Raw genomic sequence first — 72,089 nt, 5'->3', positions numbered from 1 at the left:
CATCTCTCTATTGAACAGCACACTTGTCTTGCTGTGCCCCAGCTCCTCAACCCCACTGAACTAGGGGTGGGGCATTAGTAAGTCTCGCTGTATCCCACTGCCCCCTACTGACAATGCATTAGACATGAGGACTGTGGTGACTCTAAAGACGCCGTAGTCGTCATGTCTAGTTGCCATTTAAGCCATACCAAATAAGTGTGCAAAATGCCCATGAGCCATGACTTCTCTGATCAAACCGTCTTATTGTCTGGTTATCTGCGGCTTCTTGTTGCAGTACTACAGTGTTTGGTGTACAGAGTCCTTTCAGGACTGTAACCTTAAAGACCCATTCCTACTGACGGATCAATTAAACTTGACATGGACTATTTAAACGTACTGAAGTCTTTGGCTTCATTTCTGTGCAGTTATGATAACTAATCCTAATTGTTGGTGATTATATAAAAATAAATAGCCTACTGCAGCCCACAAGGCTATTTCCCAGTGGGCGGCTGTTGTATTGCAAATCATTTTGGCCTGCTTTCTGCAAGATTCCTTAATCTGTGTTGGCAGAGGTCATATGTGTTCTTTCAAATGAATGTTCAAAGATTTTCTAAGTTGTGTTTATGTGTATCTATTGTATGACAGATTAGTCAGAGAACTCACAGTACATAATCAGTTAAGCTGTGTGCATCATAATGCATCAGAACAACATTTTGAACTGTGGAAAGAACAAAATGTGATGTAAGGTCATGAGCCATGACTAACATGTGCTGCTGATATTACCACGAAATTGTGTGGAGAATTCCTCTGATCTCAAAGTCTTGGATGTTCTAGAACAGACTGGTCTGTTGAGGCTGTTAGGGTTATAACTTCTTCGCAATTTTTCACGCCTTTCCCTGGGAATTCAAGAAGGTTCGTGTTTTCAGGCGAGATGTTCAGTCAATTCCCTCAATTCCAATTTTACTTTTGTCACTCATGGCTGCTACACCCTCTCACATTTTTCTTAGATGAAAGCATGATTTACTTGATTTAACAAATCATTTGCCCCACGCAGCCTGTTCAATGTGGGAATATTGCGCTCTTATTCTACCCGCTGTTCTGTATAAAAGGTATGGGCATGGAATGAGGGGGCACTATTGTGCAAAGGATTGACACTCCGTTTTCATCGGGTAACGATCACATGAACTTCATAGATGTATTTAAGATGGTGTCTCTCTGTCGATCTTGTTTAGTCTGATGATTATAGTATGCACTCTAAACGTCACTCTTTGTGTTGGACGCCTTAATAAACATCAAGGTAGCTACAGTGTGCAGACCCCCATTTGTGCCTTTTTCGCCTTGTTCCGCCTTTGAGCTGGCAGTGGAGGTAGCCACAGTGTCAAATTGATGTTTACCCATCAGGTGTGACGTCTAAGGTCGAACCAATCCCTGCTTCTATTGAATTTCACCTCCAATGTATTTGTGATTGCACAAACCCATTACTCGCACAAATCCACCATTGTAACAATACCCATCAACATGCGTTTGCGTGTGAAAGAAAGGGGGATGGAGAGAGAGATCAAGCGAATGAGAGAAAGGGAGAGAGAGCAGTTGTGTGGGTTATTCACAGGCATGCAATGCTCATTTGGTATGTTCTTGCACTCTATTTCAATGACGTGACGCGCACGTCGCTTAACACCTATACTGCAAGTCACACAATGGACAATTGATATGCATCTAGGCTTATTCCTATGTTAATTCGCTAGGTGTGAGTCGGGAGGCCGTCCAGTGAGCATTGCACCCCTGGTTATTCAACTTCGACATGTTCTTACTTGGAACAAAACTGGATCTAATAACATTGTGGATCTCAGACCTAGTGTCTAGTCTATGACGTCAGTCATCTATGATGTAACTATAACAACTTTGGACAAGGTTTCAGCCCAATCCATTGATCCAATGGCCTAGTGGTTTACGAGACCAGCCCCAGACAAACGCATACAGACCCTCTCTCACTTACTGTATATTTGTCCTTATGCCACTAGTAATAGCTATTGACTTCAAATCGTGGTGTGTGTGTGTGTGTGTGTGTGTGTATTTTCTCTCTCAGGAAACTGTGTCATCCTCAGAGCACCCCTCCACCAGAGAACCCGGTGAGCCCACCCAAAGAGCTGGCCAGCAGTTCTCCATCTCAGGTGAGCATTGTGGCACCACTTCTGCTGTACATCATCTGTTCTGTCCCCCGTAAGATCAACCTTGGTAACATGGTCAATGGCCCCGCTCCTCATTCCTATAACTCTCCTCTTCGTCCAACCGTCTTCATTCTTCTCACTCTTGTAATTGTAGTTTTCACCTCGCCCGGAGTGAAATGTGGAATATCCCTTTTCCCTAGACCCCCAGTAATGCCACATAGTGCTGTGTGTGAGTTGGACAACATCGTATTTCAGTTGAAAATGTCAGTTTCATTGAGTAACACTTGTCGGCTAGGTTTGTGCAGCAAATTATAATTTAAGATTTTACTATTCCCTCTGCCCTCTTAACACATTCCCTGCCAATTCCCTGCCAAAAACGTAGATCTACGTGTTGCAAATCCAACTTCTGTGACTACTTAAAAAGGTTAGAAAAATCTAATAACTGGCAGCAGCAACAGAAATCGGGTAAATATACCTTGGCAGTACCTGGCAGGGAATGTGTTAATCAACGCTTTCATTCTATATTATTGCTTCTGTGTCTCCTGTTCTCAGGCCAGTCCTAAAAAGAGTTCCCCAGTTTTCAGTCCCATTAGGAAGGAGTGAGTGAGTTGCTCATGTTTATTATTAGCTCCTTCCTCTAAGGGGGTTCTCACCTCAAGACACCTAATGTCCCTTCCATTCCTTCCTTCCTTCCTTCCCTCAGTCTGTATTTGCAGACACAAACACTGCCCCCAGGCTCTTTCCTATAGCTTCATTGGTGTAAAACAAGTGCCACAGATGGCTAGTCGTGCATGTGGACAGTTCATCAGCATAGGTGAAGGTTGTCTCCTGGGAGCTCCGGTGCCAAAGCACACTGGTTAAGGAGCTGTACGGGTCACCGGAGCTCCCAAACCCTGGTCCCCTGGAGGAGTTTGAGAGTCTTAAATCATCCTGTTAAGACAGATGGCCAACCACAGTGATTGGTTAGCCGCACCCAAAGTCATTACAATAGGCCGGGTCAAACAGAGCCTGTCTGTAATAGAATCCCTGGTATTGTGCTGAAAGGGCATGTTCATCATAGACTCTGTGCTGAGACTACACATCCTTCTCTCTCTCCTCTCCTCTCTCTGACCTCCTCTCCATCTGACAGCTTATACAGTAGTCCCCTGGACCCCTCTTTCCACACTTTAAGGGAGAATGTATACATTTACGTGTACCACACCGTGTCCTCCACATTCCTGCCCCCCAAAGTTTGTTTGCTCTGTCTTTGATTTTCTTTCCCTGTCCCAAGACACCTTCAAGGTATAGTATTGAGACTTTTCAAGTTTGTTCCATGGTCGTATAAAAAGAAAATCTCCCTCACTCACTCTAAGATGAAGCCAGTTCACACTGAACCTGTTTGAGGGTCAGCTTGTAAAACCGCTGTCATTATTTTCCCTCTGCCAGAAACGGCCTGCTGCGGAGTTCATCGACCCTCTTGCCAACAAAAAGCCCAGAATATCGCACCTCGCCAGCAAGGCGGCCGCAGCACCAGTCAATGGCAAGCTCAGCTCTTCCAACGGCAGAGAGGCAGGTGGCGTGCAGGCCGGGTCGACGGCGGCCGCAACGGGCACGTCCATAGCGGACAGCAGCGCGATGTCCGGCGCCCCGCAGCTCCCCTTGCAGCTCCCCTTGCAGCTCCCCTTGCAGCTCCCCTTGCAGCTCCCCTTGCTGGACATCCCTCGCCCCTTCGACCCGCTGTCGGACGTCAGCAACGACTCCAACCATAACGGTCGAGACTGCGAGAGCCAGGAGTCGGCCGTGTCCGAGAGACTCGGCCAGCCGCCCTCCGTCCTCTCGGGGCCTGCGCCGCTTGCCGTGCCCGGCCTCGCATCCTCATCCCCCGGACACGCGGGCCTGGATGGATCCCGGGACAAGAGTCTGCCGTCCCTGCACGGCAAGTCCAAGAAGAAATCGAAAAAACACAAAGACAAAGATAAGACCAAGGCGAGGGAGCGGGAGAGAGAGAAGGACAAAGAGAAGGAGAAAGAAAAGGAGAGGAAGGGTAGCGAGGAACATGTGCCTGAGCCAAAGCGAACCTGTGAGATTAACTCTAGCCCCGAGGGTCTGAAGAGCAGCAGTATTCCACACAGAAGCACAGGTGAGACACACACACTCTACTTCACTTAATGTTATTATAAATCTAACCATGCATTGGACACCGGCTGTCATGACACCCACTTTATATTGATGTCTGAAATCTTTCAGAGGAATGAATTACTAAAATAATGACTGGTGTGACTGGACACCAGGTAGTCACCAGTTTGAGCAGTAATGCGTCATGATGATCAACAGTATGTGACTCATTTGTACACTGGAGACCCCTGCTGTTCAACAAAATGCCACCATTTACTCCACTGTTTGGTGTGTAACTCAAAAAGACTGACTCATGCACATCAAATTATTATCAGTGTTGTTATCAGTGTGGTTCAGAAAGTGCGTAGAATTCCACTGTGCTACTGATTTTCCTGGTTCATCACTGTTTGCCTCTCTCCATCAAAAAAAAGTATAAGTCCTTAAAAGAACATACTGGTGTGGTGTTAAGCCTATCGGCTATGATTCGTGGTATACTTGAAATATCGGCAGAATGGCAACCATTTTCCAAAGAATACCATGGTTTGTTTTATTCGAACAGGCCATTAGATTCCATTCATTTCAGTACAGTGTGAAAATCCTGTTGCAGAGACTTAAAATTTTAGACAAATGTTCCAACACACTAAATATCTATGCTTATTTGATATCAAAACTATTCCATTGTTGCATTTTAAAACACGCATTTGATTTGAAACGCCAAGCTGAAAATAGTCCCTGCATAAAATAATTATGGCTGAAATCCAAACATGCCATAGTATTAACCATGCAATGATGTTTTAGCCTACACTGATTCAAATATTCATGGGGTTCTTTAACGTTTTAATGACTTTGGGGAAAATTCAAAAAAACATTCAAAAGAGCCATTAATGGGAAAATGGTCTACGAAGGTGTGAAGAGACAATTGTATGTATTGACGCTGGTCTATATTGGATAAAAATAAATAAATGCCCATTTCTTATTTCATGACCTTGCTCTTGGTTTCAGAGCTGAATGGATTGTTCAACAACACCAGTGTTCCTTCGTCATCGGCCGAGATGGCAGACTATTTCAAGTAAGCGCTACAACCAAATGTATGAAAAATCCAATGAAGGATGAGTTTTCCCTCCAAAACAAAAATCATTGCAATGACTCGGTCTTCTATCCTTGTCTCCTGCACAGGAAGTACACAGTGATTGGCTCCCCGGAGCAGCGTCAAAGCTACAAAAATGACTTCAACTCTGAGTACAGTGAGTACCGTGGCCTGCATGCACGGATAGAGGGCATCACCCGGCAGTTCACCGTACTGGACACCGAGCTCAAACAGCTCCCACAAGGCACAGACAAGTATAAGGTACGGTATATCCCATTAAATAGGTGCAGTGGGTATTGTATGTCATCCCTATTACAAGTATTGTTTTATAGCTGTTTTCTTGTCAAAGCTTATTGAGTATTACTCAACTACTCAGGCCTTATTGTGGCAGTTATTGTACTTGTATGTTGATATCCTTCACACTTTTATCTTATCTTTTTCAACAGACAATCCACAATCAGATACTCCAAGAGTATCATAAAATAAAAAAGGTAAGGTTCGGACACTTCTTGCCCATATGATCGTTAATAACATCTCTTGAGTCGTACGCAAGTCTGTCTGTTTCTAATGCTGTGTGTTCTTCCTCTCTACTTTGCAGACTAATCCAAACTATAGCCAAGAGAAGAATCGCTGTGAATATCTACACAACAAACTGGCACATATAAAGAAACTTATAGCTGAGTATGATCAACAGCAACTTCAAAACTGGCACTAGTTTAGACTGTTTCCCTGTTCTCTCTGGAAACCAGGCAGAGAAAGGAAAACTCTGGATTCCGCTTGCTCTAAAAAGTACTTATGAAAGATGCCATGAAGGGAGTATTTCCCCTCATTGGGGCCAAAAGCACTAGTGAGGACAAAGCAGACCATATGATCTTTTTTTCTCTCAATCTTTTTTTTTCTTTTTGTCTTGTCCTTTTTTGGAAGACGAGACTGGCTGGTTTGGCCATGTCTCTCTGTGTAGCTACACTGCATCATGTCCCTCTGTGTAGCTACACTGCATCATGAAAAAGGTCCTGTGTGGCCAGTCCCTTTACCCACCCCTCATTCTTATAAACCCTCATATAGTGCACAGACATCTCACACTGAGTCAACACAGAAACATCCACATTCTTTTGGAGAGCTCCTAATAATCTCTGGCTTTAGTCTGAAAGGAAAGGGACATTGAGATGAGAGTCTGCAGACGGTATGCCAAATGCAAATAGCTTGTTTTGAGTACACAAGAAAAAGGAATTACATGGATGATATAAAAATGTTTTCCCCCATATATTGAAATGGAACGTTCTGATGCTGAACTTATTTTACGATGGGTTTTTCCTTTCCTTTTTTAATTTATTTTGACATTTGTTAGAGTAATGAGTCTGTTTAGAATTTTACACTCCTCAATATCAGTATGACACAAGCAGTGTCTTGTTTTTTGTCTCTGCGTCTTGTCTTGAACATCAGCCAGTATTTCATTCAAAAGCTGCCTTGGCCATCAAGTTCTACATCTGCTGCAGTTAGTTTGTTCATCGTTTATTTTCTCCCCCTTTTAATGAGATAACAATATACCTATCGATTGAATGAAGACAACACAACAAAATGTACACTGTCAGGCACAGGTGTGTGTTTGGCTGTCCTTAAATTATGTGCAGATGTCTTAACAAGGGGGAATGTGTAAGAGCTGCTCTTAGCTCATATGTTTTCATTCAAAATATAGCTTGACAGCAGCTGTGAAACACAGTCCCCTCATTAAGTCTTGACAAGTTGTGATGCTTGTCTATTAAATGGTTACAGCAAGGGTCCTTGGTTTTATCAATTGGGATGTAATGTAGGATTATACCTAGCTTTTGTTGGCCAGCATTACAATCCAGTTTATTTTTTATGTTTTAGTAGCGATAACAAGTATTTTTTTCTGAATATTTAATTGCTGACTCGACTCTTCAGCATCACAGTTAAGGAAATCCTTTAATTGTAAGATGATGCAGACATCATCCAAAAACCTCTTCTCCACTTAAGAATGTGCAAAAAAATTGTTTGGGTTAAACCATACATCTGGCGCCTGACAAGTTATCATTGTAACCTTACTTATGTTTTTTATTTTGTTTACAGTGTATATAACGAAACAAAAAAAAACAAAAAACAGATTAAATAATTTGTGTTTTATCTGCTCATCGCCCACATGATAGTCATTAAGACGACTGTTAAGATGAAGCCACCCTCAATCATTCTCCAGTCTGGAGCGGATGACTCTACCAACAGTCTGTGCCTGCCTGGTGGTCCTACTGCAGGGCTCCCTTTTTTAAGGCCTCTCAGCGAAGGAAAGCTTATCCGTGATGATTTTTGCCTTTTTATCTGTAGAACATGATACCAGACGTTTCATAAGGATGAACAAATCCATTGACCTTGGATCAGCACCTCTCTCTGAGAAGCTTTCCGAAAATGCATTCAGTTTTTAAAAAACAAAGTGTGGGGGGGCGGGGGGTAAAATAACATAGCTGTCACGGAATTTGCTTGAAAAATTACAGAGTTGAGTTTGGTTTAGTCGGCAAATGCATTTCTTACATTGACCTTTTTATGTGAATATGAAAAATCAGCACTTTTCCTGCTAATCTTGCTGTTAACCTGGGTTTTTTGTCCAAATGAAACTTTTCTCTTTGTCCATCAGAGTGCATGCTTTATGAATGTGTTATAATGACCAGTATTTGTATCTTTACTTGAAACAACTGCCCAAGGACATACAAATCCAAGCAAAGGCCTAGTCCAACTGAAGTAACATCCATTAAAACATGGCTCTGGCCAGCATGTATACCAAAGTGCATACCAAGTTGGATGAAAGGAAATGCATCGACAAAATGCTCTGTTTAGGCGCTGGCAAAGAAACATAACCTGTTCTCACTGTATTCTCTACTTCTAATTGTTTATTTTTGAATGATCAATCCCACGTGAAGCTTCACTCAGACTTTGTTCTGAGAGGTTGAGAGATCATTCAGACTTTGTTCTGAGAGGTGACCGATTACCTTGATTAGACTGAGGTGAGAGATCTCTCACTTAAAATGGGATCTGCTTGACTGGGCCTAGACGTTTAAAATGTCGTCTTAAACCCAATTTATGCTTCCTTGTATGACTGTGTCCTGTGCTGGAAATGGCCGATCAACAAGCTCGCAGTGTGTCGCGGATGTGATACTTGAGTTTGTAGATTGGCCATTTTCGCCCGCGACACCATATGAAGCAGCATAAATTTGGCATTCGTTTTCACCTTTGTCATCAACTTTCAAAATGCAAACACTACACATGGCCAATGCTCAGAGTTCCAACACCACAATGCTGAATACTACTGGGTCTCTAGACTGATGTTTGATCTGGAAACATGATGTCAAGGCTGGAGGGGAGGGGAGGGGAGGGGATGGGTGGGAGAGAATGTGAATGTTTTGCAACCTGAATCAACTTTCAGCATTGCCTGGTAGCCTGCTGCAACCCTTTAAAAATGAGCTAGTTTTCACTGTTCTTATTGTAAAGTTGTTTTCTATAGACATTCTGATACAATTACTGTATTACAGCTCTGTTGTGGTCAAATATCCATTTTGAATCAAATCTTCATCAGTAAAGGTGGTCAACATTTTGCCCGCATATGGAGCAAATTGTAGTATTGAAAAGTATTGATATGCCAGCACAGGAACACCATTGTATGAGTTGATTGTGCCAAATGACCTGTTGTATAGGTTTTCTCTCTGATTATAAACATGCTGCTGTATAAGCAAAGAGGGCTTTGGAGAAGAGTCATCCGTGATGTTGGCGCTAAAACCCAAAGCACGCTTTTTGAAACCATAAGGGACTGGGACTGAAATTGATCTTTATTTCAATAAACTTCTTTAAAATCCTCCTTTGTGAAATTCTGAACCAGTTGTTGCTCTTAATTATTGCATTGAAGTTGAAACGTGATGTTTGACTGTGGTCTCTTAATGCTTGGAAATGTTTTTCTGTATAGTACATTATTCATTTGTGGAAGAATTTAACATATATGTGTTGTGTATGGATGCTGGTGCCAAGAACACAATATCTACCAAAACAAGAGTACAAGTCATTACTCAAACTGTTTAAAGTAGACCGTCTTGAATTCCTGTCCAGCAGTGTAGATATCCTGCACTGCTTCTAAATATAAGTCTTTCCCAAGGCAATTTAAAGGACTCTATTTTTACCCCTGAGAGCAGAGGCATATTTTTGGGACAATGTGGACATAATTCATGGACACTTCAATCTCTGAATGGTATAAATGCTAATTGTTTCTTGTAGATTTGATTGTCGTTCCCATTTCCATGTTACACATTATTCTGAATTGATCTTTTATGTCATGGGGGCATGCAGTAAGGTTGGTCTCCTGTAGATGGCAGCATTGCCTTACTGTGCGTAGTATACTTTATTTTGATTTAAGGAGTGCAATAGCTTGAACTGAAATATCTTTCAATGCACCCTTGGGTCTTCTGCCTTGCATTGTTGTTTTGGGTAATCCATAATGTCCTCAGGAATCTGTTAAATAATGAGCAAAGGAGGAGGATGTGGGTTCATACTAGCTCTGGTCCATAGCTAGTTCAGTATGTAGGCTATACCATTCCTTATTTTGCTCATTTGTCTGGCCTTCCATTATCCAACAGGAATGTGCATTGTTTGTTTGCTGACAGCCCTCTGGCATGGACTGAATTGTGCATCCAAAAAGGGCCTTAGTTGGCATAGGAGATCAGAAGTCCAGCAAGGCTACAGAGAGGACAAGCCTGCAGCAGTCTGACACGCCGTGAAAGATCCCGGAATCCACATAGCAACCGTGTTCCAGTTGGCCTGGCCTAGTTGTACAGCCTTGCTATTCTCCTGTTGGCTGCAGTCCCGATGTTGGCCTCAGCTCCACTCAGGGAGCTGGGGGGTGTCAGTGAGTTCACTGTGGCAGCATGCCATCTCCTCCCTCTCCTCAGTCTCCTGGCCCTCCCCTAAACATACAGCAGCATACACACTCTGCTCTGGACATGTTTACTGTCACAGCAGAGATAGAAGGCTCCCCTCCCCTCTGTATTTCCATGGCACGTCTTTCATTTGTCTGGGTTTCTGCATATGGTGGAGAAGGGAATGAACGTAAATCTAGAATCTCAATAGGGCTGCAGCAGCCATCGATTATTTACCTAGTGATTATTCGATTGATTACTTTATCGATTAATTGAATAATCGAGAAGGGAGTTTAAGTATATATCAATGAATCAACAAACCTAATAGATTTTTTCATAATCGACTGAATCGATTAGTCAGATTAACCACAATATGCCTTATTTTATACTTTGTCATACAATGGTGTCGCTGGAAAATAGCCGGTCTACAAATTCACAATGTGTTATGTATCACGAGGCATTGTGAGCTTGTAGATTGACTACTTATGCTATTGTTGAATATCGATTATCAATTATTTACAATTGTTTTGTTTGATTAACTGTTGCACCCCTAAATCTCAATGAATTGCAAGGGTCAGCAATGATCAGTTAATCTGTTTGTGTGGGTTTGTGTGTGCACATTCATTATGTGTATTTAATTGGTAGGCTACAGTAAAATGATTAATATTGGAATTGCAACCATATTGCTAATCTCCATCTAGATACATTCTCTATATAGTTTATAACACATTGAAAGACTTGCAGCTGGTCTCATGGGTTGATGGTGAGAGGGAAACCTCTCACAAGCAAGTTCATAACAGTAATAGTACAAAATTCAAATTCAAAGACATTTATTGTTTTCATATTTAACAAAGATTAGAAAGAACAATATTTTGAAATGACAAACAAGACAGTACAGAGCATATGCCTTTGCATATGAAATATAACTGAACATCCATAGAGAGGGAAGAGACTGAGGCTTTTATACCCGTGTGTGTTCATCTTTTGATTTGAAACACAGGGCATCTTTACCTCATTGTTCCCAAACATATGCATTTGACTGTATGAAGGAAGTTATGTTTGTCTCAATCCTTATATTACCTTGTATATTCTGGGCCATTTGGAGCACAACATGGGTGTGCCTTGCACATCTGGGACAACCCATGTTTGTTTTTGCCAAATATGATACAATAACAGAATTATGCTAAATGGACTTAATAGCCAACCCATCCCACATGCACTATGTATACCAGTTACAGCAAAACTATTTATTTCCTATTAAACTAATTTAAATCACTGACCAAAGTTGACACAAAATGTATAAACCTTGTAAGTAATCAGTTAATATTATGTGTCTCAGACATCTATTGGTCTAGACAAGCAAATGAGCTGCAGGTTTCTCCCTTCAAGCTAGATTCCTGGCCTACTTTGTCTTTATAGGCTAAAGAAGTGAACTTCAGCTTTCTATACCTGAAAACAATGCTCTTGGGATCTTTGTTATGCGTGCAATAAGGGAATACTCTAGCGTTTCCTTTGTTTGGGTATCTTGTCTGCTATCTCCTTGTTTGGTATCTTGTCTGGTATCTTGTCTGCTATCTTTCCATAAATTAAATTTGTGCTGCTAAACTTTCTTTGTTGTTTTAGCCGACACCCTCGAGTGTCATCTTCAGTCTCCATTATTTCTGTGGGATGTCTTTGAAGTCAGTGATTCTTCAATGACAATGAATATCCTGATTGTGTCAGATGATCCAACTGCAGATGCATACACCTCAGCATTCACATTGAAGTTTATTGTTGCAATGTATATAACAATTGCAACTATTTTGAATTTCTTTATTGTTATATCTAACCTGCTGCTTGCTTGACAGAATGTTGCAGGTCAGTTTAAAATTGTTTGCTACTGGTTTACACTTATAGGTTAGGTTACATGTGAAGGTTTGCATAGATTACATGTGAATGCTTTGGATGCATTCAATTTGAGCATAATAAGGAAACCACTTGACCCACAAGGGTGACAATATTGTCACCATATCCTTCTCCTTTTAGTTGTTGATTTGTATATGTATTTGTGTATATCTATATACATACATATGTATATGCTATGTGTGAGAGAGAGATATATGTATGTGTCATATTATGTATGTAGATATACTATATGTGTATGTATGTCTTTCCATAATTAAATGTTGAAATTGTTTCCATTAAGGTTTTTTATTTCTCATTGCACTTAATAGTTTTTTTTTACACATCATTGGGTCATTTTTTAAATGTCTTCAGTTAAAAATTCAAAGTAGGCTACATTATTTATATATATATATATATATATATATATATATATATATATATATATATATATGACCATAATTCTGTCTAAATCTTAACCACAAAATGATTATGGGTCAAGTAATTGGCTGACCAGTTAACCTAATTCTAGTAGGCTGTCTGTCTGCACCGGTCTGCACACAGTGATCACACACCCCATAGCCGGGAGGGATGGACGGTCGCGCGTGTGCTGTTGGTATTCAGTTCAGGGCAGTCTGGTTTAAGCTAAGTTTACGAATATTATCTAGAACTAGCAGATATGGTGTGTGGAAACGCATATAGAATTTAATTCAATCAAACTAGATTTAACCATGGAGTTATTGTAGATAATTGATTTGCTAATTAATTGCTACCTCTACATGGCTCTCACATAAAACGAATAGAATATCTTCTCTAAAAACAAAAATATAACTCTCTGTAATTGGGTGGTGCAATAGAATATTATATAATATTCGTTCAATGTTTCTCCTAAATCTGTTTTAGTATTCATCCACGTAATTATCAGTGGTGGAAAAAGTATGCACATGTTTAGGCCTACTTAGGGACAGCTGGGTCGAATTTACATTGAATCCTTGTCAGATTGAAGAAAGTTGAGTATTTGGTAACCAGTAGTTTGCAATCCTGTGTCGCCCTCTCAGCTTTCCTGCTGTCTGCTAAATTAAGAAAACTAGCCTTAAGAGGGAATCCCCCTCCCACCTAGGCCAGGGGAGATGGGCCTATTTAGGCTTTTTGGATCCACTCTGCTACACTCATCTTTGTGCGCAGCCATCACTCAATGTACTTTCTCATCTTGAGACTTGAGGAGACACAGCCTTGTTTCTCTGCAGAGGTTCCAGGAGTCAGCTTTTCCCTGCTCGCTCTGCCATGTTGATGAATTGAGTATAGGACCACAATGGAAAAAAGTCCCAAGGACTTATTTTTTTGTTATGCTTTGAGCCTTAATGTCTTACTGTACCAGGTGTTGTTTACATTTCCAGTGGTGGAAAAAGTACTCAATTTCTTTACTTAAGTAAAAGTATTGATACTGCAATGTAGAAATACTCTGTTACAAGTAAAAGTCCAGAATAAAAGAAATTACTTGAGTAAAAGTACAAAAGTATTGGTATCAAAATGTACTTAAAGTACCAAAAGTAAAAGTACTCATTATGCAGAATGTCCCATTTAAAATCTACAAAAATCTTTAGAAAATAGCAAATCTACAAGCTCAGAATGTGTCGCGATTGTCTATTTTCAAATGGCCAAAATGGATATAGGGCTGAAGTGGTTAGTGTATGTTTTGTAATATAATCTAAATCTACAAAGTAACTAGTAACTAAGTTTTCAAATACATGTAGTGGAGTAAAAGTACAATATTTGGATCCGAGATGTAGTGGAGTAGAAGTAAAGGTATTGGAAATTGGAAATACACTTTACTAGTAAAGTACAAATACCTCAAAATTGTACTTGAGTAAATGTACTAGTTACTTTCCACCACTGTACATTTCTGAATAATAAAGAACTACTACTCCATGGCTCAACTCAGCACACCTGCCCTCCCTCACCAATCTCCGCACCTGTCTTCCATTCCACAATCAACTGCTGCCCAGACTGCACTTCACTCTTCGCCAGAGCTTCACCCCTCAACACAACACGTACGGTAAAGTACAGGCCAGCCTACAGTTTAGCTTTTTCAAGTTGTAGTGCTAGTTCACTGTTTAGACTAGACACTGTTGTTTGCCAAGCTGTTTTTTTGACGCAGTTACAGCCCCAGCCTTCTGTTGTTCTCCCGTGGTGGTTATTTGTCATTAAACCCGCCTCTCCTCCTCTCTAAAGTCTTCCGGATCCCCATCTGAGCTGTGCCACCACAGAGCCACGACCAACCGGTGACCGACACCACCTCCACTCACTCTACCCTTCCCTTCCCCTACAAACCTTGCACAAATACACCCACAGGCTTCACCTATACAGTGGACCCAGTGCTTTCCCCTTGGGCTCGACCTGCTTCCAGGAGAAGGTCTCTGGGTTGAATTTCCACAGATCATTGCTTTCACCTCCATATGTACAGCTCTCCATTGTAGGTAAAGGCTGAATGACGCCAGCGTTTTTGTGGAAAAGTCTGTGTAGAAGGTGTGTTCAGCCAGCAGTTGGTCTCTGTGTCAAACACTCTGATGCCATTCAGGAAATCACAGCCCCCAAATACAAACATCTTTGTTCCGATGATTGTGGCAGAGTGACCTGATGAAGCAGGAGTGCCTCCGGTATTAATTAAAGACCAGACCATTGTGGTGGTGTCCAACTTGTAGATGTCATTAGTGTCTCCATAAACCTCCATCCATCCTCCATGGATAAATATGATCTTCCCCAAGACACAGGCTGAGTGGAACATCCTCCCCACTGGAACAGTCCCTGACACCTTGGGTTTGAACCATCTGTGGGTGTCCACATCGAATGCATAAAGCACGTTGCAAGGATGCGGCCCACCCCAGATGTACATAATATCTTTTATCAGCACAGCTGGGTGTCCCCGGCGCCTGGAGATAACTCTTTCTCCTCGTTGACGTTCTTCTCTTCCAGTTGTCACTGGGGGCAACTTCCTCCAGCGTAAAGACACTGTGTTGAAAACATGCACATCCATCCATCTGATCGCTCATCTACTACACAGGAATACACATTGTGTTCTACTGTTACAGCAGTAATGTGGTCGTAATCCGTTGGTCGTTTCAGACGCAGCGTCCAGCAAAACATGTCTGACACCAGCAGGACAGTGGATCAGACTGTATTGGATAAAACTGAATACTCCCCTTCTTTATGGAGTTCCTCCATCGGTTGCATTAAAACCCTCTGAAGAAGGAATATTGTGCGCAATCATTTATAGTGGTTCAGCAACACAAATGTTGCTTGAAGTTTGTCCAATCAGTGAAGCCGATGAGTTGTGTTGGCCAATCAATGAAGCCGATGCCTGTTGACCTCCCTAATAAGGCAAATTTATCACTGTCGCAATTCCCATGCAGTTCAGCAGAGTTGATAATGTATTCTCAAGGTCACAGACCAGTTCTTATTGGCCGCCGTTTCGTTTTTTTCAAAAACCTTTCAAAAGATTTTTCGGGACATAAATCAGAAAACAACTTTCCAGAAACATTCAAATGCTTTCTTTCACAAATAGTGAAAAAAGCCAATCTACAAGCTCACAACGCATCACATTGGAGATTATGATTTCACTCCTGTGAGTCTGTGAGTCTGTGAGTGATTCCAGAACAGAGGGAGTTCCAGCGCACATCAAAGGGTTAACAACAGGTCATGTACATTAATTAAGTGGTCAGATGGGTGGGCCGCGGATGCTGTCAAGATGTTCAAGTGGGCCTGATCGGGAAACGTCTGGGAACCACTGGATTAGGAGACATAATCTGTTTGTTTGTGATGTTGTGAAAAGTTCTAAAGGCCAGAGGTTGCATTTGCGGAAATGTTGAATGTAAGCTCACAATGCCGTCGCATTGCGAGCTTGTAGATCTGCTATTTTCAAATGTCCGAAATGTATACAATTGAGATATTTGTACTTTACTTGAGTATTTCTTATTTCCAATACTTTTACTTCTACTTTACATCTCAGATCCAAATATTGTACTATTACTCCAATACATTTATTTGAAAACGTATAGATTTTTATTATTATTACAAAACATACTTATTATCAACCACTTCAACCCTATACATTTCGGCCATTTGAAAATAGCTGATCTACAAGTTCTGCTATTTTCAAAAGATTTTTATACATTTGAAAACTTGAAATGGGACATTCTGCATAATGAGTACTTTTACTTTTGTTACTTTTTTTTTAGCACTTGAATTTTATTTCCATTTTCATACATTCTGTAATCACATTATGGACATACACAAAATAAAACAGACAAAAAACAAAACAAAACAAAAAACAATTGCATCACGTATTCAACATCATCAGACAAATCAAAGAAATATTTACAAAGGCATCACAGGCACAGGTAATCAAAGGTCATTGTTCCAATTTCCAACTTTTGGTACTTTTAAGTACATTTTTATGTCAATACTTTTGTACTTTTACTCCAATTACATTTTTAATTCTGGACTTTTACTTGTAACAGAGTATTTCTACATAGCAGTATTGAACTTATTTATACTTTTACTTAAGTAAAAGTGTTGAGTACTTTTTCCACCACACTGGTACTTAGTTACTTGTTTACACCACTGCCTCTGTCATGGGTGGTGCCGTAGGGCCGGTGCGACTGCGATATATAATATATATCCCATATTATACCTCTATGAATATATCATATAAAAATATATTCGTCCAGTGTTTCTCCTGCCGTTCGGCCAATGCTGTCGGCCAGTTTCTGCGGTTGCTAGGCAACCAGCGATCCAATTGCAGTGCGAAAACGAAAACGTCCTTCGGGCCTATGGGATCCAGACTCTACTTTCTGCTAGTGGCCACCCGTGTCATATTTATTCACGCCGGGCAAGATGGCGGTGATATGGCCGAGTTGTTATTACCAGTCGACATGAGCAGGCATTTTTATCCATATATAACATTGAGTCGGACGTATATACTTGACTATATAGTGTACATATTTACTGCATGAACGAGTATCGACGTCGACGTCGTTTGTTTTGGACGTTTCAACGGGTTTTTTGTCCTTTCTTACTAAAATGTCAAGGTAGCTTCGGTCGCTAACCTCCTTAGTTGGCTAACGGAGACTTAGCTAGCGTAGCTAGGCTATCACCACAGCGAGCCTCCGGCAAAGTGGAGAATGGGAGAAAAGCATGAGCTCAAGCTCAAGTCTCCGGTTGGAGCCGAACCCGCAGCCTACCCGTGGCCGCTGCCAGTATACGTAAGTGTTTTAACATAGCAAGTTAAGCAGTGGAGTTTGTCTGTGTTTTCACCTTTTGTTACTGTTAGCTCATTGCTGCTAATAGTGGCTAGCCTAAGACCCATGGCATGTCTGTCTGCCTGCATGGTCGGGCAGGTCATACGGGTCGGGGGATGGTGACAGACATTGGGGTCTGTGCGAACTGCGAAGGCGTCTAGATAATTGGTTCTCAAAGTGGATTCCAGCGACTCACTGGGTTCCTTTTTTAGAGGGGGTCCATATGAACCCTGGCAAGTCTGTAACTCTGACAGTATGCAAATGGACCCTAACGGGTGTATTTGTTTCCATTTGTACACTGTCAGAGTTAAGGGGAGACCTTGAAATGTAAAAGTTTGAGAACCATTGGTCTAGATGTCTTGTCACACGATGACTGACTGACCGGGACAATTCAACACGACTAACCCCGTAGCTCAGCTGGTGTTGCCTGACTGTGGTGGGCTGGACTTTGTAGCTATTGTTTACAGTCTGCAGTCTGTCTGCACGCTGATCGTCCACAAATGCTCACTGTCATGCAGTCTGAAGGCTCTGTATGATGATGAAATATCACCGATTTGTATTAACGATGACATTTTACCGAATGTCAACTGAGCATGTTTGTGTTAACTGGAAGAGGAGATCGGGGATGTCCTGTTAGTGTGACACATGGGGATATACCCAGCCAGTTTCCCAACCAGGTGGTTGGGTGTTTTTTTTTTTTTTAACTCATTTTCACAACAGGGTTTTGTTAAGTGTTGCTGCTGCTGGCCAATGTCTAAATATGGTTTAGACATTTTGTTCTTAAAACAGGTTTAGATTATAGCCATGTCATTTAAGTCTGAACCATCACAGACTACCCAACAATATGCTTTGGAAAGGACCAGCTAGCTACTACGGGAGGATGTAAACAATGAGTGTCTGTTATAAAAATGAGTTTTATCACTGCACTGGTTGAGAACTTTTAAAAAGGGAAGTTCATTGAAGACTGTTCTTGTGGCCTTTGTATTTCATCATGAAGTTGGTTCACAGCATGCAAGTCGGATTCACTGAATGAAAACCGTGTTGAGTCCTTGCAATAGAGCATTCCTTGGATGCTTCCTTTTTCACCCCCATTCCCCAGTATCTTTATGATCACAGCAGGCCAGTTGTGTGTGTGGGTAGACTGAACTGTATGCATCCAGTGAAACCCTGCTTTGATGTGGGATTGAAATGCCTAATGCAATTGCAATCATGTACTGTATATTCTGAGGCGCTTCCTCCTCATTATGTATTGCATACCATACCAAAGGGGGTAGACAATTTCTGTTACATGCTGTCAACACATGCCAGTGGGTGATTCTTTGTAGTAATATCATCTGAGAGTAACAAAAGGGAAAACAGTTGAAAGGTCTGCGGTTCCTTTGGTGGTATGTAGTGAGTTTCAGCTTAGACAAGCATTTTTTTGTGATTGTGCCGAGACACAGCTGGTGCTGAGAAAATGCGTGCAATGTATTTCTCAGAATGTTCAAGTGGGTCTCACTCTCAACATACTCTGTGCCTTCTCTAGCATTAGACTGCTGTTTTGCTCCCAATGGAAAACGAAACCTTTTTCTCAGCTAACAGTCAACATTACCGCAGTTGATGCAATCAGCCTCTCTGCTTGTCCTTGGCTGACTGACTGACCCTCCCTTTACACTAGTAGGCTGGAGACAGATAAGAAGAATTGCATTGTGAATCTCCTCCCTCCAGGAAAAGAGGCCCATTACCCATGCAATCTAGAGACCAGACCACTTCCTAATGTTTGGACTGTAGGGAGAGCCATGTTTGGAATTTAATATACCACTGGCCTACATCCTACAGCAGCTATACAGGGACTATACTTGTGCTCAATTAGAACCAGCTGACAGAACTTATTTTGGGAAAGGCATGCATTGGGAGCTCTGCAATATGGAACCTGTTCATGTGGAGTGCTTGCTCCTCCGGGTTTCAAAGGGAAATACTGCCCAAGCGAAGTCTCCTCACGCTTCTCTCTCATCTCCTGTCCATATGGCTGGCTCTGCAGGGATTGAAGCCACAGAGGATGTGAGACGCAGTTAACCACATGAACCCTAGTGTCCCTATTCTGGGGGCGAACATTCAGCAAGATCTACAAGCTCCCTGCGCATTGTGACCTGCATTGTCATTGCATGTTGTGAGCTTGTAGATCAGCTATTTTCGGCAAATAGATTTGGTGTAGAGGGAAAACTTTAAAAAATAAATAAGTATAGTGTCCCGGGGGATCCCGGTCAACTAAGTATATAGGGTTTAAGTGGTTGAAATCTCTGTTGCTGCATGTTTAACAAATGATAATATGGATCAGTGCCCACATTTAGTATGTCTGGTGGTTTTCTACTATGTTGCATTATTGCTGTCATATCTCTGTATTTTGTTGTTGTCTCCCACTGGCCACTGTTGAACTGCAATGCCCTGCTACAGATCCCACCATGCGCATTCTAGTATTTTCCAGTCCTACGGAGCAGGCAGAGTGCTTATCTCACCCACTGAGTAATAAAACACTGTTGTCTGTATGTGGAGAACACAACACCATGATTGTGTGCAGACTGTACTGTATGCCTGCTCCGAGTCCTACTTCAAGTCAATATCCAGGACCAAGAACATGTTAAAACAAAGAATGCACACACACACACACACACACACACACACACACACACACACACACACACACACACACACACACACACACACACACACACACACACAAACTTCTGCGCAGCTGCGAATCTAAATCATCTGTAAATGCTTCCATATGAAGAGTAGCTCTTCTGCTGTGCTGTTCTTTGTTCATCTGGTTCTGGGTGTGGGGCACTATCTACGCCTCTATGCTATGCCTTTAAAGACTGTGCTTGATTTAAGTATGGTGTGAGTGACACTGGTCTGTCTGTTTTATGTTACCTATTGATTCATATTTACACACCATCGCTGTAGTAAAACATTTCATATCAATCATGTCTTTTGAAGTGTCAGTGCTTTGCAATGGTGTGAAAAACAATTGTTAGCGTTGTATGCACAGGACCGGTTTAGTACAGTCGTCTGGACTGTTTTTAATGTATGTACAGTATGTATGTCTATTAGCAGCAACAGCCAGTCAAAGCTGGCCAGCTGAGCTTCAGATACCCTGGCCTTAAATATCCAACCTCTGTCATTTATTTATTAGGGATGAAAGAGGGTACACCGTTTAAAGTTTACATTAAATTATTAAATGAAAACATGTAGCCTACATAGTATAAATTACAATAATGTAAGTAGTTGTATAAATTACAATAATGTAAGTAATTGTAACTTATACAATATTGAGCTACTCTATAAAAATGTGACTAATTGTAACATACAATATTTATTGAGCTACTCTAGCAGTGTAACATGCTCGATTTGTTTTCCAAAGAATCTACATTTTCAGACTAGATTTAACACACAATCTTAAAGTGCTTGGTTCTAATATGGGATGCACGCTGCTTTTTCTACCACAGCATGATGCAGACATCTACCACTACTAGCAGTGGGCGGTTGAATCACCCAACTCTGTCCACACAGAGATAATGTTAACTGTGGATTTATTATCCAACCTATGTATCAATTATCCATTGTTGTTGGCCGCCTTGTGATCTGTAAGATTTGAAGGCAAAACACTCACGCACACAGTCTTCAAATGCAAGAAAAATATAACCTGATGAACTTGAAGGCTTTTTTCTTGCGTTTGAAGACTGTGTGCAGGAGATTTTTCTTTCAGTACGTTGGGGCCCTCGTATGGTTTTCTCCTACGCACCTGTCGCCTTTGTAGGTGTGCAAAATCTGCTTTTTAAATCTGTAAGATTTAGCATCAAAACAAGTGGCACACTTTGTAACCCCAGTGAAGTTTCACTTTCGTATTTCATGGCTTGGCTTTAAAAAAAAAGCCATTATTCTGAAACTATAGAGGTGATATTGAGACAACTAGGAAACACCAAGGGAGAGACATTCCCATAAAGACTATTTAACGTTTGTAGTTTGTAGTGAGGCGGTTGGCTTCGTTTGTGTACAAGTTGATGTCGGCTGCGCTACTTTACATATTTGATACAGCTTGTGTCCAAGGCTCATGATGTGTACTGCAATGTTAATTAATTTATACAAATATGACAGCGCACCATGGTTAATCACGGATAACCGTGGTGCAAACACTCCCACGTTTACAAAACAATTGGCAAACGCCCATCCCTAATGTCTTATCTGTCATGGTGAAACAGATGGGCATGAAGTCAAGGTAGTTCTACATAACCTGTGTGCACTGTGCATGCACAGCACATCTCAACACCACACGTTTGACCGGGGACCTGCCCCAAATCTCAACTAGTAAACAGCTGGGACAGTACATACATTTATTGAACAGTTGTTGTCGCAGCATCTTAGACACACTGATGTAGGGATATAAGCGTATACCATTTTAAGATATGTCACGTTATCAAGAAAAAACTGTTCCGAACCGTGAGCTTTTATTTTTATTATTGAATTGGGGTTGGGGGATATGGACTAAATCAAATTTATTTTTCTATTTACCAAATTCCTCAAGATCGGTCATTTTACTTTTTTCATTTTTCAAAATATTTTGAAAATGACTAAAATTGCACATCTACAAGATTGTAGAACAACTCTTTTTTTTTTAAGTCACAATTTTTTATAGTATATATAGAATAAGGCTTAAGTGATTAAAATAAGGAAGAACAAGACTTTTGCCATATAACGATAATACGATTGTCGTACCCATCCCAGACGATATCTGGTCTCATTTTATGACATCAATATAATTGTATTTTGCCCAGCCCTAAGTTAAATACACACAGACACACACACACAGTTAGGCATACACATGCCAGTTTCCACCTTTTCACATTTAATTAACACATTGAGTGCTTGGTCCGGACCGTTTTTGAGAAGCTATGCGTTATGTGCCATAAACGGTCCGGACCGTTTTTGGCCCATTTTTTAAATATATATTTTTCCCATGTGGGGCGCTCTAACGAAACTTTGGGATCATCCAAGGAGTCTCTAAGAAGGAGAGGCCGGATGTGGATCCATGTAAAAAATGCTTCCGGTCGTCCGCTCCAATGTTAACTCCTTGACTAAAACTTTTAAGCTTAATATCTCCTATTTCTTTTTAACGTGGTGGAAGTGAGCTGTTTCCGATCGGCGATCACTCTGCAATGGAGGATCGCGTTAGAAATATTGTTGTTCCAGGCGCGTTAGTCGGGACCCTCCGCCGTCTCGCACGCAGGCTTTGTTTACAACATGCACGTCCTCGTCGGAGCTTCTACAGCACGCAACATATCAGCGTAAGTGGATGGAAGATATGCTGGCACTAGATATACCCTATTTTAATAAACCTCTGGCACACGATGTGTTAAAGGGGGGGGGGCTGTCACGATTACACATTTAAGTTGACAATTAATTGTCATACAAATAATTGTGATTAATGATTTAATTGTTTGTTTTTGGTATTGAATATTGGAACATATGAAACAAAATACAATTTCTGTTTGCCTTTTAGGCTTCGTAATCAAAAAAATAAATGACTGACATATTTAATCATTTTATACTTTCCAAAATATAAAAAAATAGCTATATCTGCGTTGTAAGCTTGTAGATCTGCTATTTCTGACGATTGGTCGATTATGCAAAATAATTGCGATTAGACAATTATGTAATAATTGCGACCGACCTAAGCATATGCCGTGGTATTTCAGATACCATACTGTGAACTGTCATACCATTACATCCCTTTTCTGACAGCAAAAGTACAGAAGAAACATGACTTTCGAGGAAGATGTTTTTCTATGCTGTCCGATGATGCAACTCAATGATGCAAGTTAAGCTGTCCCGTCTCCATGTGCGGGGGTGGGGGATTTAGTCATTTGTTCTTGTGGGCTGGTGTGTGGAGTGCGTAGTGGAGAGGTGTATTAAGTCATTCTCCTATCGCTGTGTGTCACAGCAGGGAGATGATGACATACACACATCAGTCCTGCCCACAGTTCAGGGAGTGGAGAGAGTCTCCTACGCTTTCTGTTTCCGTCTCTCTCTCACTCACACACTCAGACTGTGTTTATTTTTAGCAGCAGCACGTCTTTGGTGTTGCTGTGTGGCGTCTCTGTGTGAGAGGCACGAACGAACTCTCCCACCCCCCTCTCAACATCCCGTAGTCTCACCATGAACTGTAACATTCTCACTCTCACACTCTTTAGCATACTCATGCACACACACTCCCACACACGCACCCTCTACTCACAAACACAGCATTTGTTTGCCAACAACTAGCTACTGTACACTACACACAGTCACACCTACCTGTACAGCATTAACCCTTCACACTGTAGTATCTCACTCACTGCCAAGAGTCAAACTACAGTTGGACCCGAGTCCTTGAGGTTATTGTAGTTTTTTAATGTATATTAGTATGAGGTTACTGTTGTTTTTAATGAATATTAGTGTTATTCTGAAGCATGGTAAAAACCGGAAGAAAATGTGTGTGATATGAAGAGGAGGCTTTGAGCTATGCGCATGTGCGTGCCATGGTGGAGCGTACTGTAGTGGCGGGCGATATTGAGCGGGAAGATGTGACTCTTAGCTGTGGTTCCTGTGCCAGGCTTTCAAACAGCTGACAAATACCAGGCTGCTTGCTCTCGCTGTCTCTCTCTCTCGCTCTCTCTCTTCACTTCTCCGTTTCAATTTCTCGCTTTGCTTCTAACCAGTGGTGTAAAGTAACTAAGTACATTTACTCAAGTACTGCACTTAAGTACAATTGTGAGGTACTTTTACTTTACTGGAGTATTCCCAATTGTCTTGTCTATACCTTTACTTACTCCACTACATCTCAGATGCAAATATTGTACTTTTACTCCACTACAATTATTTGAAAACTTTATTCATTAGTTACTTTGCAGATATAAATTATTACATTATAAAACATACATTAACCACTTAAGCCCTATTTTATACCTAGGCTATTTGAAAAAAGCCGACAATCTAGACAGCATCGCGATGCGTTGTGAGCGAGTTGTAGATCGGCTATTTTCAAACATTTTAGTACTTTTACTTTTGGTACTTAAAGTACATTTAGATACCAATACTTTAGCACTTTTACTCATGTACATTTCTAATTCCGGACTTTTAGTTGTAACAAAGTACTTCTACATTGTAGTATCGATACTTTTACTTGAGTAAAACATTTGAGTACTTTTCCCACCACTGCTTCTAACCCTAGTACTCTCTACACATTATTTATCTCTTCCTCATTATTGCTCAAATTTTTCTCGCTTTTCTCCTCGCCTTCTCTCTTGCTTTTCCTTCCCTCAGTGAGAGGCTGTCCTTGGCAGTGTGCTGAAGCAGGCGACGGAAAGTGGGTCAGTGGGTCAGCTCAGGCAACAGGCTTAGGCTGGCTCTGCTCTGGGTGTGACCGGAGCCCTGCTGTTTCTCCCAGGGAGTCGCCACAGTTTAGCATCTCCAGCTATAGATTGCTGTCTCGCATGTAAATGCGAGGCATCTAAAGATTGGCCTCAATAGCCTGACCGAAAAAGAGAAATCTGAGACATCTATGAAACTATCTAGCTGTTCTAGGATAGTGCTGGTCCTTTTGTAGCACAGATGGCTTTGCTAAGCAAAGTTCCAGTGACAGAATGTCACATCGTTCTCTCTGCCAGGCCGACAGACCTAACTTTACATCTTTGCCCCTGGTCCGTCTTCTGTGTAGAGCTAATCTTGGACACCGCTGGACCGATTTGCATGAAACTCGATATGCACACTCCCAGTAGGCCAAGGAAGAACCTCCACCTCACATGTTGTTTAATTGGCGTCATAGTGGCGCTATAAAAGACCACTTCAAGATCATGGCTCACCCTGTATAGCCTCCACCCATTTCCACTCAACTAACATTTAGCTTTTTCTTCAAAACACACGTTTTGCTACTAGTACTTCTCCTACAATTCTGTCCAAAATCACACAAATTGGTACATATTAACATTTTTCATTTTCCATTCCGACCGGCCTATTTTACCAAAAAATGCCTCATGATCTATTCCACCTCAGCTTTGTGATGCAAAGTATCTAACCATCCATTTAATAGTCCACTGCGGAGTCGCGTTGCATGATCTTGCATCATTGTGTTGATATCGGATTCAACAACTTTATTAGACAATCAATGTCTGTGCACCGGTGATTTGATTTAAATGACCTAACTCTTGACACAATGTCATGTTAAAGGGCACAGTTCATGAATGCATGCATTCAGGAAATCATTAACTGAATTAACTGACATGAGCAAGATTACATCAGTTTCAATACATTTATTTTGTTGTCTCAGCATCTTAGACTCTGATGTAGGGATATAAAGGTATAGCCTGGTAAACCCTCCCTCCGGAAATCTCATTTCTATTTGATTCCAGGAGTGAGTCTGGCCTGATCGCCCATTCTGCAATATTGGCTGCAGGCTGGAGTTGGGCGGGAGTAATACCGTTGACTGACAACCCCTTCAGCCAATGATAATTTTTCCCCTTCAGCCAATCAGCAGTTCACCAGTCTAATGTGACGCAACGGGACTTTTGAGACAGCCATGCCCAAAATGGGTTGCCTTATTCGGATACATGGGTGACCGTGTCACTGCCCACCCCTACCGGTTCTCTAAATTTGTATTTTTAAATAGGCTTTGTCATGATTAATTGACCACATATATGAAGTTAAACAACTAAATTCTATCCAAACGATATATTATAAGTAAATTCCGTGCCTCATAATAGAAGTTAGAGAGCTTTTTGAAGTAAAAAAATAGCGGAGAATATAGCGGACAAGAAAAAGATGGCTGCCGTTCGTGTTTTGGGCTCACTCGAACTCGCCACCTGATTGGCCAACTGTCGCTGTCAATCACAGAACGATGTGCGACGACGCTGATAGGCTCGGTTAGCTGGTAATTCCACTAGAAACCCCCACAATGGGCTATCAGGCCAGACTCACTCCTGGAATTAAATAGAAATGAGATTTCCGGAGGGAGGGTTTACCAGGCTAATAAAGGTATACCGTTTTAAGATATGTCACGTTATCTTAAATTGCTCAGCCCTATCAATGAACGGGACTCTGTATCTCATACTGTACCTCCAAAAGCACTTTTAACATAGGGAGTGCCACAAACGTGAAACGTTGCATCGACTGTCAGCATCCTGCCTGCTGCATCCTGTGATTGACACAGCGCTGGGTATTCCACCCAGCCTGGCGGAGTTCTGTGTTCCAAGGAGCCCCCTTTTCTAGTTCATTATACAGTCACTATATAAATCTGGTCAGGTTACTCAGGTAGATGCTATGTCTATACTAATTGTTGTTATGCCAGAGAATGACAGCTCTTTGGAAATAGCCCCGGGCAGCTTACATAATGTAGGCCTAATAGCCCATTGAGAATGCTTAATCCAGGCTCTCTTAGGGTTCCTGGATGGCCTAAACAGCATTAATGTCATTGATAGTGACAGTGTTGTTGAGAAGGGTTGTTGTGTTTCACAGTGAGAAGTTGAATTGAACACAATGCTCAGTGCTGTTTTTGTTATTGCCTGTTACACAAGCCTTGTCAGCTTGCTGTTCTGGACAAATTAATTTAACCCATTAAGACCTGAGAAGATTCTAGAAATGTCTTCTAAATCCTAACAATTTTTTGAAAGAAAAACCCACATTTTTTTTCCTCGATTTTTCAAAAATAGCAGATATACAAGCTCGTAGCGCGGCACTCGGTGCCGCGCTATGAGCTTGTATATCTGCTATTTTTGAATAGCCTAAAGAAATCTAAAAGTGACACAGATGCGTTCCAGGTATTAATGGGTTAATGGTGACTGGGCATTACTGGCCTCATCTGATCTTATTTTAGATTGTCTGTCTAGATTGTTGGCCTGGCCTGTTGTCACAGGCAGGAGATTTGTATTTTTCTATAAAGATTGTCAGGCTGTTGCCTCTTATGTTAGTGTGCCACCCGGAGAATGTGAAAAAGAAAAATGCAACACTTAGAATGTCAGTTTTCTAATTGTGTTTGCTGCATATGTCAGATGTTTAAGACTGTGCTCTACGGGCATGAATTCAAGTTGCATATTGGAGAAAAGCTTTCATACATTCAAATGAAGCAAGTCCAAAGCATTGGGGATCTTTTCACCCTGAAAACGTTATATTCCCATGTGCAAAAAACATGGGCAAAACCCAGATTTGGGGTTTATCTGCTTTGTACACATAAAGAACATGGCAAAGCTGAGGTGCCCATTTTGGTTTGTTAAAATAAATTGTTTGTCTCTCTCTGTTTCTAGGATAAACACCATGATGCTGCTCATGAAATCATCGAGACCATCCGGTATGTGGCTTTCCTTCACTAATCCATGAATTAACTGACTCTGGTAGCTTTTGCTGATGCCATCTAGCAGAAATGGCACAGGATCATCATATTATAGACACACCTACAATAACATAGCAGGATGGTTAAACAGTATTTTGTGTGTGTGTGTGTGTGTGTGTGTGTGTGTGTGTGTGTGTGTGTGTGAGTGAGATCAAGCGTTGCATCTGGATGCTTTTCTAACAGCAGCTTTTATGTTTTATGTTGTAGGTGGGTGTGTGAGGAGATCCCGGACCTCAAGCTGGCGATGGAAAATTACGTACTCATCGACTATGACACCAAGTGGTGAGTCAAGGGTCATAAGTGCAAGTACTGTCCCTTCAGTGGTGGGAATTTCTACTGCAACTGCGGATGTTTGAGCTCGAACTAAAAGCATGCAAAACAGAAGGAATACAATTTTACACATGGGATACTATTGTGCTTTAAAATTTGCTGTCTAGAATAAAGTACTACACAGCCTACAATGCTAAACAAAATCCACTTATCTGCGAAGATATTGAAGCCCAGAATACATTTTGTGTCAAATACCATTGTGCTATGTGTTGAACTGTTGTTCCTCTTTTCAGTTCTGGCCCTTCTATAAACGTTTGCTTATTATTTCACTGTCACTTTGAAATAAGTATTGATAGATGTACTGTACAATGCAATACATTGCCACAGGGATACATTTTGTTCCTACTTTGGTGTGTTCTCACAGTTTTGAGAGTATGCAGAGACTCTGCGACAAATACAACAGAGCCATTGACAGCATCCACCAACTGGTGAGTCCATTTAATGTATCAGTCTCCTTTAAGGGAGTGCATTGCGTTGTGTGTGTGTTGAGCTAAGTGTGAACAGATTTACTGTACTGTTGGAGGAGGTCAAATCTGCATGTGTCCAAATGTCTGTCCATGTTCCAGTGGAAGGGGACCACCCAACCAATGAAGCTGAACAAACGTCCATCCAATGGACTGCTGAGGCACATCCTGCAGCAGGTGTACAACCACTCAGTGACTGACCCTGAAAAGCTCAACAACTATGAACCCTTCTCCCCGGAAGTGTACGGAGAGACCTCCTTCGACTTGGTGGCTCAGATCATTGACGAGATGGAGATGAAGGACGACGACACCTTTGTGGACCTCGGCAGTGGTTAGTTTTTCGATCACCAGTTTCGCTATAAGTGTGCAGCGCAGTGCTTTTTGAAATTTGGAGCCATTACTTTGTAAATGACTACTGGTCTTCAATGCCCAGACTCTCAGGAAGTGAATAACTTGGATGAATTCAGTGCCTTGATGTCTGTCTGTCTGTCTCTGTTAGTCCGTCTGTCTCGCTGTCTCTCTCTCTTGTCCTACAAATCATTTTTTTCCCTTTCTTACAGGAGTGGGGCAGGTAGTGCTGCAGGTTGCTGCGGCAACCAACTGTAAACACTACTATGGTGTGGAGAAAGCAGACATTCCAGCTACCTATGCAGAGGTAAATAAACATCCCTGATAAAGTGAACACAAACGCACTCTAAAATGATCCTTCTTCATAAGGGACTGATGTTGAGTATTGTCTCTCTTTCAGTCCATGGATAAAGAGTTTAAGAAGTGGATGAAATGGTATGGGAAAAAGCACGGAGAGTACACGGTAAGTTTGATCTCAGTGTTCGCCTGCTTTAGTAGCGCTTCTGATCTGATAGTCATGTGATGTCACAGCATTCATCAGTTGTCCCCCATTACTCTTACTTGCACTCAGGCAAAGGACATTAAATTAACCACTCAAACTCTTAGTTGACCGAGGTCCCCCATTGCTCTATTCTAGGTATGCTCCTTTTTTCCCTCAACACCACAATTCTTCACCAATCTGAAAGCTCGTTGTGAGCTTGTAGATCTGCTATTTTCGCCCCTGAATAGGGATACTGGGGTTCATGTGGATAAATATTATACTTGGATTTAAATTTAAATTGCTTCTTTTGTAAGACTTTCGAAAGGAAAGTAAGAACGTATTGCTGACTACAGGCCCCCAGAGCAACCATTTTGGTGCTTGACTAATGACCATTCATGAGCCCCTCCAGAGATTTGGGCTAAAATAAAGACATTGTTACACAAAGTGAAATATGGTTTGCTTTGTTTTATTTCCTTCCTTTTGCTTTTTTCCCCAAGAATTTAGTCATTGTCAATTCCCTCCATGTATATAGTCCCTGTCACAGACAACAACCACATATGTGACTCCATGTGTATCTGATATGCATGGAGTCGCCAGCTACTTAATTTATGTGCAGGAGTTGCTAGTGCAGCGACAGAGATTGCCCGGCCAAGCCGGGGGCACCATGGAGGGTCCCCTAGAGCTCTATACTAGGTTCGCTAGCATTTCTCTCTAACACAAAATGTCTTTGTGAGCTTGTAGATCGGCAAACGTTCGCCCTCAGTATAGGGATGCTAGGGTTCATGTGGTTAATATAGTAGCTGTAGTCTCTCAGCACACAGGTGTTTGTGTACCAGTGTAGCTCACTTGCTCCTAATTTTTTTTTCAGCTGGAGCGGGGTGACTTTTTGTCTGAAGAATGGAAAGAACGGATAGCCAACACAAGGTGGAGTAACACAGCGAGTCCCAATTACACACTGAAAGACACAGTTGCTTCATGTACTGGAAAACCTGGCTATGCAGTGGTGGAAAGCACCTGAGAAACAAAAAAAAGGGGAATGCAGCTTTGTTGAAAACTTGCATCTCGGCGGTCTCTGTGACTTTCTAGTCACCAGAAACTATTTAGGAACATTGAAATGTAGCATATATCCTCCCCTCTGGACACCACAATGCTAATGATGTCTCTTAATGAAATCCATAGGCTTAAAATGTATGAGCATTTTATCTACATGTATAGCTTTTTTTTCCTTCTTGATTTTCACTACTCCATACAAAGTTTGATCACAGTGATCGTATGGAAAGTTGGAAAGGATGGGATCTCGGAAAGATAAAACCTTTCTGTAATGAAGCCATCCCTATTTTTCACAGAGCTTATAGTCCTTCTTAGAGCTTAAAACTAAGATGTTTTCCCCACAGATTTTTGTTTGAATGTCACACCACTTCCAACCAAATTTTTCCCCCTCTTCTCCCCTCTCTGTCCTCCAGTGTTATTTTTGTGAATAACTTTGCCTTCGGTCCAGAGGTGGATCACCAGCTGAAGGAGCGTTTTGCTAACATGAAGGAAGGTTGGTAACTTAACACCAACCAAAAGATTGCTCTTTGTGGGGGACCAGTAATGGATTCCAGTCATTGCCAGAGTGTTATCCTGTTGGTTAGGTTAGCTTGTTGTGGCTTGCACTAGAACCTGATGTTGTTTGCAGAGACCTACTACACCTCCATCTCCTGATTTACACCTAAGCTGTACACTGTGTTTAATGCCAGTCTTACTGAAGAAACTCCAATTTGTGGGCCATTTATCTCTACTTTAGTGACACACTGATCAAAGTGTGGAAAACAAGATTATTAACTGGTAGTAGCTAATGGCCTTTTTAACACCAGCAAGACCATTTGCTCTGTGTGCGGGAGACACCCACATGTTGTATTGCTGGTGTTGGGAGTGACGCCTTATATGACTTATATGAAAGGCTTATTTTTTCAGCTGTTCGTTAGAGATAAAAACAGAGAGAGTGGCTGATGATAGCTAATACCAGCTGTGTCAACATGGGGCACTTGATCTTTGACCGCAGCAGCCTTGTGACCAACTCAAGTGACCTCTCTGCTGCCCACCCCCCAGTTGCAAAGCCAAACATGACAGGATGATGAATGGGTCTATTGAATATTGTATCTATAGGAGCATGTTATTGATCATTGTTTGCCTCAGGTAGAGTGCCAATCTTCATATCCAGTATACAATGTACAAAATGGACTAAATTATGTTTCTGTCTCTTTTTCAGGAGGGAAAATTGTGTCCTCAAAACCATTTGCACCGCTAAATTTTAGAATAAACATTCGAAACTTGAGCGGTATGTATCCTGGGAGAAGTGTTTTCTAAACATCATACCTCAAATCGGTTTACATTTCAGCGTTTTAAAACAATGCCTTTCTTTCTCTCTGTCTTTTAGACATTGGCACAATAATGCGTGTGGTGGAGCTGTCTCCACTGAGGGGCTCTGTGTCCTGGACAGGAAAGCCAGTCTCCTACTACCTGCATACCATAGACCGCACCATAGTGAGTATCTTCCTCTTCCACAGTTACATTCTGTCTGTTCTTAGTTCTCTTCTCTTCCATTGATGACTCGGATGCTCCACTTGAAGTGGTGTTTCTTTTGATATTTTTGGGGTCAGACAAATGGGAAATCAAAGAGAATGTGCTACAAAGCAGACAAGTATTTACTGTATTTACAATGTAGATTTAAAACCCTTCACATTGGCTTATGCCATGGATAGACCAGGCAGCTCAGAGGGGCTGTCTTGACTAGAACTACTTACACAACAAGATGGCTTATCCCTGGATTCCACCGGGCACGGTTCTAGGACAGTTTCTGACACAAACAAAGCAAAAGGTTTATCAGAATATAATACTCCTGCAGTTATGTTATTAATATTAAATGCACGAGAGAAGGCAAGTCCAGGATGAACTGAAAACACTAAACACATCACGGCCGATCTACACCACACTTTTCACAGCAACACGCGCATATACGCGCACACACACTTTTAGATCCAGTCCTATTTTAAATCCTGCATATGCAGGGCTCGCGTATCCGTGTGCCTGGTGTAGCCGGTATTGATATCAATTGGTTCTTTCCAAGCACGCTGTACATGCGCAGCAAATTCCACGCATACGCACGCTTTGAAAAGTCTGGTGTAGATCGGCCGTCACTGAAACTGTACCGAGACAGAGGCAGAGCTTGCTGTTCCATCATATGGGTGCGGCTATTGAATAGCCCTACCCAACCATGATAGTATAGGTAAAATAGTAAGTATAAGCGTAGTGATATTACAGTAAAGAATCTTGACTATGTGCAATATTGCTGATAGACCTTCATTTAAAAACGGCAGTAGTATTCTATGAATCCAAAATGCACAGAGCCAAAAAAAAATTATTTTCTACACTTATGGGCCTTACTTGGTCCAGATGAATATTTTCAGTTACTTCAAGCAGCTCCTCACTCATATTCGAGACTGAAATACACTACCATTATTAAAACAATAAATAAGGTAAAATAGTAAGAATAATAGGGATTATAATCATCCAATAATTGCTTATTCAGTGTTGGGTAACTACTTCTCTGTTGTAATGTCTTCATTTCAGGTGAGTGATAAAAGAGCAACATGCACATGTTTTGAGCCTGTGTAACACTAGCTAGAATATTTCGTTTGAAAAGTTACTGAGAGCCACTGAACATTGAAAATGTAAAAGGAGGCTCTGCATAGCTCTTATGACACGTTGCTATCAGAGCTTCTAATAAGCAAATGTTTCTTGTTCTGTGTCCTTTTTTCAGCTTGAAAACTATTTTTCTAGTCTCAGAAATCCTAAACTCAGGGTAAGCCATGCTTTTCTTTGCTCACTGTGTTTACCTCATTATAACAGTTTTCACAAACCTAATGCGCAACACCTCAAACAGCTAACATTTCACTGAAAAATAAAAGTTAATACAACTGATTATTAATTGAATTAACTGCAGCTGTCCTTATTCTGTTATGACATGTCTGTGATCCATCATACAGTATATGAATTATATATATATATATATATGAGCCTGTGCTGTTTCAGGAGGAGCAAGAGGCAGCTAGACGGCGTATGCAGAAGGACAATAAAAGCAACGGCACCACCCCCACCAAGCCGAAGGAGCAAACCAAGGTGCTATACACTGCATTACGCTTGTGCCGATTGGTGATCGTATCGTATACTGTATCACCGATTGAAGGGATGATCACTGATTGGATTTTCCTATGCTACTTACTATCTGAACTAGGAAGTAGAAAATCGTTCAACATTTGGAGAGGAGCGCCGCTTATCAGTGTCACTTTTTTTTTTAACCAACCAATAAAAATCATGGAAGTCGAGGAAGGAAAAGATAATCAAACATGGCAGAGGAGAGGCTGATGTGCATCCACACTCTCCTACCCACACTCTCCTACCCTTTCCCATGACAGTGGGATATTCATCCAGTTCGGTTTCTGGCATGCATTTTTACAGCTATTTTATCTGTTGTTTCGGTTACGCTATTTGTACTTATAACGCAGATAATGCGACGATTGAACCAAGCTTGGGCATAGAATGCGCAGAATTCTTCCAAGGCATTCTGCGCATTCATTTTTATATCCCAAAACGTTTCACAGTGTTCCTGGTACTTGTTTTGACTATAGACTACTTGCTGTTAAAGCTGCACTATGTAACTTTCCTCTTCTACCTTGGATTTGAACCCGGTTTCCTGCGCAAGTGCTGACATTTTTACCATTGAGCTAATAGAGCCTACCTGCTTGCTCTGGGGATAAATTGAATCTTGACCATCAGGTCAAAATTCGTGTCAGATCCTGTGTCTAGCCCATTAAGACCTGGAACGCAAGATCTGTGTCACTTTAGATTTATTTGGCTATTAAAAAATAGCGGATCTACAAGCTCATAGCGCGGCACTCGGTGCCGCGCTATGAGCTTATAGATCTGCTATTTTTGAAAAATCTTAAAAAGAAAAAATTAAGATTTGTTTCCAAAAACGTTTAGGATTTAGATTTTTTTTAAAGAATCGCCTCGGGTCTTAAAGGGCTAGGTGAGACATGACCTTTGATCTAAATGTCTCAATAGAAGAGCAGGTGGACAAAATACAACTACCCCAACTGTATAAGTCATATTGTATTAACATACTCTACCGTACAGACAATTAATTAATTTAAAAAAACGTTACATGGTGAGGCTTTAAGCCAGTCGTGTTTGCTCGGGTTGCTGTGTACTTCCTTTGACACTTGGTTTCCGTGTGTCTGTGTGTGAATATGTCTTCACAGCACGAGTCCTGTGTTGAGGAGGTGCGTCCTAGCTTGTTGACAGTGGTGAAGGCCTCTCCTAAACCCCGGAGGGCCAGGCTCCTGTCCAAGGGCCGCAAGCTGAACAACAAGAAGCGCGGTCGGCCGAAGAAGGCCGTCGTGGCCGCCACCGAGAGAAAGAACAAGAAGAACCAGAGCGCTTTGGAGCTGCTGCATGCCAAGACACTGTCTGCAGCGCCCCCTCAGGGTCAGAGGCCGCAAACATAAAAATATACACACATACATACATACACAAAGTCGTTTCTCCCCATGTCTCAGGCTACAGAAACAAACATGTTGCTTTTTTGCTGTTGTTTCATTCATGCTGTTTGTGCATTTGACTCAAATAGGAATATGTTTGTGTCCTAAAATAGATGCATACCGGTCACCTCAGAGTCCCTTCTACCAGCTACCTCCCAAGGTTCCGCACTATTCTTCTGGTCAGCTACTGCTGAGCCCTACTCCCCCTGGCCTGCAACAACTGCTGGGTAAGTTGGACCATCCATCCATGATCCATACTTTATTCTATACTAGCCTACTCGGGCGACGCACAAGTCGGGAGCGATGAAAGTTGGGAATAGACACCCACTCGTTTGTGCAATACAAATACATAACAAACTCATTGGCACAGCGGCACAAACGTGATGCGAAGCTCCCCGAAGCCGGCAGGTTGGGTTAGCCAATCAGGGAAGCCGGTGCCCACACCCCTAAACACACCCAGGGTCACATGGGACACTGCAACTAAGTTTGAGGCTGTTCGTTCGGGCAGTGCCCGAGTTATACCCAGGACAGACAGACAAACATTATGGACAGACAGGCACAGGTTTTGTGAATTAACCCATTAAGACCTGGAACGCATCTGTGTAATTTTTTGATTTGAGCTAAAAAGACATATTTTACACTTGTGCCGCGCTACAAGCATGTAGATCTGCTATTTTTGAAAAATCGTGAAAATGTGTGCAAATCTTTGAATATATATTATTTTAAAGCGACCATTTGTAACTCAAAGCTTTGCTTCTGGGGGTCCCTGGAACAAAATATTTTGAGATGGGGGTCCGCAGCCAAATACATATAATTTTGGGGGTCCTTGACATGAAAAGGTTTGAGCACTACATGTTTTTCCAAAAACTGTTAGGATTTAGAAGACATTTTTAGAATCGGTCTCAGGTCTTAATGGTGTTAATAGATGGATCGATACATGCTCTCCCCATAAGATAAGGAGAGACTTGGTGGTCTGTGGGTCCATTGTCCTGTCCTTATCACTGGCATTATCATGGTAGCTAGCCTACCACTTTCACTGAGCATATCAGCAAGTATGCCAGTCTGTCTGTCTGTCTGTCTGTCTAGAGTCTTTCTTCCATCATTCTACCTGGTTGTAATGAGCTGTCATGAAGTGGCAGAATGGAAGAACTGCCGTGGTGGTGAAAAACTATTCTATTCACTCCTGACTCTCCCTCCTCTTACCTCTGTGTGTTTCCCTTCTCCGTCTCCTTGTATTTCTCTGGTCTCTGGCCACAGATAACATCAAGGTTCAGTATCTCCAATTCATGACCTACATGAAGACTCCTCAGTACCGCTCCAGCCTGCAACAGCTCCTTGAGCAGGAGAAGGTAAATCAGACTGTATTGTACTGTATTATATTCAAGATTCAAAGACTTCCTTTGTCACATGCTTTTACATGTATGTGCATTGAAATGATGTTGCAGACTCAGTTGGACTGCGCTAACATGTAATGACCAGCATATATAATATAAGGAAGTACAAGTAGTAATAATAGGTAATTAAGTGTTGGTGGCAATTAATGATCACGGCTTGCTCCTGTGAGTGAGCTCCAGTCATTGAGTGTGTCTTCCAAATGGTGTCTGTGTGTGTCTTTATTCCTCTGTATACTTTAATGTTAGTTATCCGGTCCTTCTACAATGGCAGCGCCAACACTCCCCACGTTAATAACTCTTCAACGATCTCACAGCGGTCTTCACCAGTGAAATGAACCACTCTCCTTTCATTGATAATGAAAGAGGATTTCAATGAGTTTGTGTTACGTTAGTAACTTAATGTCTCTGAAACCTGAATTTTTGGGAGTGAGAATGCACTGGTGGATGCATAGCATGGCACATGGCGCAGCGGTGCTGATGAATGCATGTAGAGGAAACACTGCCCTGTATATGGGTCATTGTCATCCTGCAAGAGAGACCACTCCCATGTTCAGCGCATTCTCACCCCCAGGTATCACATTTCACCACTTGGTTAGGTGCCTTTGGCGTGCGATGCAAACGTACCGTGCATGCAGGGATTTTTCCAGACCAATTCAGTTTCTGTTGAACCGTCGAGACTGAATTGGTCACAATGGAGTCTAAACGTCACAGAAATGTACCACAATACGTAGCATATGTAGTTGTGTTGGCAAGCTGATTTTCTTCTTAGATTAAATAGGTTAGCAACCAAAGTATATACACAGTGCCAATAGACATCATTATTATGTGGTGAACTATAATGATCCTGAGCTAGGCACACATTGTGCAAAGAGATGGTCCAAAAATACCTTATGTGCTCTGTTGGTGAGCGGGTATTTACAGCTTAAAGACAGTTGACCTGGCAGTTAGGTCACTGTTCAGAGCTCAGACAGCTTCTGTGGTGGCTTTTGGGCAGTGCAGGGAAATTGCATGACTGCAGCAGCACCCAAACAGTCCATTCCTGGGGTGATGGGTGTCCTTCCTTAATCCTTCAACCGTAGCTCTTAGGGAGGGGAGAGGATTGTCTGTGTGTATTGTTCATGACAAGTCCTCAGTGATGTGCAGGCCTCACCCTCTCCAATGGTGTCCCATTGATCAGAAGGGGGTGTCGGTACTCTGCCGTTGCATACAAAAATACTCAACCATCTACTTGTTTTTTTACCGATGTTCAAGGAGATACTGTTGTCCTGGCACCACAGCGATGGGTTGCCACCTCCTGCAGAGAGGCTTTCTTTTCACTGCCCACCATCAGTGTGTAAATGTGATGCAGATGTTGGGGCTATGCCTGGCCACACAGCACTTGTGTGCAAAGTGTGGGTGTGCCTTCCACACCAGGGGAAGGCACACCCACACTTTCCACATAATATATTACCTATATTATTTCTCATTATGAGACTTATTCAAAAAACAAAACCAAGTGCAGTTGAAGTAAACATACAATCATAAAGGTGCAGGCAAAACATGATGTGACAGCTTTGCCTTGAGTGTATTGTCGTGTATCTAACCTCCTCAAATTGTCCACCCACCCCAACTCTCCTTCCTGTTTCCTCCATTCCTGTTTTCCTGGACCTCTCCAGCTGAAACACAGGGAGCTGTCAGGGCAGGCTGAGCAGCTCCACTCAGTGTGTCAGACTCACAAGGACAAGATCAAAGGGCTCTTCCAGACCAAACTGGATGAGGTGAGCACTATGACTTTTACTATCCCCTGCATATCACAACTGTAAAGATGTACAACAGTCAGAGTCATAGAGCATAGTGTTAGTTCTGTCAGGACACAATAGTCAAGCTTACGTATGAGCATCAGCTGATTCCTGTTTGCTGTTCTTCCTGTCATGCCACTAAACATAATAGATACTTGAGTATTACAATTTATGATTTAACATACAATTAACCCATTTCATTTAACAAAAGTGGCCCTGACACAACTCGATTAATATCCAGCGGATTGTAAATTGTTTTGTGTTTCTTTCTGTGTGGCGGTCAGCTGGGAGTGAAGGCCCTGACCATGGAGGACCTGCTACAGGCTCAGACGGAGATCTCGGCCCACAACCGTCAGCTCAAAGAGCAGACCAAACAACTGGAGAGAGACATGGCTGAGCTGCGAGACCACAGCCTGCTGTTGGTGAGACCTCGCAACCCTTTTACTCTGTGATTATGGTTCCACACCCTGCTATTACAGCTCCATCGCTGTGGTTCTCAGCTCCTTATCGCCATTTTGTACACCTCTGCAGTGTGGGTTGCAAGTACTAGTGAACCCTTCCAAAATGTGGCTTTTCTAACGGAGCACACACTGCGCCGATGGGTCAGGTCCTCATTCCCATTCATTAGCACTCTATACATTCACATGGCGTAGTGTCATCAGCCCCTCATAGCTGGGGCGGAGTCGGGGAGTGGGGGAAAAAACTGATTTGCCACAGTTGCTCCCAACAGGGTGTACAGTTTTCAAACTCGGATGCTATAAAAGAATACTAATTTCAAAAATAGGCGTCATGGCTTGCCAGATCACAGACACAGATCCTTGTTGCCACTCGACATGGAACGCTACATTAGCAAATTAAACAGAGTCCGATTGGAATGTTGTCCTTGACTGGACAGATGATCCAACACAACACAATGGCCCGAGGTTTTCTGGTTTAATCGCCTGGTAAGAGACACTAATACATTTTCTATAGATATGATCAATTAAACTTATCATAATAAAAAACAAAAGCCATTAATTCGTCAATGATGTTTATAGAACATGTTTTAGTGAATTCCAAGCACATTTTTGAGACGGGAGTTTATTGACGCCATTACAGTTTGGAAGTGCGCTATTATTATCATGCAGGGATTTATATACAACACAAGCCAAACCCTAGCCTATCCTCGTTTCAAACCTACAGAAAAGACATGGCAATGAATACAGAGCTAAAGCAGTGAGTAAATCCTGCATGATATTAACCCATTAAGACTAGGGATGGAGCTCGTTAATATTTATTGATAATGAGCACCTTATCGATCCTGCTTATCGAACCGAGCTTTTATCGAGCCCACTATCGATCTTTTTCTATTAAGAAAAAAGACGTGAGACGAAAAATTCTGAACAGAACCGGTATCTTTTTTTATTGGACAGTTGTGACAGAGTTTGTGGCTGACCACTATCTAAAATTAAATGAAGATGACAAAAGTTAAAAATATTTTTGCCTATCATTAAAACTACCATTCATATAATTTGCAATAAGTGTTAAATGGCTTTATATTATGAATAGTACTGTAATAATTACTATAAAATCTCCATGTCTCTTCAACTCTTTATAAACAAAAAATGCATATTTATTTTTTCTTTGTTTTAACCAAAATATATCACTCTCACTACATTTTACTAGGGCCTTCAAATACAGTACTTTTCTAACAGACAGAAGGCAAGTGACCTTTTTACTTTTGGAAAATAATATTGAAGAAACGGTTAATGTGTGTACTGTCACTTTAAAAGCGCAATTTATACTTCATCGTACGACGGTGTCACGCACCAAACATAGCCGATCTCCAAGCTCACACTGCGTCTCTTCGCACCACGTTGTGAGCTTGTAGATCTTCCATTTTCGGCAACGATAGACTGAGAAGACGGACACGCTCAAGCAACACTGGTTATTCATTCACAGGGAGATCCCAAACGGATTATTATCAATTGGATTATTAAAATTGTCAACGGAGACTTGCTACCTTGGGTAGAAGAGGACGAGTGAAACTTTTGAGCGTTTCACTCGTTAACGCCATTGTTTCACCGCTGCACCGCACATGTAAACACAACAACGACGCAACCACCCGAGTGTACAAATGGAACCAAATGGACGCTTACAGCCCCCTTAAAATAGTGATGTAGTGAGCCAATAAAATTCATATTCCTTGTTTCCCCGGGCAGCGCTGTTTGGCACAACTTGCAGCTATCAATACACTTTTAGACCGACATGTTTGTGCCAGCGTGGGTGATTAGATTTATTTCTTGATCGCCTCTTGTTTTGAAAGTTTAGACATGACGTCATGGGCCGCTGCACTCGATAACAGGCTCGACAAGCCCAAAGCTTATCGATACCCGGGTCTCGATAAATTCATGCCCGGGTATATAATGGACCCGGTTTTCGAGCTCCATCCCTAATTAAGACCTGGAACGCATCTGTGTCACTTAAGATTTCTTTGGCTATTCAAAAATAGCAAAAAATAATACAAAAATGTTTTTCAAAAATAGCAGATATACGAGCTTGTAGATCTGCTATTTTTGAAAAATCTTGAACATTTTTTCTTTTTTTAAACTGTTCTGCTCGCCTCAGGTCTTAACACATTAACCGCCAAGAACGTAGTCCTACGGTCCGTTAAATCCAACTGTTAAGCGCCGAGACCGTAGCCCTACGGGCTGCGGTCTTTTCGCGCATGCGCGGTCCGGGTGCACTTTCGGAATTTTTTTGATCCACTTCCGTTTCCGGTTTGATGACCGGAAATAGAATTATTTGGGATCCGGTTTTGACGATCACGCCCGCTCCCATTCTACAGACGAAACTGAAACTCAATTCTCTTCCTGTAGTTTTTTCTCCTCGCATTTCACTGTTTAACGTAATCCGCTCTAACTACAACATGGATACCCCGTTTGACACGCGATCTTCACTGGGAGATACAGGGAGATTTCGCGGATGTAAACAGACCGTGTAGAGCTCAATCTTAAGGATTTTAACAAGATCTATGGCGACATGAAAAAAACAAAAACAACAAAAACACCTTGGCACTGGTGAGTACATTATGAGATTAACCTCTGGCGGTCGATGTGTTAAAGGGCAAGACCACTTTGGTAGAGGTTTGGGTTGTGTATTTACCTTGCCATGATGTAACTCCAAAGGTTGACAAGAAATTAAAAATAATTGCTCCATTGATTAGAAATTGATAATTCAAAATATGCTCCTCATTGACTTACATTGTACGGTAAAACAGCTCTCAAAGTCACTCTTTTAGCACCTAAACAAACGCAAACAAAGTTGATTCAGACGATATAGAACATCACCAAAGCCAGTACTGTTTTTTTTTTAACAAAAATGTTAACTTCCTGTTGATTTTGCTATTTTTATTAAGAAGAAAACCCGGACTGGATTCGCGGATCCGGATCCGGATCTTCAAATAGTAAAATCAGCAGGAAGTTAACATTTTTATTTAAAAAAAAAACAGTACTGGGTTTGGTGATGTTCTATATTGTCTGAATCAGCTTTGTTCGTGTTCGTTTACGTGCTAAAAGAGTGACTTTGAGAGCTGTTTTACCGTACAATGTAAGTCAATGAGGAGCAAATTTAGAATTATCAATTTCTAATCAATGGAGCAATTATTTTTGATTTCTTGTCCACCTTGGAGTTACATCATGGCAAGGTAAATACACAACCCAAACCTCTACCAAAGTGGTCTTGCCCTTTAATGGGTTAAATAGCTCACTTCGACAAACGATAATGGCTTCGATACCTGCCGGTCTCAAAACTCCGGTCTCTAAACTGTACTTGGACTTCACTACGTGTTCTTTTAACATTATTGATGACTTAATGGCTGTTGGTTTTTGATATTATGGTAAGTTTAATTGATCATATCTTGTAATAGTGTCTCTACCAGGCGATTACACACTGTGCAGATGTAAACATGTTTTGTACACAGGAGATAGAGCAGGAGATGGAGAGAGGGAAACAGATCTCCGATCTCAGTGGTGCTTGTGCTGAAACTTGACCCATGCAATAAGATATATGGATAATCTGATATGATTATAAACCACTTGAACCCCAGCTTCCATATTCTGGGGGGAACGTAAGCCAAAAATTGCCAATTTACGAGCTCACAACGCATGGCGTTCCAACGCGTTGTGAGCGCATAGATTTGGTGCAGACTGAAAAAGCTGTCAAAGTGCAGAGCAAACTTCAGGTCCAGTTTTCTAAGTCTAGAGGGTTTAAGAGGTTTTAAGGAGGCAAGACAGTTGTAGTAGGCTACCTGAGGTAGCCTAATAATGACAGCTAGCCTGCAGGTTGCTTTAGCCATTCATAATTGTCTCGTATATCTTACTAATAAGTTAATAAAATAATTTGCAAGGGCGAGTGAACGATTGCGTTCCAGATGTCCTTCTGATGGATTTTTCTTGGCTGTTAATGTTTCTATCGCCCATAAAATTGCTCTGAAAGCGATCCAAACAATCGTGCACGATGTAAGCTATATAACTCCATGAGGCAGATCATTCAAATTTCCCCCACGCTAAAACCGTATTTGTGGGCGTTCCTGTCTATCGCTGTGTGTATGTATATGGGCAGGCACGAGTATAAACATCCAGCCCAGAAGATGGCCTCAGTGAGTGCAAGTCGAAGGCTGGGTGCCAAGCTGTAGTCTCAAAGTGTATACACAGTGAGAGAACACACAAGATGACCGAATGTGTTTCAACCTGTTCTTTACCTCAGTAGTCAGTACACTTTGGTAGCCTAAAAGAGCCCACGGTATTTAACAACTTAAATGATTACTCATACCCTGCGATGAATGTACTGTATATTGTGTTGAATTTAAAGCAAAATTCAGGGAAATGAGCTACGACTGAATTTCAAACGTTGTAGTCATTGATTGTGTCTGTCAACTGTGGTCTAGAGGACACCATAATACCACATAGTGCATCAACAGCAGCAAAATAAACAATCAAAGAGCAGGTTGTTCTCTTGAAAACCTGTCATTATTAGCTAAAAAGATTTATGTAGACCTACGTGTACCCATGTCATAATGTAGTTTTGGTCGTTCTTTTTTTCATTATATTTTTCCATTTTTCTCCCAATCCAGTCATTATGCGAATTCCCAATTCCCCCAAAAAAGAGACGCCTGTCTCCTCCCACATGACGTCGCCGGCAGTCACTTGTCTCCCGCTAGTGAGGAGTTTCACCGGGAGGACGTAAAGCATGCAGAGGAACAGGCTATTCTTCCCAACCTGACCAACCTGTAGGAGTTGCTAATGCAGTGACAAAAAATTGCCCGCCCCACCCGGCATCCCACCCGCAAACGCGGCCAATTGTGTTCGTTGGAACGCCCGGCCAAGCCGGAGGCACCGTGGAGGAATCGAACCCCAGTTTCTTTCTACGGTGGTGGGCCGGAACCATATCCCTGTGCCACCCGGATGCCCCTCCCATAACAGAATGGTGTCTATTAAACCAAAGCATATTGTTGGTATTCGTAATAATCATACGTAACGTTACATTATGCTGGAAGCTGTCATGACTGATAATCTAAGCTGCTAATAAATGAAAATGCCAAAACCGGAGAGACCTAGATTTATTTGCGACAAGCTATCAAAAGTACTGTTTTTGTGGGTGTCTGTTTTTACCATCCAGCTAAACATTTGAGAAATATTACTTTTTATTGTTTTAGGAAACTACTATACGAGGTAAAACTTTGACCATACCTTTGATAAAATAGGATATTGGTCTTCTGCTAAAGAACCTGAGTTCTGGCATAAGTACCCAAAAAACATTGCCATAAGTGCCATAATGGTGAATGGCCACACAACTGCACTGTGGGCCTCAACGTATTCAGGCATGTCATTTAACATGTAGGCATGCTGCTCTGTAACAGAGGTCGCATTAGGCCAGCAATTGTCGCTTCTTTTGTGTCAAAGGCCGTAAAACGTAATTGTTTCAGGCCAGTATAATTAAAAAAATGATTTGTACTCTGCAATAATATATTCCAATGACAGCTCTCCGGGGCTATGGAAGATTAAGATTTCAAACAGCCTGTGAAGTTTTGATTTGAGAATTTCCTTACATTTATCCCAATGTGGCAACGGTGTTTCATTCCTGTGTCAAGTGTGCCAGCAGAGCGGAGATTGTCGTTCCATTACCGGACCGGAGAGTACACGACCCATGTGTATCTTAAGTTGTGCTAAAACTAAGAGACATTTGATTTCAAGTCAGCAGCTGCTCAGTTCCATGAAATGAAGCCTATTATGGGTTGCCTGTTCTTTACAGATATTAGTATGTATGCAGTCATGCACACCAAATGTGTATATATTTTTGGGGCTTTTTCTGCCTTTATTGATAGGATAGTGGGCTGACAGGAAATGGTGAGAGAGATGGGGGGGGGGGGAGGGGGACAGCAAAGGTCGTCGGGATCGGGAGTCGAACCCGCGACATGCTGTCAAGCTGGATTACCAGCATATGTGATATGAGCCTGGACCGCTAGGCCAGCGGGCGCCCCAAATGTGTGATTTTAATGTAATTGATCGGCTTGTGTAAGGCAAAGCTGTTATAATTTCTTTATTCATTTATTTTCAAATACTTTCAGTTAAAATCCAAATATACTATTCTCTAACATGTTAGGCTGTCAGGCTACATAATGAAATGCACCTGCCTGTCGTTTAAGCGTTGAAAATAGAATAATAAAATAAAATGTCCCAAAAAAGTAATCATTGTAGACATTCTGGCCAGTGGTTTGAAATCCTAGTCTGACTTCTGCTCTGTAACTCTCATGGATGAATTAACTACGATAGCCTTTCATTGCATTTTGTGTACAAAATAAACAAAGAGCTACGGATGATTCTCTTGACAACTGTAATGCTACAATGCTGTTCCGCTGCGGTCAGAATCCGCAATCCAGCTCTGGCCGCCCGCACGCGAGTGCACAAACGAGCACGAGCGCGAAAATTTCACTGGACCGCACCCGCTCGCCTCACCACCCTTCAACTTCTCCGCGCGTCCCAAATAATCGCCCGCCTCTCATTGAAAATGAATTACATAGACAGGCTATGGATTCATGACATTCTTACATGACAAGAGGTATTTGAACACGGTGGGTGGACGTTACAAATGTATGTAAATGCACACCAGGGGTCACGGGCCCCCTGGATGCCACAGACACACCGTTGCTCCAATCTTAACCAAACGTGCCACAAGCGCTGTTTGTGGCAGTGTGTTATTCACACCAGGGGCCCCCGGCGGCCTCAGGCACACCATCCAATCTGTCAACCTCAATGTCTCTGAGAAAAGTCATGTAACTTGTTGAGAGTGTTGTGTTGAAATCGTATTGATTTTGTTTGCAATCAGTGTGCGCACACTGTAAACCCACCCACCCAATAATGTAAATGGGAAAAATCTGCACCGTCACCTCTAGTTGGGACAGTCACTTTTTGACACTTCTTGCTGTGTGTAAGATAGCATTGCGCCATGGCCACACCTCATCTTAATACCGACATGCCCATAGGCGGTAGATGAGCGCAAGTTAATCTGTTCTCTGAACAACAACAAAGTAGGCACTGGGTGTAAAAATCACAACTGCGTTGGTCAGAAAATAGCCGTGATAATTGTGCTGCACTGTTGCGCCCCGGGCGGAAGATAGGGCCCAGAGTGTTAGAACTTAAAGGTTCTATGACATTCATTTTCACTTTTTTTATTTTTTATGTTTTTTGGGAGGTTTTATGACCTCAATTACACCCAAAAAATCTGAACTTTGAACATTCAGTGGATTTTCTGTGGTCTGGGGTTTTCTGAATAATTAGGCTGAAAAGTAATCTGAGCTTGGCCCTTGGGCAGTGAAGTCACAGGCCATTAATCCCGCCCACTCTCCTCCTCGCCCCTCCCCTCCCCTATCCTTTCCTTTGCGGGGGGGGGGGGGGGGGGGGGGGGGGGGGCGGAGCAGAGGCGATGATCAGGCAAAATCCCTCAACAGCGACACCCGCAGGCAAAGATTTCTTTTTTCATTGCAGTTGAAAAGGCTTTAGAAATGTGAGAGAAAAACACCTGCCATGGATCACTGGAGTGGAATTTTTTGTTAAAACTTTTTATACACGTTTGAAGGACCATGACAAAGACTTTTAATGTGTGGTAAAACTGAATGTCATGAAACCTTTAAACACATAGTTGTTGCAATTTAAACCCAGCCATTGGAAACGGGAGTTCTAAGCACTAACCTGTTGAACAGATGATTCATCATCTCCCTGAACAGTGCAGTCAGTAAAGCAGCCAGCCCTTTCTATAGATAAATCCCCTGAATGTGATAATAGTGCAGTGATAAGCTATACTATGCTTTTTCATTTCTGGACATGATTGTAGATAAACACTATGAGGCCAATTGGATAACAAAGGTGTTGTGTGCTCATGCGTGTGCGTGTGTGTGTGTGTGTGTGTGTGTGTGTGTGTGTGTGTGTGTTTTTGTGTGTGTGTGTGTGTGTGTGTGTGTGTGCGTGCTTCAGTTGAAGTCTCGATGTGAGGAGCTGAAGCTAGACTGGGGCTCTCTGTGTCTGGAGAGTTTACTGAAGGAGAAACAGGCCCTGCGTAGACAGATCTCTGAGAAACAGAGACACTGCCTGGAGCTACAGGTACATAGTACCCCACACACACACACACACATACATACACACACACACACACACACACACACACACACACACACACACACACACACACACACACACACACACACACACACACACACACACACACACACACACACACACACACACACACACACACACACACACACTGCATGTCCTTTCTTAAGTAATTTTCATCTGTCCTTGCTGTATTCTCTGTGTCTGGCTGTATACATGAACATCTATAGGAACCAAACCATCTTAACCAGCGCTGTGCTTTTTGAGCTAAAAGTTGGTCGTGTGACATCCTCACAGTAAGAAGAACTGACATGGGCAAACATTGTCTCTAGCTTTGGGTCATGACCTCATTGTGACGGTAAAGCTACAGCGAAAAACAGTTAAAAAAAATCAATGAATCTAAAGCTTAGATCAATGGTCTAATCTAAACCATTTACAAACTATATGTTTCAGGGTCATTTCATGAAACGCCATAAAAAATATTTTGCCAAAGAGAAAGGCATTGAAATGCCATCACTCAGCTTTGTGTTGTAGACTCTCTGGTTCTGCTGGCTAACGGCGCCCCCTTGTTTCCATTTCATAGATCAGCATCGTGGAGCTGGAGAAGAGTCAGCGGCAGCAGGAGCTGCTTCAGCTCAAGTCGTATAGCCCATGTGACGGCTCCCCCTACAGGAAGAACCTGGAGCCACGCCCTTCCATAGACACGGACCCCTCCAAGCTCGGCCTGCCCTCTGCGCCGTCACTCAACGGTCTCGGCCCCGACCTGTCCGTCAACGGCACCGGTTTGGCGTGTTTCGACCGGGCCGGCAGCAAGGGAGAACTCCTTTGTTCCCGGTACCTGCCCATCTCCCCGGACCATGAGATCATCGTGGCTTCCGTGATCCCCGATGCCCGGCAGAGGCAGCTCGGCTTCGCCCACGCCCTCCCCGACTACACCCGATTCTCCCCGGCCAAGATCGCCTTGCGGCGGCACCTTAACCAGGACCCTGCTACCTGTGTTCCCTTCAGAGGTCTGGGGCTCCCCACGCACAGGTCAGTTAGCGCTATGAGTCCAGCAGGATACTGCAGGTCAGATGTCTTCGTTTAAACCATTCACTCATTGAGGGCCATTAACGTGCCATAAACGTGTTTCACGTGTTTTTGAAAAAAAATGAAAAAAACTCAAAAAAAGAACCCAAGATATCATTATCTGAAGATTTGCAGCTCCATCCACTCCTTGTTTAACTTATAACTGAAAAATGCTGTATCTCGCTTCCTAAGCACTTTAAAAAAAAAATCAAAATCGTACTGGCCAGAAATAGCCAGAAATAATTTGGGCACTCAATGAGTTAAGACCTGAAGCCGATTCTACAAATGTCTTCTAAATCCCAACAGTATTCTGAAAAAAACATATTTTTCTATATCAGTGGTGCTCAAACCTTTTCATGCCAAGGACCCCCTAAAATATGTGTTTGGCCGCCGACCCCCATCTCAAAATGTTTTGTGCCAGGGACCCCCAGAAGTAAAGATTTGAGTTAAAAATGTTCGCTTTAAACAATATATATTCAAAGATTTGCACACATTTTCTCGATTTAAAGAAAATAGCAGATCTACAAGCTCATAGCGCGGCACGCGCTATGAGCTTGTATATCTGCTAATTTTGAATAGCCAAAGTGTAAAATAATGCTTTTTAGCTCAAATGAAAAAGTGACACAGACGCGTTCCAGGTCTTAATGGGTTAAACACTTGAACCCTGTACCCTTGACCGGAGTCCGTCAGGGCTCTATACTAGTGTCTTTCTGTTTTTGCTCCACAATAAATATCTTCGCTGAATATAGCCGTTCTGAGCTTGCAGATCGGCTATTTTCTGCTAAAAGTTTTCCGCAGAATGCGGATGCTGAGGCTTAAGTGGTTAAATTCAGTCTAGGTTTATTTTGCATGATGAAGGAGGAAAGTACAAAATGTCAAGTGGAACACATTGTGCACGTAAGATAAAACGCCCTAACGGCTTGTAATGAAATATCTTTAATGAACAAAAGAAAACGGGCATAAATGTTTTTTGTTGTTGTGTTTGTTAGGGGGGATGTGGGAGGTGTGTCCTCTCCCCTCGGAGCCAAACAGAACTGTCCCTCTCCAAACTCCTCCGATGTCCAGAACTCCATTCCTAGGAGTTTTGACCGGGTACATATTGAGCGTCTCTACATTTACCTGTGCACTCTTGTACAACTACACACACTTTTTTTTTACATGCAGACTGACCATGAATTATGATGACGATAAATGACAATGACACATACTTTCTCCCTCTCTCTCTCTATGCCTCTTGACACCATCCTTTTAGCACTTTTTAACATTGTTTGGAAAAGCGCTATAAATGTTTTATTGATTATCATTTATTATCCCATCTCTTGTTCCATAGGGTGGTAAGGAGAAGAGTCCATCTGCCCAGGGTGACAACACCATTACAAGCCTACCTATCAGCATACCCCTGAGCACTGTCCACCCCAGTAAGCTACCAGTCAGCATCCCTCTGGCCAGCGTGGTGCTGCCCAGCCGCGCTGAGAGACTGGTGCGTATTCAGCACCTCAGTGTTGTGTCTAAATTACCCCAAGTTTGTATTCTAACACGGGTTCCCAGACATTTTAGCTCAAGACCCAAAAGAGGGCGGACCCAAACTAGTGAAAAATCGATTGTGGATCGCTTGTAGATCTTCTATTTTCACTACTTAAAAGTTTTTTTCTAATTCATGTCATTTTTTGGGGGGATTTTTGTATTTACTTTTAATTTTGTAAAATTGAATTTTGTCCTCTGCCACGGGGGCTACTGTGGGACAGTACCTGGGGGCTCAGTTTCCTCTTGGAGGGGCCTCCGTCTTAGAGTCCCTGTTTGGGGCCCAGGCGGGTACACCCACGGTGAGTGGGAAGTTTTAATTTTATGAAAAATTGTGAATTCTTTTTTTGTTTATTGTGATTACAGAGGAATACACCAAGTCCTGTGTCTCAGACAGGTCAGACCAATGGTAAGTATTTCCCCAGAACAACCTCACATCACACAAGGATATGCTCAGAGATTTGCCACAGCCCAAGTAGCATTATGTAATTTAACTCTTGCTTATCTGGTTTCTCTTTGTTTTATTTTTATTCTATCCAAATGTTCTTTTATATTTATTTTGCTCTATGTCTTGATGTTTTAATGTTTTATGGAAAGCACATTGAATTGCTTTGTTGAAATGTGCTGTGCAAAAAAACTTGCCTGCCTTGCGTGATAGTTACTGCCTTTTTGTTGGCTCTAGGCTACTCTTCCAGCTATGGGCTGATGAATGGAGGCTCCCACCCTGATGACCACGACGGTGCTTCTTCCTCCCCTCCCCCACACACCAACGGCCCTCTGTCGGGGCCAATGGGCCGGGGAGGGCCCATGCACAGCCCGCCACTCGGCACCGGCGGCGTGCTCCAGTACGCGGACGGACCCCCAAGGATTCTTCCAGAAGATGGGCAGGACCGGCAAGGATGCGAATCGGATTCCGAGCCACAGGACAGCGAGTCCCGACGGCGCATCTTCTTCTCCTCTTCCTCGTCGTCGTCTTCATCTTCCTCCTCGTCGGGTGGTGCGGCCGGAGCGTCGAGGCTCCACCATCACACCAGCAGCACCAAACAGGGACACCACAGCAACCACGGAAGCCACCCTCCCCACCACCACCATCATCATTCGCCCGTCTCGCAGCACACACACACTCCCACGCACGTGGCCGCAGCGCAGCATTCTTCTCACAACCTCAGCTCTCAGGAGGGACGGAAGCGAGGGAGAAGGAAGCGTGGCTCGGCAGGGAACCTCGGGACCGGTGGATCCCCCAAAAGGAGATCTTTCTCTGGGCTGAGCTCCAACGGCCACTCCTCAGGGTCACCACTCAACATCAACTCCATGGTAAGTTGCTCATTGATGGCATTTTGCACCGGCAATTGATACATTGTTTTATTAGTGTTTTTACTCATTTTATTGGTGAATGGTGATATCATTTTGTTGCTGTCGGGCAGAAACCTCTTATCTCCATATTATTAACTGTTTTAGTTAGTTTTAGTTAATACATTAATGCCCTACTTGATCACACTACAGCGTCACACAAAAGCATCAAAAGTAGCAGATCCACAAGCTTGTAGATTTGCTACCTTTGCCCTTTTTGAATTTGAATCCTGAAAAGTAGCAGTTTTGGACATATGAGGTTTCCACTCGTCAGCAACGATTTATAGATAGATAGGTGTTGTGATTCACAAATTATTATTAGTTATTATTTCAGAAAAGTGGGCGTTTAAAAAGTTGCTAACTGTAATTTTATTAAATTATCAATAACTTGTTTAAAAAGTAAAGTAGTTTATTGGCAGTGCAGCTGATGGCTTCAGAAGTTTGGCACACAACTGGGAAAAAAGTTAGATATGGCGGTCATTAATCAAACTTGCAAATTAATTACAACATTTTTAGCCCGCGATTTTTGTAACCCATTTTTTTCACCCGGTGCCAATTTCCTAAGTGATACTGGGCGCTACACCAGCCCTACACCAGCGCTACACCAGTCCCCCACAGCCTAGGGAGGCCAGGGCCGAGCTCATGCTTCCTTCAATGCATGAGAGCCAACTGACCTTCTTGTCACCTGACAGGGGGGAGTTTCCCCGGTAGGACGTAGCGCGTGGAAGGAACACGTTATTCCAACCAGTTCCCTTCCCCTCCATCAGGCGCCCCGGCTGTCATGGGGGAGGCGGTATAGCGACCAGGATTACTACATGCTTTTGTGAGGGTATTAACTACCCTAGGAGATTAACTCATTAATTCATTTTAAATCTTTCTTTATATATATTCTACTGTGTATACTTTTTTTTATTTTATTTTTTACTTGTTTCCATTTTTCATTGCAATTGTGTCTTATTTGTTTGTATTGTCCTTTGTGTTAATGGTAAAATAAGATACCAGGGTTGTGGCTCTTTCGGAGCGGGAACTTTGGGGGGGTGGGAGGGGTAACATACATACTGTTTTTGTATGACTCTTGTTATTGACTTGTATGTGAAAATATAAAATAAAGAAACCTTGAACAAAAAAAACAAAACAAAAAACTTGCAAATCAGCACAATATTGCTGACACACCCCCATCAGGAATACCAATTCCATACCGATGGTTATGGTTCACAATACTTGGGAATCTTGGTGCTCACCGCTGAAGGGAGATTTTGCATGGTACATGGAGAAACTCTGTGCTACGTAGTCTGAGTGTGCCAGGTTAGAGTCTTTATTATCTTTTGATTGGCAGTTGTGCCTAACACTCATACCAAAACATGATTTACGAGACTGTGGCGGCTCGTGTGGGACAACCAAGGCATGGATGCGTGTGTAATGACTGACAACTAATAACAGATTCATGAAAAAATATCACTTTTGACTGCAACAAATAGCTTAAGTAGCGATATGCTTATGGGCTCCACTCTATGCTATGGGGGCTGCAGGGGAAACTGGACGACGGGGGCAGTTCTGCAAATAGACCTCATGGCCAGTAATTTGGGATCAATATAAGTAGGGGAAAAAGGCTATATGTTATTTTAGTCCAGACTTGTCCTTTAAGTTGCAGTTTAAGTAATACAAATACTCTGGATCTAACAACCAAGAGTGTGTCTTCTGGATTAAAGTCTTCTAAGTTACACATTGAATACGGTTGTTGTCTTTATTCTCTTATGTCTGTTTATGTCAGTAATAATACTCAAAGATTCTTCTTGGCATTGGCCCTGCACTAATGATTACAGTGTGTTTTTCATCCTGCCAGGTGAACAACATCAACCAGCCCCTGGAGATCTCAGCCATCTCCTCCCCGGAGCAGTCAAGCCGCAGCCCCTTTGGGCCTGACTTGGATCAGCCTCCGGTCCTGAAGAGAGAGCGCCCCCTGGAGCTCAATGGTGGTGGACGTTACTCCTCGGCTCCTAGCTCAGACGATGAGGACTCGGGGTATCCTGCGGACAGCTCCAGCTCACGGTAAATACATGCGCCTCCCAGATAGGATGTTCGACCATTTGTATTTTGCCCTGTGGTTCTGCTATATTGTTATTTCACAGTTTATTAGTTGTATGATTGTTTGTTGCTAATAACCGTGGGTTTGTGGGGTTTCCCTTAGAATTGAAAGAAAAATTGCCACTATATCTTTGGAGAGCAGAGACGGACCTGGGAGAATGGGAGATGGTGAGAAACTAAAGTGATGCCTGGCAATTTTATAAATTCATTAATATTTTACAATTCGAGCGCAGTGTCTGCTACAGTATGTGACAACTTTCTCTCTCTCTCTCTCTCTCTCTCTCTCGCAACCCCCGCTCCCTCCCCCCCCCCCCCCCCCTTTTGTCACCAGGTCGTAAATCAGGTACCAGCAGCGGTAACAGCACCGGCAGCGAGACCTCCTCTTCGTCCTCTTTATCGTCGAACAGCAAGTGGAAGTCTACCTTTTCACCCATCTCTGACCTAAAGCAGCCCAACTCCGACATGAGACAGGGGGGCTCCCCCTTTGGCATGGGGGGGGGGTCTGGCCGGAGCACCGACTCAGACTCTGACCACAAGCAGCAGCATCAGCAGGCCAAGAGAGGCACCGAAGCGGACAACACCGTCTATGTCACCACCACCAACCCCTTCCTCAGCCAGGAGATGGGGGTACGGGGAGGCGGGGGGGGCCAGGGAACCAGCGGGCCAGACCAGCGGCAGGCTCTACAGAAACAGAAAGGCACTCGGGAGAGCCCGGCCAGCGAGAACCTCTTCATCTCCGCCGCTGTCAGCAGTGGAGGGGGCATCCTGAGTGGGAAGGTTGGGGGTAGTCCTGTAGCAGTGTCCTCGGCCACGGGGGCTACTGTGGGACAGTACCTGGGGGCTCAGTTTCCTCTTGGAGGGGCCTCCGTCTTACAGTCCCTGTTTGGGGCCCAGGCGGGTACACCCACGGTGAGTGGGACCTCACGGATGGTCAATGGACACTCTGCCCTGGGGAGCTTTTCCAGTGCTGGGCTGGCAGGGGGAGCAGCTGGAGGTAAGAATCACTTGATGATGAATTGATGGTTGTCTCTCAAATGTTAACGGTAGAGTTTCAGGGGGTTTCAGTAGTTAGAGTGGTTAGTGAGTGAGGGGTATTGGGAACTGGCTCGCTTTTCGACTCAGGTAAGTGGAAGTCCAATGCACCACCAACCCGGTCTGCATTCTGCTTGTCTACCTGACCGACGGCTTGACTTAACTGACTGACCTTGACCTCTCGCTGCTTTGCTTTGACCGTGACTGGCTGCCTGAGAGCTAAAGTTGGAAACACCCCTGGAAAATGTCACATAGAATAAATGCTTGCCACAAATATGGGAAAGAATCCAGAAATGACACAGTCGCAGTCGAAGTTGTCTTGTTCATTATAATTGCTTAATTGATTTACGAAAAACACATGCAGTATTCTGAATACTATTTTATGCAGGAGGCACTTGAATTGATTATTTTCTGTGGGTGTATCAGTTGGAGGTTATATATGTCACAGAGACATTTCACTGTGATGTCCCGGGCAAAATGGTCCAGTCCAAAAAATGTCTTAAGAAATGTCTCGGTCTATATGTAAAGCTCTACTAAACAGACCTTGCTAGCGTCACAGTGGAATGGCTTTGCCTGCTTTTGGTGTGCTTGTCTTGAGACTTGGCTTGCCCGCTATGCACAACCTGGCTCAGTTCCTGCCTCTGTCTTTCTCCCCGTCCCTCTTACTCTCTCTCTGTCACATTCTCTCTCTGTCTCTCTCTCTCTCTACCCCCCTCTATCCACCCCCACATGCTTCCATCTCTGCTGTGTGATTTGTTTTCAGGTATATTTCACCACGTGGTCCCCTCAGTGTCCTCTCATCATCAGTTTGGGGCGGGGCTGCCCGCCTCCGGAGGTCTCGGCGCGCTGCTCAGCCTCTCCTCCTCTCCCTCCACCTCCTCCCCAACCCAGCAGCACGCCACCTCCCAGTCAGCCTCCTCCATGCGCTTGGTCTCCGTGTCCTCCTCGTCCCCCCTCCTCGCGCTCTCCCTGTCCCACGCCCAGCACGGCCGTACCCACACGGTCCTGCACAGCCCTTCTCCTCCCACGCTCTCCTTGCCCGCCCCGCCTCCCTTACACAGCGTCCCCTCCTCCTCCTTAGCGCAGCCCGCCACGCACTCCGAGGCCCCGCCTCTACCTTCCTCGCGTCCAGACTCCCTCCTCTCCTCGCGTCTGTCCCATCATGCCTCCCTCCACCACCAGAGGGCGCAGTCCTCCCGCGCTCTTTCCATCTCCTCCTCCTCCTCTTCCTCGTCTGTCTCCTCTGCTTCTATGTCTGCTGCCGCTGCTGCTGCTACTGCCTCCCTGTCGTCCTCGTCCTCCTCTTTGTCCAGCTCCTCCTCCTCTCGTCCCCTCGCGGTGCACTACTCCCCTCGCCTGCCCCCCCCTCCCCCAATGCCGCCGGCCAGCAGCTCCGGAGGAGGCGGCGGGGCGAGCCTGTGGAGGACTCAGGGCTTGCATGCTTGCACCACCACCCAGCTCCCTGGCCCCCGACCAAGATAGGACTCGTGGGTGGAGGTGGGCTGGGTGGTGTGGGGGGTGTTGGAGATGGAGAAGGGTGCAAGGCGAAAGGCAATGAAAGGGGGGGATGGGAGGAGAGAGATTTAACAAGAGACGGGTAGGGAGTGAGAGAGACAGGATACCTGTTTTTCGCCCTGTGCTTCCAAAGCTGTTGTTCCTGTTTGAACAAGGTAAGTCAATATACTTGGACTGTGGCTGCGCATCACAGTGTAAACTCTTTTTTTGAGTTTTGTCCACATGTGTGAGTGCTAGCACTGCTTTGAGGGGGTTTAAGCTTTTTAACCCATTAAGACCTGAAGCCGATTCTACAAATGTCTTCTAAATCCCAACAGTATTCTGAAAAACGTGTTTCTATATCAGTGGTTCTCAAACTTTTTCATGTCAAGGACCCCCAAAATGATATGTATTTGGCCGCCGACCCCCATCTCAAAATATGTTGTTCCAGGGACCCCCAGAAGCAAAGATTTGAGTTAAAATGTTCGCTTTAAAAGAATATATATATTCAAAGATTTGCACAAATTTTCATATTTTTTTTTTAAATAGCAAATCTACAAGCTCGTAGCGCGGCGCTATGAGCTTGTAGATCTGCTATTTTTGAATAGCCAAAGTGTAAAATAATGCTTTTTAGCTCAAATCAAAAAGTGACACACATGCGTTCCAGGTTTTAATGGGTTACGCTATTTTGAACCGTCTAGTCCAGAAGTTTGTGGTTCCCAACATTTTTCAGTTCAGGACATTTTGGGTCACTGTCTCCTCAGGACCTAAACTTACAAATAGGCTATGCATTATGAATTGCACGTCTAAGTACGGATTAAGAACACAACAAACCATGAATTGCAATGTATGTGAAATGTATTTATTTCATTACAAAGATACTCAATCAACATTTTGACAACATTTTAAGTTTCTCACCACCTCATAAATTGTGTCCTGGGCAACATTCTCCTAATTTGTACACTATTAACTGGGGAATCAAGGCTTGGAATGATGCCTTCAGTGCTGCAATGTTCCCTTTGAATGCCTGGTAGATGAGAGACAGGGTAATGGGTGGGACAAGTGAGAGTGGTGATTTTTATAATTATTATTAAACATCCATTCTCACTTGTTCCTGATGTAAATACAGTGTTTCTATGAGAAACAAAGTACATATAATGACACACTATTATTTTATTCAGATCATCCTTAATCTTTCTCCCTCCATTACGCTGTCTCACTGTGTGTGACAGACGCACACACAGGCTCAGACATGTGTTCATAAAAGATTTCAATTTTTTTTTAAAAAGGTTTTCAACACGTTGCAATGCATCTAGGCGGATTTGGCTTTTCTTTTAGACTTGACTTGACAGAAAGAAATGCTAAACCCCACTCAATCTCTTTTTTTCTGACTGTGGTGCTCATGATGTTTTTTTTCCTCCATCTGTTCGCAGGTAACTGATGAGATCTACCTCAATGTAATATAACCTATGCAAGTGGCCAGGTGTGGACCAAGTCGCTCTACTCACTGACTGGTGCTTCAAAACGCCTGCACAACCCAACCATGTCCAAGACTGGCTTCTGTACTGGGATCACTCTCTTAACACACACACACACGCACACATACGTCATACCATACCACTATGGTACCCCTGAGCAGAATTCATAGGTGTCGGTCATGCTTACGTGTGAAGTGAAAGGCATAAAGCTATAATAGTCACTGAACGCAGAGGCCTGGGCACAGCAGACAGAGTATCTTACCTGCCGCTGTCATACCTGTCATGAACTGTTATCAAGCTTCTTGGCTTGACATTGTGGTGCTTTATATGATGCCAATTCATAATTTAATTTTGTACCAGTGGCCATTATAGCATCAAGTGCTTTAAAAAATAAAATAAAATTGTGTTGAGTGTTGTAATTTAATATATAAGCACAGACGGTCCACCTATTTGAGCTGCACTGGTGCACCAAGTGCTGTTTATTTAAAATGTCTCCACACATGCCCATACGTACCTGCACATGCGCAAAGACCAGTCCACTGAACTCTGTTTGGATGTCATGCAGCCATTCGCCTCTGCATGTTCACGCACCCTCTTGTTTGTGCTCTCACCATTCAGTGGAATTAAAAGAGCATTTGGATACCAAACAAGATCAGTAACGTAATGTCGTAGTGTAACTTTTCACTGGATAGTCTGTTGTTGGATAGCGTAAAATGCGTAGCTAAACAGGACAGGATGACCGATCCTGTCTGGGTTATTGACCGCCTTTTAAACTCTTGTTACTAATTCAACTGAAGGCCAAATTAAATAGCATTGCCCTATTGCCCCCTAATCAAAGATAGATTAATTGTTTAAATGAACTTGAATACAATTTGGCTTTTCACGTTTCCTCTCAGAGAGTTGCTGTTAATTAATTTACAATAAAACTAAATAATGGTGAATTTATGAGCAGAGCTGACAGCCAAGGATTTTTAGGGCAAGTGGCAGTATGGCAAGCCGAATGTTTGTCCTTTCAGTTAACCCAATAGAAAGACCCAATGCAATTCATTAGATAAGATAATGTTCTATGTGGCATACTGTTTGCATGAACCAGCACCACCCACAGTAAATAGATATTGCTATCCAAGTGCGATAGTGAACGATATGAGTCGAGTATGGTTGTCTCGGCTCCATAACAAAGCTTTCGTTGAGCAGACTACAGGTGTAGACGATTGGCTGCCTGGCAACTGAGTCATAGTTCTCACTACGACATTGGACTGCTGCAGAGTGTCCTAACATTCTTAAACATGCAGAAGGTTCAAACCATTCTTAAGCTGAGCTCATTTGTTTTTGTTTGCTTTTAATCCCTGCTGTTTTGGAAAACTAAATTAATTAAAATATTGGACTTAAATATTGTACGCAGACTTGTGTGCAACACATGCACATACTCACATGAACACCTGCGCACACATACATGCATATCATCACACTGGGAATACAAAAATAAGAACCACAGCAAACTACTGGACTGTTGTCATACCTTTTATGGTTTGCTTTTTTTATTTTGTAAATCATTTTTGTATACAATGTTTGTACTGTGAATTGTCTGAGTGTATAATTGTGTATAATTTTAGATTATTATATTTATGCTGTCTCCTTTTTTTTGTCTTTGGTATTTCTTTCCTTTTAATTTTGAATCCTTAAATGTGTTGACAGTGTAGAATGCAATAGTGTGTGTACTTGACTCACAGTCTGAAAAACAATGGTGCTACAATCCGTCTGACTCGGGACTGTGCCTGAACTTATTTATTCTATATTGATTACATAAAAATAATCATGAAACCCAAATGGAATATATGGTGCTGCTTGTACACAGGGACAAGTTTTAATGCCATTTTGTTTTCTGGCAATTACTCATATTTAAGATGCTCTTGCCTGTTTGTGTACAACTGTAGACACCACATGTTTGAACAGAGCCGCGTCCTGCAGTCGATGCAATGCGCTCGGTGGATGTGTGTGCATTTCTCTCACAGTTGTTTAAAACGTGCAGCCATGCACCTTCAGCTCTGAAAACCATGCTACTAGTACGGGATTTGTTTTTTAAGAACACGACACACTGTTATTGTACATATTTGGTTTTTTTGTGTTTTTTTTCCATTGTATGACTTACGTTTTTAAAATAAGAAAAGGGTGTGTATATATATATATATATATGATATACAGTATATGTGAATTGGAAACATCTAGATTGTGTTATTTTTTTCTTTTAGGGGCTGCAGGGGTCATGTTTTGGTGCTCGCATTGTGACCCTTGCACCCAACCTGTTAGACAGGATGGGCTTGAAGCCGTGGAGAAGGGGGTGGGGAGATTGTTTAGTCTAGTGTCCATACAAATAAGCCTGTATACTTGTGAAAACACACTTCACGGGGAAATGAACTCGGAACATATGTATTTACAACAAAAAAAACATCTATCGGATGTTTTTAGTGTTTAGATTTCTCTACCACCTCAAACAGCAGGAAAAAATGGTGCTTCCCCCTCCCCCAAATTTCAGGAGTTTATATGTTTTACAGACTAATTTGTCTTGGTGCATGCAATAACACAATCCAACATGTCGTATACACTGCCTTTCATTGGATATGTTCTATTGAATCACCCTACCTTCTATGAGCATATTGTATAAACATAACAGCAAATGTTCTGACCATGTTTAACCGGTAGTTTTAGTTTGAATACTACACGGTAAACTACTGAGTGTTAATTGAGGCTTACACACTAAATTAACACTCAGAAATTTGCCGTTTAGTGAGCATTGCTTGATTGGGGTTGATTACCTCAGCTAAGCTTCTATCCCGTTGTCACTTTTGAGATTGTCATTACAGAACTTAAGTAGCCGGATTCCACATCAGCTTGTTTTGTCTGCGTTTGTTTCGTATGACTGTGTGCGCGTGTCTCAAATGAGACTAATTAAAGCTTTATAGTCACATTGCTGTCGTGTACACTCTAATAGCTCTGCAAACACCATGTGTTATTCATCTACAGCTTTGTTTTCTCTCTTTAAGTGAAGAAAGTTAATTTACTCATTTTAGAAATTAACCAGAGAGGCAATAGTCCTTTTTGTTACCAGCACTGATGGGGTCTTTTGTAATTGTTATTGTTAACACCGTTTTGATTTTCTTACTCTTGCTGTTTGATACAATTGCAGTTTCAATGGTGACTTAGATTCCGATCAAGTTTTAATACTACTAGTCAGACAGTACAGTGCTCTCCTTCACTTAAAACAAGGATAAATGCAGCTACATGTATTGATTAAATATGCTTCCTCTCATCTTGTTCTGAAGAGAGGCAAGGTTTCATAATCTTAAACACAAGCTGGCTCGTGGTTTTTCCGATGGCCTGTCAAATCGATCGAACTTCCTAACAAACTGGAGGGGCAGCATGACGTTATGTACCTGTGAGAATTGGGGTTTGGCAACAGTGAATATTGATACCAGTGTTACATGTTATCAGTGGTGTAAAGTAACTAAGTATATTTACTTAAGTACTGTTACTTAAGTACAATTTTGAGGTATTTGTACTTTACTTGAGTATTTCCAATTTCCAATACTTTTACTTCTACTCCACTACATCTCAGAGGCAAATATTGTACTTTTACTCCACTACATTTACTTGAAAACTTTAATTACTTTTCAGATATAAATTATGATATAATGAAACCTACATTAACCACTTTAAACCTAGGCTATTTGAAAATAGCAGATCTACAAGCTCACAACGCGTTGCATCTTGTGAGCTTGTAGATGGGCTATTTTCAAATATTTAGTACTTTTACTTTTGGTACTTTAAGTACATTTTGATGCCAATACTTTTGTACTTTTACTCAAGTACATTTTTAATTCTGGACTTTTACTTGTAACAGAGTATTTTTATATTACAGTATTGGTACTTTTACTTAGGTAAAGAATTTGAGTACTTTTTCCACCACTGCATGTTATAACTTGATTGTTTCATTGAAGCCACTTGGAGTCAGTCAGAGCGATGAGGTACCGATATTCAATTTATTTGGCATAAAGCATGAATTGTATGATAAGTCCTTATTGCACTTGCTCCAAAATGCACCATCATCATGGTATGCGAGGTGTGAGTTTTGCAGTCAAGGCGGTTTACTCTGAATCCTGCCAAAGGTCTTACTCAGGAACTTCAGTGTTAAAATGATTTAACACTCTTTTAGCTACTGCATGTCACAAACGTATCTATCATCAAGTGGCATGGTAAAAGTCCCTCTTCTCTTCGCTTACCTAGCTCAGGACCAGGTCAGCCACGTAATCTATTTTAAGGTAGCCTCAAAAACTCCTTTTGTGCTTTGAGTTAACTAATTGCCTTAGTGATGTTTCCATGTCTCCTTGCACCATTTCTCACTGTCATACGCTGTACATGCGGCCTCTCCAGGCATCTAAATCTTGCTTTATAAAGCTTTATATGTCAGCCTGCTGGGGAATCTGTGGAGTGGTTACAACATGCAGAATCATCTTCCTCTCTCAAATGCCTCCGTCTGGGTCCCGGTCCCTCTGAAAAGGACGTTAAATGTCCTTTTGTTGTGATCCCCTTCAGTGGGGGTGACTGTCAATGGAAGACAAATGTGATCTATGTACAGTATAGCGATCTCTGATCAGTTAAAGCCTGGGCAGGTTTGAGGTGCAATAACAGCAAACCTACTTTCCAAAAGGCCCTGGATTTTCATGGAAAAATTCTTGCTGTTTGGTGTTGGTGCTTTTATCTTAAGATGTTATAGTGATAAATGAATTGAGATGGGTTTTTTCTGCTTTTTAATTAATTAAAAAACAGTTTCATATAACATTTGTGAGACGTCTTTTCTTTCCGTTATGAATGTTGACCTGAGAAAAATGTGGCCCACCAAGTAGCACATTTTCAAACTTGTCCAGATTGGAGCATCATTGCTCTAAAGCAGGGGTTTTCAACTGATTGTGAACCAGGGACCACCACCCTGATTAAGAATCAACCTGGGGACCACTGTTGTGTTGGGTGAGATTAGAGCTAAGATTAGTGCTTTGCTAACACTTGCTACTGTATGCATGCATTCCATGATACATCCCACTGTTTCTCAACCAGTGGTCCATGGACTACACAGACACATGCAATTATATGGCCACATTTCCTAATAATGATGACTCCATCAGGCAATCCGGTACACTTCCCCTTCTTGAGAACTCCCTTTTCTGTGGAATTTCTTTACCTCCGACTTCCCAGAAACTGACCACCAGATCGATTATAGGCTTGTTCCATGGAACAAGAAGAAAAAAACATATTGCAACATGGTCAGGGACCACATGCAATACCTTCAGGGACCACAAGTGGTCCACGGACCACCTGTTGAAAACCCCTGCTCTAAAGTCTAATCCATAAATGGCCCTGATGTGTTCTCCGATTATTACCTTCTGTTGGAGGGAATGTTGGTCTTTCAGAGTCAGACAAGGCTAGCAGCCACAATGGCCTAATGTCCACTCCAGGGGTTGTCCAAATATAGTCCAAACAACCAAACATAGCTGAAACATCTTGAATACAGGCTCCTATTTGCTCAGTAACACAGAAGTCACATATCACTACAGAAAACACTTGTCGTAATGTATCAGGATGACATTTAAACTCGTTGATTAGGCAACTGACAACCATTCTTGTAATTCTTCACGGATCTGTGATTCTGAGGAACTCTGAGTCAAGGTTCTGAAGAACCTTGACTTTATCTCTTGGCACCCTCTGCCATTGAGGAGCTTAGCCTTGGTTGTCTGAAAAACAAGGCTGCAGCTGTGAGATTTCCCAATTTAAACCATGGCTGTATAAAAGTTTAGTAGGACGCCATTGATAAAGTGGAACTTTCATATTCATGGTGTCTGCATTAAAAAGTATTCAGTTTTATAAAAAAAAAAGTATATACTTTGTTAAATCCTGATGCCATAGGTAGATCTATAACATGTTTTTTTTGCTCAAAGTATTTTTATGGGTACAGGTCTTTTTGAATTAACAGAGCAAGGAGACGATACAAACAGGCTACATCACCCACCCCCAATGTTACCACTCAGACAGAGCTACAACCTTGTTATATCATTGTACCATTTTAAACAGAAGTTCCACATATATGTACATAACCTACTACTGTATAAATCAATTCAATGAGTCATAAATAAATGTAAATTATACATGTATATATGATATACTGTTTACAGTACTGTTTGTATATGTGCGTGTGCTATGTGCGTGTGCTGTGTGCTGTGTGCTGTGCGTGCACGCACGTGTGTGTGTGTGTGTGTGTGTGTGTGTGTGTGTAGGAATGCAGGAACATTCGCTCTTTGGAGTTTCTCCTTAAGACATTTTTTTCTTCTCCATTCAGTTTGCATCAAAGTCTTAAAAATAATGTCTCAATTCAAATGTATTGAATTGAGTTTGCTAATACCTGCAGATACCCTGAAAGTGAATTTGGGAGGATGGGTGTATATTTTTGCATGCAGCACATGCAGCACAGAGTCCCCTGACAAGCACTACTCAGTCAGGTCGGCATGCAAACACCCATACTCGAGGAAGCACCTGTAGACATTTCATCATACAGGATTTACCTATATAACCTACATGTATGTACATGATATTTGCATGTAAAAAACGATATGTTAAAAATACTTCTCAGCCCTGTTAGTCAGACGGCTACCTATGTACGACTTGTAGTCTATAGGCTGAGGGGCCCCACATATCTGGTCGTTAACCTACATGTATATACATTTGTGTCAATTATCTACCAGGGCCCCCTGGTAGATAAGAGCCCCTGCCCTGGGCACTGGCCTCATTGGCCTGGTCCATAATCCGTCCATCCACACACACACACACACACACACACACACACACACACACACACACACACACACACACACACACACACACACACACACATGTACAGTGTGTTATGAGTTTGACCACTTAAACTCTATACTTAGTTGACCAGGGTCCCACAGGGCTCTATATTAGGTCTGCTCCTTTTTTCCCCCTCTACAACTAAATCTCTTCCTCGAAAATAGCCAATCTACAAGCTCCACAACGCCTTGTCATGCACAGTATACATCTGCTGCTATGCTAACGCACCTTTATATCTTATCTCAGGTACCATGTGTAAATATGTAGATAACTTTTTTTTTCTTATTTTTTCTCTCTTGTTTGATCTCCTTTCCCCCCTTGCCTCTCCCCCTCTTATTCCCTTTCTTTTTTTCTATGGAAACAAATAACAATACAATGGGAACTATGCACGAAAACGAATTTCACCCACTTTTTTACTTCTGTAAACCTGTGATGTGACAATAAAGCTGATTCTGTATTCTGTGAAGCTTGTAGAGCGGCTATTTTCACAGAAACCCCCCCCCCCCCCAGTTAAACTGGAAATCCTTGTTAGCAGTAGACGCTGACACGTCTGAAGCCTGGTCCTCAACACTGGGAGTATAATGACTTAATTTTTTACAGGAGACAGTGGGAGGTTTATCTTTATGAGAACCCAAAAATATGTCCAATCTGTCATCTTCCAGAATTGCTTAATGAGACGACAATGAGAGGTTTTATGAGAATATAAAAATATGTCCAGGGAATCTGTCATCTTCAAGAATCCTCCCTTTTAGTAGACGCCTTCTTACACCATTAGTCAGCCTACTGGTGAGGTGGGTGTCCAAAAAAGTAACAAAAACAGGTATTGTTTTCCTGCATCCCTCTTGCTATCTCACAGACAGTTTCACCCCAAGAAGACTGAGAGCATATGCTGTTCCAACGTTAGCATCACGCTCTGGCAGTTCAAGGACACCACGATATTTTGGCAAGCCTATTCTCTTGATGTGGTGAGAAGCGGTGGCGAGAGTTCCCTATAAAATCCAATCCTCACCGCTTGACCCATTCAATACAACTGAACTAATCAGCCAGACAGACTAAACAGAAATACAGACAGCAGGAGAAATGCTACTTGTGTGTGTGTTCTACTTCTTGGGGACATTGCATAGGAGCGTGGTGGGTGTGCCAGCAGACAGCAGGCATGAACTGACGCTGGTCCCAGAGCAGCCAACGGAAGGTCAGACTTAAACAGCATTGCTTATTAGCCTATATCACACACATTATCCTCTGTGCATTGTTGGGTGCGATTTCTACTTTTGTGCAGTTTTCATAGTTTGTTTATATTTATTTTGTTGATAGCTTCAACTGATTGTCTTAACAACTTCAAGCCTCAAAGATGCTCCTGTGATTTCTGCTGGCTGATTATATTCACATTGCAGGCCTTAATATGTGCACAGAATATAAGAGAAAAGTGTGATGTGATTATTTCCAGAAATTCAAGACGGTTTGGGAATCAAGACTGCAGACATCTCCTCATCAGAAGCCTCAGTGTCTCCTCAACTCCCTGATGACACCACGCCGTGTTTTGGAAGGTCATGGGGACGTGATGGGGCGCTGGAGGCTCTCTTTGCAGCGTTGCGTGAGAGCTGGGGGAAAGACAGTGAGCTGGGAGACGATCCTCTGACCCGGTTTGGACTCTGCTCATCAGTCTCTGATGGTTCACCGGTGGTGGCGATCTTATCAGAACTGGCGAATGAAGCAAAAAGAAAAGAGCCAAACAGGCTGGACGTTCTGCACCCAACCAAAGGTATACGTGCGTCAGTGTTACCTTATTTCTGTTCAGCTCTAGTGCATTTTTTTATTTTTTTTGTACAGTAATGCAGTGGTCCTCTCAACCCTTTTTCATTTCAAAGACCCAGAGTTTGGTATGTGTCAGGCCACAGAGGTCCCCATAACTCTGAGATTTACAGACCTATAACGGTCCATTTGGTTCCTCCTAACTATCAATCATTTAGCTGGGGATCTCCCCTCCAGAACCCCCTCGAGGACCCCTGGGGGTCCCGGGACCCCACTTTGAGAACCACTGCAGTAATAATGAACCTCAAAATGCTACGTGTCATCAATTAGATGTTTGTGTCTTCTTCTCCATCAGAGCCGTTGGCAGACAGAGAGGAAGAAGGAGGAAGATTGGTGTTGACCCTTGACCTCCCACCATCGCCCCTACTCAGGCTGAAGCCCATATTGTTGTTGGTTTTGGAGCGCCCCGCCCCCACAGACCTGTCAGCCCTGGGAGTCACTTTCAGCAGTGAGTCTCTGGACCCTCCCACACAGGTACAGTAGTGATTATATTGTATTCATAAAATGTATAGGTTTTACAACCAGTGTTGGAAGAAGTACTCAGATATATTACTTAAGTAAGAGTAGCAATACCCACTATGTAGAAATACTCTGTTACAAGTAAAAGGCCTGTGTTCAAAATGTTACTTGAGTAAAAGTAGAAAAGTATTGGCATCAAAATATATTTAAAGTACCAAAAGTAAAAGTACTAATATGTTTGAAAATAGCCTATGTATAAAATAGGGCTAAAGTGGTTAATGTATGTTTTATGATATAATAATTTATATCTGAAAAGTAGCTAGAGGCTAAAGTTTTCAAATAATTGTAGCAGAGTAAAAGTACAATATTTGCATCCGAGATGTCGTGGAGTAGAAGTAAAAGTACAGACAATTGGAAATACTCCAGTAAAGTAAAAGTGCCTCAAAATTGTACTTAAGTACATTACCTGAGTAAATGTACTTATAGTTACTTTACACCACTGGCATATGGTCAACCCACAACAACACAGGCCTTCATGCAGGCATTCCTGTTGGTGTGTTTCGCAGACCGTGTGCCTCTCAGAGGGGGCGCGTTACATCGTTTTGACAGGAAAGCCGTCAGAGGGTGCCGGGCCTCAGAGGTGGAGGTTAACCGTTGAGGCCCAATCTCCTGATGCAAGTATGTGTCCATTTTTTGTTGATTTTTGTTCAAAACAGCCTGTATGGATTTTGTGCGCTCCTCTTTGCACGTGTATGTTTCACTCAGGGCAGGGTCATCGCCATGCTGGGCTTGCGGTGGACATTTTGGTCAAAATTATTTTTTTGCCACAGTCAGACATACAAAATGACAATAATATTACCAGAAAAAGAGATAGCCCTGAATGACCATTGCAGGTCTGTAACTCTGAGAGTGTACAAATGGAACCAAATGGACCCGTAAGGGTCAGAGTTATGGGGGTCCTTGCAACGAAACATTTGAGAACCACTAGTACTTTGCGTTGTTGTTGTTTTAGAACCACTGTCCTAGTGGTCTCCCAATGCGCCATAGTGTCATAGTAAATCAGTGTCATACATAATTCTGAAGAAAACCTGGAGACTGACATTCAGTAATTGGGTCTTATGATCAAAATAACACGGACGAGACCAAGTCTTTGCCATGGACACAATGTGTCCGTGTACGGACATATTGATGACCCCTGGTTTCACTCTTTGCAGGGCAGAAACTTCGAGAGGTCCTTACCAGTGGAGGATCAGAAAATGACTTCAGCATGACTCCACTTCTGCTTTTCTCATCGGACAACGGAACTGACATCAGGTTTGAGTTCACCCTCATCATATTCCCTTTAAATACCTAAATACATTTCTGGGTTATAATTGCAGTAAATATTTTTTTTCTCAAAAAGTTGTAAAGCCTGAGTTATACTTAGTTGTGTGCTGGTGTTGCGTACAAAAAAAATAGCTGGCCTACAAGCTCACAATGTATCTCAGTGTGATATGTTGTAAGCTTATAGATCTGCAATTCTCTCTGCGCGAAGTAGCCTATAAATTAGGCTTAACCAAATGCAGAATAAAAGGAGGAATGGAACTGATTTTTATTTTTTTTATTTTTTTTATGTAATGTAATTAGGCTTAACCTAGTCTGGAAACCAGACGAATCTGCCACAGCTAAAGAAAATTGTCCTGGGCAGATTGGTCTGGCACTCCTCTGTTTTAATTACTTTTCGCTCACTGCAGAGTTGTGGGTGACCAATCAGAACCCACTATTCAAAGAGGTACATTTTTTTCCTGTGATGTTTGAATCTGTTTGTAACCGGCCTTTGGAAATGAGTCTTCCCCACCGAAGTTCCAGATTTCCGAAGTTACAAGCTTAGCTCACGACATTGTGAGCTTGTAGATCGGCTATCTTTGGCTAATGTTCCTCCCAGACTATGGATGCTAGGGGTTCAAGTGGTTAAAGCTAATTGTCTATTGCAGGTTTTCCCATCTCCCGGGGTCCAGCCCGGCCTCGTCGGACACGTTCTCCTTCCTGTGTGAGCTACAGAGGTTCCTGGCTGACGCCTTGCCCACGAGACCCCCCCGACATTTCAGTGCAGTGAAGCTGGACACCTTACAGTCCCTGCCCCCCCTCAGACTGGGGCTGTCCTCCAGCGAGACCCTCCTCGTAGGTAGGGCCATCTCGCATCATCATGACATTTTTTTTTCACTTGACGATTCATTGTTGCGCAAAGAATTTGATTGTGTTTTGGGCATTGGACATTGGAACACATGTGTCAAAATGACATTTCTGTTTGCCTTTTAGGCTTTGTAAACCAAAATTGCACGGGGCAGATATGACAAATAACATAAATATATAAATAAATTACATCATTTTGTACTGTACTTTCAAAATATTGTTTTAGATAGTGTAAATTGCCGATCTGTGACCTTGTAGATCGGCTATTTCCGCTATTTTTGGAAAATGCTTTAAAATGTATGAACATTTTTCAGCAAAGGAAACGATTGATTATGACGATTATGCAAAATAATTGCGATTATCTCAAATAATTGCGATACTCCTCGTAGGGCTTCTCAACTCCTCGGGCCCCATGCTCTTCTCCTTCGCCTTGGGCTCTGACCTTCAGGCCGTGCCGCGCGTGGAGCTGGCCCTGTCTGCTGCCTTGCTCGAGGTGCTCAGGCAGCGACTCGGAGAGGCCACGGACCAAATAACGCAGGTGACCAACAGTGGTGGGCAAAGTGCTCAACACCCCCCCCCCCCCAGTACTCGTAGTGTCGATCATAATACTGGTCAAAATATTACAAGTGAAAGTTGCTCAGTCAAATTTGTGCTCAAGTTAAAGTAATAAATAGACCATATTCACACAGTGGCCATTTTGGAATTTTACATTGAAAGTGCCACCTCGTTGCCGTGGCAACTGGGGTGGCACTTTGATTGACTTAATAGCAACATGGCCGCCGTGTGAATATGGTCTATGGAGTACTTGCAACACGCTGTGAGCTTAGTAGTTTGTATTTTCTATTTTCACCACAGGTATATTTGAAATAGGGGCTTAACAGGTTAATTCATAATGTACTTTTTCCCTTCCTGGAAATGTAGTGGAGTCAGTCAAAAGTACAATATTTGTCTTTGAAATGTAGTGCTGCGAAAGTCATAAGTATTCGTAAAGTCACAAATACTCAAGTAAAAAGTACAGATACTCAAAAAAATTTACTTAAGTACAGCACTCAAGTAAATGTTCTTATACTGTCCTCCACAGGTGATGAAGGAGGAGGAAGTGGGTCCCACGGTCATGCAGAAACTGCACAGGCTCAAAGCACTGAGTGGCTTTCCTGCAGAGGGACCAGCAACAGGTGAGCTACTGTATGGGGATTCTGTCACTATTGAAGAATAATTAGCCTTAAAGGAGCACTTTCAGCAGCATTTTCTTCATATAATTGGTCCTCACTAATGCTCATTATAAGATGGTGTTTCTGTCTACTACACTGTAGCTCTGTGTCTCAGAGGAGGGCTGTGTACAATTCAGAAAGCCGCCTATCAGTGACATCATCGGTTAGGCAGGTTTAGTCATTTCAAACAAGATTTCAACCTTTTATTTTAATATAATATATTGATGCAAGAGCATAATTGAAATCCTGGAAATGTCCAGACCTGCCTACCGATGGTGTCACTGGTTGGCAGGTTTCTGAGTTTGAGACCCAAAGTGAATAGACAGAAATGGTACCATATTATAGCTAATGAGCACTAGTGAGGACCAATTGTATGGAGATAGGTTGAAAATGGGTGAAGTGGTCCTTTACAGTACTTACTGTAAGTACATTTTTGGCTTACTTTTACTGTTCTTGAGTATTTTTCAATACTTTATACTTCTACTCCACTACATTTCAGAGGCAAATACTGTACTTTTTACTCCACTGCAATTATTTGACAGCTTTAGTCGCCCCTATATTCGTCAGCTATTCGACAATAGCAGATCTACAAGCTCACAACGTGTCGCAACTCATTGTGAGCTTGTAGATCTGCTAAATTTTGTAGTATATTTTAATGACAATACTTTTATACTTTTACCCAAACAAACCTTGAGTTTCAAAGTTTGAATACAGTTACTTGAAATGGAGTATTTTTTGTGGTGTTGCTATTTTTCTCTTCCTTAAAGGGATAGTTCACCCCCAAAATTACTTTTTTTCTATGATTAGTCACCCCATTCCTAAGCCAATAATTTGATGACCGGCAGCGGTTTCCAGTAGGAGACTCAAAGAGTCTCCTTTGTGTCTCCTACCAGAACCGCTGCCTACCGGTCATCGCTGGTCATCAAATTATTGGCTTAGGAATGCGATAAAAACAAATGAATATCCATAAATTCAAGTCTCCATGGGGTGACTAATCGATAGAAAAAAAATGTTTTGGGGTGAACTATCCCTTTAAGTAAAAAATGTGTGTGAGTGCGTGCGTGCAAGTGTGTGTGCGTGCGTGCGTGCGTGCGTGCGTGCGTGCGTGCGTGCGTGCGTGCGTACGTGCGTGTGTGCCTGCGTGTGTGTGTGTGTGTGAGTGTGCGTGCGTGCGTGCATGTGTGTGAGTGTGTGTGTGAGTGTGCGTGCGTGCATGTAATCACTGTAATTTAATTTGCACTGTAACCTTTAATTGTACCCTTTGACCACAGGAAGAATGGGGAATCTGAAATAAAACGATTCATGATTGTAATTAACAATGAACTGTGTTAACTCTTCCAGGAGAGAGCCAGTACCATGCTTTCCTTCTGCTGAAGGCTGTGCAGACAGCCGTCCGCTTGTGTGAGGTGGAGAGAGGGCTGCGGGCCGCAAGGTCAGGCCAAGATGACCCCGGGAGATCCGACCTGTGCAGGCTGCACAGCCTGACCGTGTCCCTTGAGAAGTTCGTCCTTTCCCCCGACACCTACGACATCAAGAACTGCCACGGGGTCTGTTCCACCCCCCTGCCCAACACCAACAACCATGCTGTCATCCTCAACTCCCAGATCGGCGCCGGCAGAGAGGTGGGCCGCTCGCTGTGCTGTGTCCCTGTGGCGTATGAGGCACTCCCTGTGGTGGATATCGACCCGCAACACAAGGGGGTTTCTGAAATCCTCATTCAGAATCACATGGTGGCAACAGCGTGTGGATGTCGCTAATGGGTAGTGGTGGACGGTAACAAAGAGCATTTACTTGAGTAGGCTACTGTACTTAGGTAGATTTTTTTGAGTATCTGTGCTTTTGTTTGTGTTTTTTGGATACTTTGACTCCTCTGCATTTCTAGGAAGGGAAAAGTACATTATGAATTAATAACCACTTAAGCCCTATTTCAAATATAGTGACAATAGTAGATCGGCTATATTCAGAGAAAATTTACTTTGTAATTTGTACTTTTGAATACTATTATTAAAAGCTGTACTAATAATCGGCGGCCATGTACTTTTGAATTCTTAAATTGAAGTCTACTTTGACTGAACAACTTTCACTTATAATTGAGTAATATTTGACCTGGAGTATCTATACTTTGACTCAAGTACTGGGGTTGAGTAATTTGTCCACCACTGCTAATGGATTTTTGATTATTTAACTTTACTTACTTTTTTTGTTTTTCACCTTGCCGTGTACCTCTCAGCAACAGATACATTTTAACCACTTAAAACCCATATACTGTTGGGTATATGGGTACACCGATTTCACAAGGTGCTTGTACGTTGGTGTGAGCTTGTAGATGTGAGTTTGAAGATGTGAGCTTATAGATTTTTGCAGAACAATTGCCTATTTCTTGCCAAATGTTTGCCTATTATGACATGCCCAGAATAAGGGGCATGTGGTTAAATCATTTATATAATGTCTTAATTATGAGATGTTTGTGGCACAAGTCTCTCTACTGTATGATGATGTCTTGTGAAACACAAGCACTGATAGAAAATGCATGTTTTAACTCAAAGAGGCTAATTTATTTTCTTACAAATACGTAAACAATGCTAAACAATTATGTGCTCAGCACAAAATTGAGCTTTTAGAAATAATTCACCTTAGTGTTAAACAAAAACAACATTTATATCCTGGGCCTATTAT

The 72,089-nt window shown here is 42.4% G+C and overlaps 4 protein-coding genes across 4 annotated transcripts in view; all 4 read left to right on the top strand.

Annotated features, from left to right (window-relative positions):
• The window catches only part of ell (elongation factor RNA polymerase II), a 51,032-nt gene extending 41,828 nt beyond the window's left edge, over positions 1–9,204 (top strand). The window contains exons 7-12 of the mRNA XM_080431400.1: positions 2,066–2,150; positions 3,573–4,266; positions 5,244–5,310; positions 5,418–5,589; positions 5,775–5,819; positions 5,927–9,204. Coding sequence (XP_080287526.1) covers positions 2,066–2,150; positions 3,573–4,266; positions 5,244–5,310; positions 5,418–5,589; positions 5,775–5,819; positions 5,927–6,043 — 1,180 coding nt within the window. The 3' untranslated portion in view covers positions 6,044–9,204. The remainder of the gene's footprint in view (positions 1–2,065; positions 2,151–3,572; positions 4,267–5,243; positions 5,311–5,417; positions 5,590–5,774; positions 5,820–5,926) is intronic.
• A 7,806-nt stretch (positions 9,205–17,010) lies between these two features.
• Positions 17,011–59,744, top strand: dot1l (DOT1-like histone H3K79 methyltransferase). Its single transcript, XM_080429786.1, has 28 exons — positions 17,011–17,377; positions 27,724–27,767; positions 28,017–28,091; positions 28,504–28,567; positions 28,706–28,934; positions 29,164–29,258; positions 29,352–29,414; positions 30,301–30,356; positions 30,896–30,975; positions 31,684–31,752; positions 31,852–31,958; positions 33,235–33,276; positions 33,507–33,593; positions 34,736–34,961; positions 35,128–35,241; positions 36,272–36,363; positions 38,064–38,165; positions 38,471–38,608; positions 46,697–46,822; positions 47,418–47,866; positions 48,892–48,994; positions 49,233–49,382; positions 49,790–49,832; positions 50,106–50,737; positions 52,617–52,822; positions 52,962–53,026; positions 53,190–53,852; positions 56,818–59,744. Exons 1-28 carry the CDS (start codon positions 17,297–17,299, stop codon positions 56,823–56,825), a joined length of 4,209 nt encoding a protein of 1,402 aa, XP_080285912.1. The 5' UTR covers positions 17,011–17,296; the 3' UTR covers positions 56,826–59,744.
• Positions 53,860–55,372, top strand: LOC308086291 (uncharacterized protein; the record flags this gene model as incomplete). The annotated part of the gene is made up of 1 exon (XM_080429787.1): positions 53,860–55,372. The coding sequence occupies exon 1, from the start codon at positions 54,620–54,622 to the stop codon at positions 55,370–55,372; it is 753 nt and encodes a 250-aa protein (XP_080285913.1). The 5' UTR covers positions 53,860–54,619.
• Positions 59,745–64,839: 5,095 nt separating the features above from the next.
• Positions 64,840–72,089, top strand: part of amh (anti-Mullerian hormone) — a gene marked incomplete at its 5' end in the record, with an annotated part of 7,889 nt that continues 639 nt past the window's right edge. Inside the window, 9 exons of the mRNA XM_080430645.1 lie at positions 64,840–64,951; positions 65,207–65,521; positions 65,867–66,045; positions 66,597–66,708; positions 67,245–67,344; positions 68,004–68,194; positions 68,592–68,740; positions 69,284–69,377; positions 70,755–72,089. The exon at positions 70,755–72,089 is cut by the window's right edge and continues 639 nt beyond it. Coding sequence (XP_080286771.1) covers positions 64,840–64,951; positions 65,207–65,521; positions 65,867–66,045; positions 66,597–66,708; positions 67,245–67,344; positions 68,004–68,194; positions 68,592–68,740; positions 69,284–69,377; positions 70,755–71,170 — 1,668 coding nt within the window. The 3' untranslated portion in view covers positions 71,171–72,089. The remainder of the gene's footprint in view (positions 64,952–65,206; positions 65,522–65,866; positions 66,046–66,596; positions 66,709–67,244; positions 67,345–68,003; positions 68,195–68,591; positions 68,741–69,283; positions 69,378–70,754) is intronic.

This window comes from Gymnoscopelus braueri (genome assembly GCF_963280865.1).
Source record: "Gymnoscopelus braueri genome assembly, chromosome: 6".
NCBI lineage: Eukaryota > Metazoa > Chordata > Actinopteri > Myctophiformes > Myctophidae > Gymnoscopelus > Gymnoscopelus braueri.
This window is presented reverse-complemented; position numbering and strand designations above follow the sequence as displayed.

Excerpts from the sequence above, each read along its gene's own strand:
- dot1l (XM_080429786.1), top strand. The coding sequence starts at position 17,297 with ATGGGAGAAAAGCATGAGCTCAAGCTCAAGTCTCCGGTTGGAGCCGAA. Across the intron at positions 27,768-28,016 it reads GAAATCATCGAGACCATCCG|GTGGGTGTGTGAGGAGATCC; the intron begins GTATGTGGCTTT and ends TTTATGTTGTAG. Across the intron at positions 49,833-50,105 it reads TCAGACAGGTCAGACCAATG|GCTACTCTTCCAGCTATGGG; the intron begins GTAAGTATTTCC and ends TGTTGGCTCTAG.